The following is a 72089-nucleotide window of genomic DNA, read 5'->3' as shown; positions in this document are numbered from 1 at the left end:
CATCATGCTGTTGTGGACAAGTTGGGTGGACAGATGCACGGATGATCTTTTTTTTGGATCATTCCCTACATGGACAACCTTGTTTTCCACTTTATCAGAGGTCTGCTTTCACTTAGGCAAGCTGGTGGGCCAGGCAGGTTCAGAATAGAGTGGTGTGTGAGGACTCCCCTGCTTAAGAGAGAGGGCTCCACCTTAGGAAAGAGGTCCAGGCAGCCAAGAGGAAGTTGAACCCAAAGGCATGATTAGGGAAACAATGGGTTTTAATTCCAGTAAGATGGAGAGGGAAAATGATCTTTCCTGAATGAGCTAGGACATCTTCATGGTCAAGGCAACATAAAATTGGTTTTACAGTGGGAAAAAAATGAGGTTGAAGAGGTAATAATGGGATATGGAGCAAGCTCTCTGATGATGTAAATTGTGGGTGGGTATACAACAAAAACACGAAACTATTTCTCCCAAGGGTGAGACTGAGCTAACCTTAATAGTAGAGTCATTATGATTATGTAATTTATGGAAAAATGACACACCAAACCTGTAAAATGAAAGTGGAAAAAAAAAAGAAAGCAAGGAAAGAAAAAGTGTGACAGCAGAAGGAAAGAAAAATAGGATATGAAATCATTTCCTGGGCCAAGAGCAGCGTTTCCCCCATCTTCATGGTAGGTGAGAGATTTTTTAAACAATGTTTCAAATAGCTGTTGCATATAGTCTTAAAATTCTGCCTCAGGGGACCCCAAGGGAGGTGGAGCTGGGGTGGAGGATAAGAGAAATGAGTTTCCAGGTCCAAGGTTCCACTACCTCTCAAAAAACAGTTTTCCACTATAAATATAAACGGTTTCTGTAAAAGTAAGTGGCTTCTGAGGCATGAAATAGCTTGAAAACAACCTTCTAAATGGTCATGCATTATGGTGGTCTTTTAACCCTATTCTTGAGAAAATACCATGATGGGTCTTCCTTGGCATTCCTTCAAGTCAAGTGAAAAAAAATGAAAGTCTTAACTCACCAAACAATTTCTGTCTCATTCCTCTTAACATCCAGTTACAAGGGTATATTAACCCAGGTGGCCAACATGGTGTCAATCTCCTTGCCTCTCTTGGAGGGCCATAACTGTCAGTGGAAATTATTTTAGCTATTTTAGTAACTTTATAGGAAAAGGTATAAGAACCAATCAATCTAAACTCCTGGAGTTCTAACCTTGCCTCAGTCTTCAACTTGCTTTATTAAGAGATGGTCTAGGGATTGATTTTATACGTCTGGTTCCTAAAAGATCCCTGCCACCATCACCAAATTCCCATCTTTGCATTCTCTGTGGGAGCTGTGCCCAGTCCCATAAAGCAACAACTTGTCTAAATTCTAAATAAAAGGAAAACTAGTAGGCAGCTTTCTTTTGCACTTACATGGGAAATTTCAGACAATGTCACAAGGATTTAGTTATTAAACATGGTTTAAATGAAAACATTTTTCATTGTAACTCAGACATAAATTAGTGTGACTAAACACAGACAAATATATTAGTCAGAATTAATTCACACGGATGGGAGAGAAGTGTTCCAAATCTCCTCATTTCTTAAACTAAATCCTTTTCTAGTCCCTTGTAGAACATTCCTAACACAGCATGTTTTAAGTGTCATTGAGACATCTCAAAATCCTACCCATTCCGCCATTTCTAATTCTTAATAGATTTATAAGTTGTTTCTGCACTATAATTAGAGTATTACTATACTTCTAAATCAAAAACACTCTTCAATTTTATGTCTTTTTACCAGAATGTCTACTTATAATAGAATTGCTTAGAAACCCCTAGATCTTTGCTAATCACATTAGTAAATTCTTGCCTGGTACCCTATCTTACTATGGCAACAACATGTGCTTCAAATTTTGGCCACTCAAAAGTTGTTTCTTACAGAAGAAGGAGTGAATTACACATGGCTAAATGATGAGCACATGTTCCCACACAGACACACACATGAACAGGCTTTGAATCCAAGTCTATTCCTGGGACCATAACCCATCTGGCCAATGAAAGTTAAAGGTGTGCATTTGAAGGTTGCCTGTACTAATTCACATAATTAATAAAGCTCATTCAAAATGACAAGCTCGTATTGCTATATTTACTTATAGTATCTCTAGCTTAACTAATAGAGTCATGTGCTGCTCCTCAATTCAAGTTGTGGTTTTCTGTCCTTTGAAAGTTTTCAGTCTGAATCAATTTCAGTTTATGGTCACCATGCCCTTGTATTCTGTGGCTGTCATGTGCCCAGTTACAATCCTTCTTTGATGTATTGAAGACACCTAACCAGAAAATATTTACTTTCAAAGAAGTCTCATCGTTCCCCTGGACAAGTGCTAACGTGATCACCTATTGTACAAATGGTGAAATTTCAAGTATTTTCTGCTCCTAAAAAATAGGAAATGTAATAGAAGGAGTCTAATCAGCAGTGGGTATCATTCTTAGGTATACAATTTTGTCCTCTATATTCCCTTGTTCTATAATATTACAATGAAGAAGGACTATTTGTGTTTAACCTATGATGGCTTAACTGCTCAGTGAAGAATAGACTCGCACCACAGCTGCTCATCCTGGAACCCAAGGAAATCTGTTTCTTTGATGAAATTCACATTGGCAACATCACTTCTGATAACCAACAACCACCATGGTAACAAAGATCTCTTAGTAGAGAACAGTTCCCCGTGACTAAGTGCAGTGAATTGAACTGTGGCCTCTAACAGATATGTCCACGTCCTAATCACTGAAACCTACATGAAAGTCATCTTATTTGGAAAAATAAAAGATCTTTGTAAACCAAATTAAGGGCGTTGAGGTGAGTTCACCCTGGATTATCAGAGCATGTCCTAAATTCAATGACAAGTGTCCTTTTATGAGAAAGGCAAAGGGAAATTTTAGAACAGAAGACACAGAAGAGAAGGCTGTGTGAAGATGGGGCCAAAGATTGGAATTGCACCACAAACTAAGAAATGCCTGAAGTCACCAGAAGCTGCCAGAGATGAGATGCATTCTACTCTTGAGTCTTCAGAGGAGTTCAGCCTTGTTAACACCTTGATTTTGGACATCTGGCCTCCAGAACTGTGAAAAACTATGTTTCTCTTAAGCCACCAAGTTTGTGGTAAATTGCTCCAGCAACCTCGGAAACGAATGTACTGTGACTTGCTATCTCTCTGAAATAGCAGATAAAATATATGATCATTTAAGTGTCCATAAATGTTACTTTTCATTTTAGGAGGGAAAAAGCAAAGCCTGGGTATAAATATGAGGTTGGAAAGAGAAGACTTTTGTTGAATCATATAGAATTGATGGCATGATAGGCTGCCCCATTTCAAAATCAAAATGATTTATTCTCAGTTTATGTTATTAAGTAGAACGCTTAACTGTAGATCTTCAGCCTTCTTCAAAGCTACAGTCAATCCCCAAAATAATAAGTGGAGTCTTACATTACATTGCTTCCCCTGTGGCTCAGCTGATAAAGAATCCACCTCCAATGCAAGAGACCTGTGTTCAATCCTGGGGTTGGGAAGATCCCCTGGAGAAGGGAAATGCTACCTACTCCAGTATTCTGGCCTGGAGAATTCCATGGACTATAGAGTCCATTGTGTCACAGAGTCGGACATGACTGAGCGACCTTCATTTACATTACATTTGCCTGACAAATATAAAGTGTTGTTTACAAACTAAATAACCCAAAGGTAAACACAAATTTTCACCCATTGGAAGCAAGAACTTCTGGCTTGTTTTCTTTCCCATATCTTCAAAATTCTTGGGATCTAGAAGGCTAGGGTACCTTTTAGATAAATTGTCTTTATAAACTTCAGTGGATATTTAGGATCAGAAAATATTTTCCAGGAAGGCACCTTTTATTTTGATTTTAAGCTATCTCCATCTTGCTAAATTGTTGGCTATTCCTGATAGGATACACTTTTCCCCTCTAATAGAGCATGAAAAAATAACCATTGTAGTTCTCGTCACATTTGATTTCTTACCAGAAGGCCTCTTTAGTTCAGCTCCTTGGATTTCAGGTCAGACTTTCAATGCATCTGTTTTTCCAATTCTTGGGTTGTTTCTAGGATAGCCTAGCTGACATTACAGATCTCATTAATAAGATAATTTCAAAAAGAAAGCAAAAAGCTAATGAAGCCTTCTTTCCTAAAGCTTGTCACTGCTCTAGAAACCTCAAAAATATTAAAGACATTCTTATAAGAAATGGTCACAGCAAGTTCTTTACTTAGCTAAATGGCTTTTGCATTCATTGCCTGCTAGACTTACAGGTCTGCCTAGTTAAAAATCCTACTTCATAAGGAGGAAACCCATGCTTTCTAAGATTCCACTAAAATGAGATTTGGTATATTTTTTTCAGCCCAAGAGAGACATACTTAAGACAATATGTGAAAAGAAAGAAAATAAACAGGGTTTACTGAGTTTATTATGACTCCAATGGTGGGCTAGCAATTTTCAAATACTTTCATTTCATTTTCACAATATTCCTAGGAGGTAGTTATCACCTCCTCAACCTCATCACCATCTTTATATATTATAAAATTGAAGCACATGAGGTCAGTAGCTGGACAAAGGTCACAGAGTTGGGGAGTGACAAAGACAGGATCCAGAACCACATATAGTATGCTTCCACAGTCCCTTTTTTTCTTCCCCACTATGGCAGGGAACGTACAGTCCCAGTTATATAACTCTTTCCTGCTTTAATTTGTGCATTTTTAAGTTGGTAATGAGGCTTAAAGTATAGCAAGAAGGAGAATAGAAAAAACAGCTTTTAATCATATTCATACTTAACATCTACATTTTCAAGAGTTTTACGACGATCTGCTGTAGATGTGCAGAAGTGGTACCTAGTGAATTTCAGATGAGGGTCATAAAGGGTTCATGGGTGCCGCAGTCAAAGGTTTTTTCCCTAGGAATTTCTTAATTCCTCTTGTTCAATTGAAAAGGATTTTGCCAATAGAATTTGTGATTCTCTGGAACTTAACCACTATATACACAGTATAAGGAAGGTTCTTGACTTGGTTCTAAACAAAATATTAATAGCAGTATGGTTTAGAGCAACTCCTTCCTATATATGTGAAATTTTGCTTCAGTCACAGGAGAATGAGCTTAATACATTTACCTGGCCTCCCAGGCAGTTAACAGGATACAGTGAGATGGGAGATGAGAAAATGTTTTCAAAAATATGATAATGAATTTATTGAATGATATCATAGTAAAAATGATAGAACTCAAACAATCAGTGTTTTAAACTTATCCTCATGAATGGACTAGCTTGGTCAGCTGTTTTTCCTGCTGTTTCTATCTACAATAACAACAGTCATCATAATTAATTCTCACAAAACCAGGGAACCCAACATCACTCTCACTTCTAGGTGAGAGAACTAAAGGCCAGAAATCTCAAATAAATGGTTCAAGATTATCTAGGTGAGACTCAATATTGTATGGCCTAGCTCTAAACTGTATACTTGTTTTCCATACTGTAGTACTGAGATTATAGTGGTTTATCTCACACATCTATGCATAAAAATTCTCATTTAAGTGATAGGATTTAGGCAGTACCCCAGACTGGGATACTCTACCACAGCCATGCCTCATGGCTGGAGACCTCAAAGCTCCCGGAAAAAGAATCACTTTCATTTGGAAGAGACAGTGCATCATTAAACCTCTTAGCTACTTTAGCTATCCTTTAGCTGCTTGGTTTAATTGGTTTGTCTCATTAGCTGGTTGCTTCTTACTGCCTCAAAGGAAAGAAAATGAGACATTTAGTTTTTAATCAGCATGAAGTTCAGAAAGGCCAGAATTTGGAGTAAGCACTAAACCTCGGCCAAGCCTTTCTGTTAACACAAGAGCCTATGTTTGCTCCTGAAGCTTATTATTTCATGGCTGTGACAGATGAATTTAGGAAGATGGGTGAAGAAAAGACTCTACATTAGACACTTAGCTGGGAATCAGCACAGACTTTGAAGAAAATTTGGTTTGGATAAAATCAGCCTCAAGCACTTCTTTATTTTAACAAATGAATCTCACATGATTTGACAAGGCAAGAATGTGTAGAGTCATAATGGACATGATGAAGTGTGATAAGACAAAAGAAGAGATACTATGAATTGAGAGAAAATGTTTTTTGCCCATAAAAATATAGTAAAAACAAAGGGAAATGAATGAAAACCAGCGTGACCATTTGAAAATCTGGTTTTGCCTATAAGGCCTGTGTGCATAGATCAGTATTTTAAAATAAATCTGAACATTTACCCAAGACTAAATTTAGGTCCCCTGTTATTTGTACTGCCTGTCTTTATCATAATTCAAGGTTCATATTTCATTGTGTGGAAGAAGTATGTGGCAGGCTAATGGCCTAAATACCTAAGTCTCATTTTATAAATATTTATTGCCAACTGATGTGTTCCTATCTTTGAAGTCATATGCATGGTTCACTGTGAGCCTGTACTTCCCTCCTCTCCCTGTAGAGAATAACTACCCAGGACCCTTGTTTACATGAGGATCACCTCAACACGGAGTTAATTTTTTTTATCCACATCTTCTCACATCACTCATCTTTGCTTTGTTATGTTTTCTCCCCTTTCACCTCACATTTCATGCAGCAAAGGCCAGAAATACGATAATAAACCAAACAATGTGATCTGTGCTGCCGCTGAATTAAAGCAGTGGTACAGGCTGAGCTGATCATTCATAACCTGCCTGGGGTCGCCGCAGGGGATCTACCAGATCCAGGAGAGAGAAATAAACAAAACCCAGAGAAGAAACTCAGAATAAAAGAAGTGAGCATGGAGGAGCTTGAACATCAAACCAAAATCCCTGGACATGATTCTTCTGACAATAGAGAGATTTTGGAGGTCTGGAAGCAAGAGAACCAAGTTAAGAAACAGCTGAAAATTAACCAGGCATTGTACCTAAAGAATTGCCACAGGCTGGTGGGAAGCCCAATGAGGAGACAACTGTAATAATATGGATGAGATGAGATGAAAATCTGGACATAAACATAGTTTCACTAAAATTTAGGGATTGGATGATGACAGCAGAAATATATAGAAAGGTGCTGATGGGAGAGGTGTGTGCGTGCTAAGTCATGTCCAACTCTTTGCAAGCCTATGGACTGTAGCCCGCTATAGGTTCCTCTATCCATGATATTCTCCAGGCAAGAATATTAGAATGGGTTGCCATTTCCTTATCCAGGGCATCTTCCTGACCCAGGGATCAATTTCATGTCTCTTAAGTCTCCTGCACTGGCAAGCAGGTTCTTTACCACTATCCACCTGGTAGCACCACAGAATTGACAAAATTTGGAAATATTGGATACGGGGTAAACTTGAGTAGAAAATATGGTAAAAAAAAAAAAATTTAACTATAAGGAATAGGCAAGTGAGGGTGGCATTAACAAAAATTCAACAAGGAAGAGAAGAGAAGCATAATTAGAAGAGAAGATGATGTGAATTGTTCATTTTAGGACCTCATAAATTTTAAGTGTTACTGGAGCATGCATAATGAGCCATCCACAGAAGGAATAGGTGATAAAGGTTGGCATGAGTTAAATATTTGGATGACTAAGACATGGCAAGTGAGGGGAAAAAAGGTACAGAGGAATAGTTTCTGGTTGTTGATATACATGGCCATGTGGTAATAATAACCAGGGTAGAGTTATTAAGGAGAGAGGTTGAACAATGGGGGAGGGAACCCATATATTCATGTTGAATTTAAATTTCTTGTAGGATATCCAGGTGAAAACATTCAGAAAGGTGAACTCACCTGCTTGGAACTCAGTAGGTGAGCAATCTAGATTTGGGAGTAGCAACAAGAATTTAAAACACTGTTCCACAGAAGAGCAGATTCCACTTTGGGAAGATGAAGTAGACATACCTTTTATTATTGCTGCCACTAAACAGAGCTAAAAACCCTGTACCTTATTGATAAAACAAACCTAGGAAGATTCTTAGAGGTGGAAAGAAGAAGGCAGACCCATCAGGACCTTAGGATGAGTGGAGAAACATGGTGGGGAGTTTCCAGGATTATCTTTGTTCCTATGTGTCTCAACTTGGAGCTAAAGCAGTTGGCAGCCAGGAAACAACAATGACACAGACAACAAAGCCCAACAAACCCTGCTTTTTCTGATCAAAGAACCAGGAAAGGGGAAGCCTATCAGGTCAAAAACTTTCAGACAATGACTGGTCTACTCCATCTACACCACAGAAAAAAACTGCAGCCCCTCCCCAACCCATGCTAGCTAAAGCCAAGTGAGGAGCCTAGACTTTTACTTTGGGCATAATAAGATGCCTCAATACCTTTGACAGCGTGGGATCACAGAAGCCCAAGTAAGGAACTAGGACTTTCATCCACGTTCAACCAACAATTAGCTCTATCCATCTCTGTTTTATTGGTAGACACCATGTGGGGAGTCCTGGACATCTGACCCCACTGGGCAGTAATGAGGCATCCCACTCCCTCTCTGCTACAGGGTTATATCACAAGAAGCCTAGTGGAAAGTGAGGACTGTCACCATCACCCAGCAGTAACAAGGCCACTATGCAACTGAGTCTCAGTGAAGACTACATGCAGAGATGGAGCTGTGATCCTAAGTTGGAATAACAAGGAATTTCCACCCTGGGTGTTAGGCTGAGTCAAGAACCTGGACTTACACATCCACCTGGCAGTAACAAGATACCTTCCTTTCCTCTCCTTCAGAATGAGTGTCAGTAGAAGCCAGCAAAACCCAATGATTTAATGTCCAGAGTCTTATAAGACAATATAAAATCGTCCTCACTTCAAATGAAAAGTACTTAGGAAGCCAAGAGCCAGGAAAATTTCAAACTAAATGAAAAAAGACAATCAATAAATGCCAACATCAAGATGACAGAGACGTTAGAATTATCTGACAAAAATTTTAAAGAAGCTATGTCAGATAAGCATCTGGATAAAAACTCTCTGAATAAATAGGAATAGAGGGGAATGTCCTTAATTTAATGAAGCATATCTAAAAAACCCTATAGTTCAAATTATAATTTTAATGGTGAGTGAATACTTTCCCCTAAGATCAGTAACAAGACAAAAATATTTGCTTTTATTTGACTCAGTCAACATACAGCTGGAAGTTCTAGCCAGTGCAATAAGGCAAGAAAAGAAAATAAAGGTATACATATCATAAAGGAAGGAGGAAAAGCTGCTCCTATTTGCAGATTACTTGTCTGTGTATGTAGAAAATCCCAAGGAATCTACCAAAATATTTTTAGAACTAAAATGTATGCTTATCAAGATCACAGGGTACAAGATAAATATTCTAAAATCAATTGCATTTCTATGCAGTAGCAAAGAATACATGGACAATGAAATTAAAAATATAAAACCGTTTACAGTCAGTCAAAAAATAAAATACTTGGAAGAAATCTAAGAAAACCTGCAAAGGACTTGTATGCTGGAAGTAATCAAAGAAGATCTAAATAAATGGAGAGCCATATTGTGTTCATGGATCGGAAGACTCAACATAGTAAAGATGCCAATTGTCCACAAATTGATATACAAGCTTAATGCTATACTTAAAAAATCCAAGCAAGATTTTTTTTAGATATAAATAGGATTATTCTGAAACTTATCTGAGAAGCAAAGGAACTAGAATTGCTAAAACAGTTTTTAAAAAAAGAATGAAGTGGGAGGACTCAGTCAACTCAATTTTAAGACTTACTATATAGCTACAGTAAACAAGACTGAGAGGTATTTGGAAAAGGAAAGGCACATAGATCAATGGAACATTACAGAGATTCCAGAAATAGACCCACAGTTATATGCCCAACTGAGTTTTGAACAAGATGCAAAAGTAATTCAACAGAGGATGGATAGCCTTTTCAACAAATGGTGCTAGGATGCAAACATAGGCACTGCTCAATCTAAGTATCATGCCTTATACAACAATACATTCCAAATATCTGTAGACAGTAAACAAATGTATCATGTAAAATTAGAATTTTTTTAAATGTATAAAAAGTATGAGAAAATCTTCAAGAACTATGGACAAAGGATTATTTAGACTTGACACTAAAACCATGATCCATAAGAGGAAATTTTGGTATCTTGGGCTTTATCAAAATTAAAATCTTTGTTCTGTGAAAGACCTCACAAGAGGTCTGAGGTACTTTATCCTCTTAAGAGAATAAAAGGACAAGCTACAGAATGGGAGAAAATGTTTTCAAATAATGTATCTGGCAAAGGACTTTCAAAATTCAAAAATGAAAAAGCTAACAATGAAATTAGAACATGGGCAAAGACAAGAAGAGCTATTTCATCAAAGTAGGTATATATATGGCAAATAAGGATATTGAAAGATAGTAAACATCACTAGCCATCAAGAAAAACCAAATTAAAACTACAATGAAATACCACTGCAAATCTATCAGAATGGCAAAAAAAAAGAAAAAAATGTCAGCACCAAATGCTACCAGGGAGACAAGGAACCTAGATGACTCATATTTCTAGTAAAAATGTAAAATGGTACAGTTTGGTAGTTCCTTATAAAACTACACATGTAACTAACATATGACCCAGCAACTGCTTTCTTGGGTATTTACTTCAGGGAAATGGAAGATTCATTGTCCTACAAAATGAACATTAATTGCAACTTTATGCATAAAAGCCAAATTCTAGCAACAATTCAGATATGCTTCAGTGGGTGAATGTTTAAACTAATTGTGGTACATTCAGGGAATGAAACAGTCCTTAACAAAAAAAAAGAAAGATCTGAACTATTGATACAAAAAAAGCTTGAATGAAACTTCAGAGAATAATGCTGAGTGAAAAACATAAAAAAGTCAATCTCAAAAGGTTACATCCGGTATGATTCCATTCATATAGCATTCTTGAAATGACAAAACTACAGAAGTGGGAAACAAGCTAATGGTTGCCAGAGGTTAAGAAAAGGTAGAAATGCAAGCTAAGTGGGTGGCATATAAAAGAACAACAGGAAGTATCGTTTTGTGAGAGAATTGTTCTATCTTGACTGCTGCTGTGTTCATATCCTGATTTGTTTTTGCCCATAGCTGTCCATACCCTTGGCAGAATCTGGGTAAAGCGTACATGAGAATTCTATATGATTTTTTTTACAACAGCATGTGAATCTATAAATATCTCAAATTTAAAACTTTGATTTAAAAAATACTCTGCAGGTCAAGAAAAATCTTGTTTTACCCGGATATGATCTGCAGAGTGATGGGTTACAAGTCTCAGGTAAGGAGTGTGAAAGAGAAGGCAAACATGGCCAACTGAGAAGCATCAATATTCAAGGGGTTACTGGAAGTGGAGGATCATATGAAATAATATTGATAATTATCATAATAATGTCATGTATAATCAAACCCAAAGATGACTGACCAAGGACTTCTTATTAACGTGTAGAGCCAAAGAAAGAAAGAGAATCTTAGAAAGTAGGACTTAAGCTTAGGAACTTAGGCTTATTTGGGAAGTACAAAATGGGTAACAGTTTACATTCAGCAATACCCCTTAAATGCCAACATGTACAGATTTTAATGAACTTAAAGAAGGGCTAAGTTTCCAGTTTGGTGAATTCAGTGATAACTGAGGAAGCTAAGAAAGATATGAGGTCAGATTCAGAGGACATCATAAGAATATAAACAATCAATAATCTCCTCTCCCAACAGTAACCACGACAATCACTTGGGGATCGTCTTCAAGTCTATCTTGTTTTGATCTCAACGGTCAGGGAAGTCCAATTTGATATTTGGGTAAAAACTTCAACATGCTGAAATCTTTCATTTAAAAAACTCTCTCTCATTTTCTGCTCCTCTCTTAAGGCTGTCTGGTGGTTTTCCTACAGTTAAGCTCATTAAAACAATATTTTCACTGTAATCATCTCTTCATTTTCCATTGCTTTCTTAAAGCAGAATAATCTGATTTCTGCCTCCACTACTCTAACAAAATGACTCTCAAAAGTTACAGATGACCCCCTTCTTGCTAAATTCAAAAGATATTTTTTCAGTCAATATCTTCCTTAGTTTTCTTTTTTTTTTTTTTTTGAATCATTGGGAAATTTGCCCCTTTTGAGCACTCGTTTTTTCAGTATGTGGTTTCTTCACCATTCTTTTCTAGCACTCTTTCTGCTTCTGCATCCACACCCTTGGACCTTTCATGTCTTCTCCTTTTTTGGTCACTCCTTGAATTTTGATGCCCTTTAGGTTGCCGTCTCTCAGTCTGCCCCTGGAATTTTGTTTTAAAACTTTTAGTTACTCCCAAGTCTACACTGGGTCAAGATCTCTTTCTTTTGTAGTCAGACACGGATATAAGACACCCAACTCCATGTTGGACAGATTCATAAAGTGTGCTGATCATGTAAGTATTTATTGGGCTTTTTGTGTCCAACACTCCTCGACGTTAGAGCCAGGTGAACAGAGCTCCTGTTCTCAGAAAGTCACAGTGTGGAGTGAATGCAGCATTTATTGCATGTCATTTCTGCTCCTCATTTGGGTTTCTGAAAATCTTTCTTCTCCTTCTTCTTTGTCATCTCATCAAGGTGTCTCCCTATGACCTATCCTGCTAGGTCCTCCCAGAGAGTACCATCCCCAGCAGGTATAGCTATCCTCCACTGTGGGCTGTCAGCTTACTTGCAGGACACCGGAGTGGACAGTGGCTGATGACCAAGTACAGGGGAGGAAAAATGATCCTCTCCCAAATTCTGTACCACTGACATCAGATGCCTATACCCCAAGTCTTGAGGATATCTTACCCTATTCAGTTCATTTAATAGTTTTAAGTACACAGCTAATTTTTTAAACCATATTTGGGTATATGTTCCTTAAAGCCAAAAGAAAACAACCAATCTCCTGAGACTGATCACAAGACCAAATAAAATCATTCAGCAGATCCTCTTGGGCTCTTCATATCATCCCATCCCTCTGGTTCTTTCCATCTTTCCTCTGACCACTCTCTGATGGGAGCACTGCTCATTTTGCTCCACTCACCTCATTCCCACCTCCCAACTAAGATGAACTCTTCCAATTTCCCATCAGTTGGGCTCAATTTCAACAGTTTTCCTTGCCCTAACTCCCTCACTACAAACCTGGCCACTTCCCACACTCTGGGTTCAAATCCACAGAAAGTCCCCAATGATATACATCAAGATCTTGTCCATTAATAGAGGAATGAATAAAGAAGGTGTAGTACATATATACAATGGAATATCCTCAGTCTTCAAAAAGAATGAAATAATGCCATTTTCAGCAACATAGGTGGACCTGGAGATGATAATACGAGGTCAGTCAGGCAGAGAAAGACAAATATCATATGATATCACTCTTATGTGGAACCTAATTTTTAAAAATGATACAAATGAACTTATTTGCAAAGGAGAAACAGACTTACAGATATTGAGAACAAACTTGTGGTTGCCAAAGAGGAAATGTGGAGGGGGGAAGGATAAATCAGGAGCTTGGGGTTAACATACATACTGCTGTATATAAGATAGATAATCAACAAAGACCTGCAATGTAACACGAAAAAACTCTACTCAATATTCTGTGGTAAACTTTATGAGAAAAGAATCTGAAAAAGAATGAATATATGTATAACTGAATCACTTTGCTATATACCTGAAACTAACACAGCACTGTAAATCAACTATACTCCAATAAAATTTTTTTAAATGATCTTTATCCATATTGCTAATCAGAATCACTCCCCTAGGCAAGCACATCTGGCTTCTCTCTCTCCTTGCAACCATTCACCTACCCCAAATCATTCCACCCATCCCCTCTTTTCTTTATTCAAAAACTTTCTAGATGGCATTTCTTCCATTCCCTTCACTTTGAGTTAATATGTGCCGTATTTCTTTTCTCTCTCTCTTCCTATGAGTATGTAATTCTGTAGAGATTGCCCTGTTCTTTCATTTTCTGTCTCTGTGTTCCCATGCATCCCCTTGACCCAACAGGAGGTCCATTCTTTGCAGGTGTCACTGGAGGAGAATTACAGGGATAGCTGTAATCCATGCAAATGTATAACAAAGAAGAGAAAAATGTACCCAAATTTCATATGGGCATCAGTTGACACCAGTGCACAGCATACAGGCAATGGATTGATGGTGTAGATACACCTGTTCTGAAAATCTATTGCTGCCACATACAAGCTGAATTATTTTGGTAACTTTAATGACTATATCAATAATATTAATGATAAGGTGTGATTGAGGGTCTATTTCTTATTTTGAACTTTATACAAATATATATATATATATAAAAATATATAAACTCAAGGGGAAGGTATAATGATCTAAACTTATTAAAAAGGAATGAGACTTAAAGAGGTTAGCAGGAGGCTTTCACCGCGTGTGCCTCTCCGAAGGGCTTCTCCTAACATGGCAGCTGGCTTTCCCAAAGCGTGATCTTAGCAAGAAGGAAAGGAAGAGGGAGACAGAGATAGAGAGACAGAAGCTAAGGGCTCTTTTATAACTTATCTCCAAAGTTATATACCAGTACTTTTGCAGTATCCTACTGATCACACAGATCAACCCTGGTACAATGTGACACATGGGGGTGGGAGGGAATTTTACACAAGAGCACAAATACCAAGGAGCAAGGTTCACTGGGGGCCATGTTGGAAGTTGGCTGCCACATCAATAAAGACAGGACTGGTAGGTGTTGCTGGTTAATATTTTTATATTCATAAGAATAAACTTGCACACTATTAACAAATCAGAATAAGAGCATAATGCAAGCATCAGTTCTCCATAGGTAATCCCCTCTCCACCAACTATTACAGTCCTATTGTCCAGAGATAAATGTTTTTCAACATCGTTAGCTCTTTTTTTGTGTGGAATAGTTATTCTTTTTTTTTTCTTTTCTCAAATTTTTTCCCTCACTGTGCAACATGTGGGATCTTTGTTCTTCAACCAGGAAGTTAACCCACACCTTGCTTTGGAAGCACAGAGTCTTAACCACTGGACTGCCAAGGAAGTTCTTGAATAGTTTTTTTTAAGGTGATCAACAACATGCATTTGTATGATTTGTGATTAACTCTAGAAATGGCCTTGCTACTTTGCTACTTTAGTTGAGGACATAGCATTCTTATTCCTGTAACCAAGTGGTTGCCCCGTTCCTGCCCCTTACCATGAATATGCACATGCCTCCACAATTTCATCCCTTCAATAGACCATAAAGGCTTCCCTAGTGGCTCAGGCAGTAAAGAATCTGCCTGCAATGCAGGAGACCTAGGTTTGATCCCTGGGTCGGGAAGATCCTCTGGAGGAGGAAATGGCAACCCACTCCAGCATTCTTTCCTAGAGAATTCCAGGGACAGAGGAGCCCGGTGGGCTATAGTCCATGGGGTTGCAAAGAATCAGACACGACTGAGTGACAAATACAAAGACACACACACACACACACACACACACACACAAACACTAGACCATAAAGCCTTCTTGCCTGATGTGTAGTTGGTTGATTAACAGAAGAAGTTGGTTAAAGAGGGTAATTACACAGAAGAACATGTACTTTTAACATTTGGTTTTAACTTAAAGTATGTCATTGTACATTCATTCCCAAACTTTTGATACACAGCCAAGGCCTTTTCTTGGCGAGTGGATTTGCTGATTGGAGGTTGCCACCATTTTCTCATGTGAATTGTACTTAAAATGCATCTTCTACTATTTTCCAGTTGCAGAGTCTTTAAAGAACAAGAACTTAAAGGTCCCTGCACAAATTCATGACTATAGAATCTTTTCATGTTTTATCATTTTTCTTCACTCTTTTACGGCTGTCTCTCTCCTGGCTAATTTAGCCACAACATGTTTTTAGTAATTTTCCTTTAACTGTACAGAAACAATTAATTTGATTGTTAGCCCTCCTTTTTTGTTTGGTTGGTTGGTTTTCACTTTTCTCAGATTTCATGTTTTTATGTCATACAATCACAACTACAACTGGCATAAGCAGATTTGGGAACAAACACAGTTAAGCTTTCATAAGGAGAGAGCTCATAACCATATAACTTTGTAAGCATACACTGAGGGAAAAATTGCACAAGTAATGCAGAGTGGCCTACTGGCCACATATATTCAATATTCTGAGCGTATCAGACAATTTATTTCATATAGAACATCGAGGTCATTCATCAATCCCAGAGCCAGTTAAGTGAGATCCATTAAGAGATTTTTTGTGTTATTTCTTCTCATGGCAAAGTAAAGTTGGGGAAGGATGGATTTCTGCCATGAAAGCTTAAGTTGTTAGCATCACAGCAACTCAGGAAATGAAATATTCAGAAGAGCAGCCACAAAATTCAAAAAGAACCAGAAACTAGTTAGTTTAAGAGCAAATCAGCTCTACCCACCTAAACAGTAGTTGATAAGATTGCCACTGAATGATCATCTTTATATATTATCTTCCAAAAAAAGAAAAGGCAAAATTATGATCAGTGTTGTCTATTTTAGGATGTGGAAAGTAGGGACACACTATAAAGATTTCTGTCAAAAATATGGGAATAAAAGTTTGGTGCCTTTGCATTTTGAAACTTTACCACTCACCTTAACAACCCCACATACCCAGCAGCAATGCAATTTAGGGAACTGTCCATTCTCAGAAAGTTGGTTCTGATTTGTCTTAGTCAATCATAGTCTCCTGTCCTTGTGATTGGCCTGTGTCCATTTGGGCCAGAAAGTCACCAGGAAAGATTTACTCACTCAGTAACTTCTGTGAAATTTCTTCATTGTTTTTAAAATAAAGTCATGGGAAGCATTCTATGCTGAATGCAAATGAAAATGAATAGTGCCCAGGTTTTGCTAAAGGCTGTGTTGAGACCAAGAGCTGGACGAAAAACTCAAAATACTGATGTGGGAAGTGATTAGAGAATTATAAAGAAATGGAGCTGTGATCATACTATGCTGGAAAACTTGGTTCCAAGTTCCTTGAGCAACAAATGTCCTTATTATTTAAACCTGCTTATCAAAGGCTTACTTCTTATATCCAAACTTACATTGATTTCTTTTTCAGTATTTAAAAGATTATTCTTCAATTATGAAAAGAAAATCTCTATGGGGCACTTCAGTTTCTGTCAGTTCAAGGAAACTATGTATTACTTTAATTTGTACATTAAACTAATAGAATTTGTTACCTCAAAAAGTAGACTAAGCTGAAAATGTTAGCTCTAACAGGGTTATTAAAGAAAGCTCTTTGGGTTAAAAACAATAATAACCCTCTACAACTAGTGTCATAGCAAGCAACATCAACTCTCAAAATGTTCAGTGGGGCCACTGCCAGAACTCAAGTTCTAGAATGTATGGGCTAAGGGTCTGACTGAAAGAGGTGTTTCTGATCTCTCTTGGAGGATGCAGGCATAAAAATATTGTTAGATATTTTTAGCAGGGGTCCACATCAGACACTGAGCTCTATGATTTAGATGTCTTTCCACCTGAAAAATATCTACCTAATATGATATTTATCCTAAATGTAAAGAAGAGAAAGAAACATGGTTGGTGAATTTAAATAACTTGCCCCACTGTCATAGTGCCACTAAATAGCTGTGCTAAAATTTCTGTTATCTAAGATCACCAGCCCAGGCTGGATGCGTGAGACAAGTGCTCGGGCCTGGTGCACTGGGAAGCCCCAGAGGATTCAGGTGGAGAGGGAGGTGGGAGGGGGGATCCGGATGGGGAATACTTGTAAATCCATGGCTGATTTATGTCAATGTATGGCAAAAACCACTACAATATTGTAAAGTAATTAGCCTCCAACTAATAAAAATAAATGAAAAAAAAAGTTGCTGTTATCTAACACAAAAGTTATTCTGTTCACCACTATGTTATATGTTTAATTGAATTAAAAAAATTTCTTTAACTCACAGGCTAAAAAAAGAAGAAAAAAACAGCAATGAATCTTAGAAGCCAAGTATTACAGGGCATGCATAACTATAATGATTGGAAATATCTTCCAACACTTTTCTCTACTGACAGCTAACTCAGCTTCCTTTGTTCTAATAGCATGTACCCTCTCAATGGGCCTCTCTCTACTCTTTCAAATAGAATAGTTTTCTGTTGTGGGTATCTGGAACGTGGTACAATAAAGGCATCTCCATTAGTTATCTATTTTATGCATAACATTGATAGCATATATGTGTCTACCCCAATCTCCCAATCTCCCTCTTCCTCCTTGGTAACCATACATTTGTTCTCTACATCTATGTCTCTATTTCTGCTTCGTAAATAGGATCATCTGTGCCATTTTTCTAGAGTCTACACATATCCATTAATATACAATATCTGTTTTTCTCTTTCTGACTTACTTCACGCTGTATAACACTCTCTGGGTCCATCCATATCTCTACAAATGACCCAATTTCTTTCCTTTTTATGGCTGAAAAGTATTGGTTCCTTCTCATGGCCGAATAATGCAATAATAGTATTGTATATACACACCACATTTTTACCTGTTTCTCTGTCGCTGAACGTTTAGGTTGCTTCCTTGTTTGGGCTGTTGTAAATAGAGCCGCTGTGTCACAGGGGACTCTGGGCAATGCACTGTGGTGATCTGAACGGGGAGAAAGTGCAAAAGGAAGAGGATGTATGTGTATGTATGACTGGTTCATTTCCCTGTAGCTTAGGAACTAACACAACATTATAAACCAATTACACTCCAATAAAAATTAATTAAAAATAAAGCAAAATAAATGCATTTGCAGTGACTTTATCTTGGAGTGAGATGGTAAACGTACAGTGCTGTGTCACTCAGCTTAGTCACTCAGTCACGTCCAAACTCTTTGCGACTCCATGGACTGTTGCCCACCAGGCTCTTCTGGCCATGGAGATTCTCTAGTCAAGAATATTGGAGTAGGTTATCATGCCTTCCTCTAGGGGATCTTCCCAACCCAGGGATCAACCCAGGTCTCCCACACTGCAGGTGGATTCTTTACCAGCTTAGCTCCCAGGGAAGCCCAAATGCATAGTTCATCAATCCAAAGAGATTTTGAGATTGATTCTACTACTTTATGGAGGGATATTTTTTCAAGTTTATAAAATAAAGTGCTATTAAAAATCCAGCTTAATGAAACCTGGTCACAATCATTCTTTAAAAGCTATATTTAAACTGACTGGGAGCACCTTCTTAGCGCAGTGGGCAGCGCGTCAGTCTCATAAACTGACTGGGCTTTTTCATCCACTCATCTCACAGCAGGGTGCTGAGTGGTTTGCGTACAACATTAAATTATTGAATTAAATAATTTAATGTTGAATTATTGAATCTCCCAAGCCATTTGTTATAAACAAATGAATGGTTTGGGAGATTGTGTTTATTGATTAAAGAAAATGGAAAGAGAAGTCTCATCACTATTTTGATTCTTCCATCACTAAAACACTTTGATGCACCTCCTTCTCATAGCACCTCAGCAATGTGAGCAGAATAGGCATCACTGGCCCCACCATACAGAAGAATACATTTGGAATCAGAGCATCTAGTTCAAGGTCACATTACAAAGTAGAGGAAAAGTAGTGTGGACGGAATACATTTGGTGCTCCCTTCGTGATCCACTCATCTTCTTTTTTTGCATGCATAGTCAGTTTCCAGTAAGGTGAATGCAGTGTGAAACCAGGTTGAATTTATCATATATGAATGTATATGATTATTAAAATTACCTTCATATTAAATCTAAAGAGAAAACAAACAGCTAGGAATAGATAACTAAGCCCTATATATACAGCTTAAAGCCATATACATCTCTAATTAGATAACAGCTACTAATAATCTTTTGAAGAAAGTGCCTTCTTCTTCACCCTGGGCTCACCTTTCCTACCCACATTTCTGGCAAAGGTTATTAGAACAGAGAAAGAATCCAGACTGGGTAGGTATGATTTTTAGCCACTTTGTGCTAAGGCACCACCTACTTATTCTCAAAGATGAGTTCAGGGGCACCAATACAGTGTGGTAGGTTCCAGCGTTTCTAATTTGTATACCTCCGTTCACTTGGAAATAGCAACAGACTTTATTTTCTTGGGCTTCAAAATCACTGTAGATGGTGACTGCAGCCAGGAAATTAAAAGACACTTGCTCCTTGGAAGGAAACTTATGGCAAACCTAGACAATGAATTAAAAAGCAGAGACATTACTTTGCCTACAAATGTCCATATTTTACAAAATATGGATTCCTGGATCCTATTCCCCACCCATTGTCTCAAAAATATCAGTGAATGGTTCACAGAAATACATATTTTTAACAAGGTTTCCAGGTGATTGTGTACACTAAATTTGGAGAATTTCTGGCCTTGGGCATGAAGCCGCATTTGAAACTTTCTTTGCCTAAATGTTTTATTCTTAATGACCTTACCACTGACTTTCAGAAAAAGGCAGAAGAAATGAAGAATGATAGAAAATAAAAACACAAAAATACACACTCCTTATAGTGAAAAAAAGGTAGAAATCCAATGATGTGCAGAGTAAAATATAGTCCAGAAACATATAAGTGCATTAAAAAACAGTCAGATAGGCTAAAAAGGCTAAGTTGTACATGAGTATATCTGTCATGTAACCAAAACTCATCTCTTTGCTTTGACCTCTTCTTTCAGAGCAACATGAATAATTCTGAAGCAACGGCTAGCCAATTTGGTTGAGCGTTTTTGACAATTGTTTTTTCCACAAGAAGTAATTAAAACAAATGTTTTACTGTTGTTGCTGTTACAACAAAAGCAGTGAATGGGGCATCAAAAACAGAAGGACACTCATTTAAAAAATACGTCTTTTGATTAGCTACATCCTTAGGGTAATATCTATTACAGGTCCTTTGGCTAAAAGGGAGATGTAGGTCCTTTGGTCAAAAGATACATGTCTAACCCTGATCTGGGCAGTTTGAATGTCAGAATCTTGAGCGTGAGTTGCACTTGGGGAGATTCTAACTCTGTTCTTTTTATAGATATGGACAATGAAAGCCAAAGATGTAAATGGGACTGAACATGACAGAGTTACTTAGTGACAGAAGCAGGCTAAAGCTTGGATTTCCTGACTCATGCTCCAGCATGTTTTCCTCCTCACCAAAATGCCTCCACTCTGCAGGTTACCTTCTGGCTGAAGAAGTAGTTGGTGATAACAACTGTTAATACACAATTCACATGCAGAAGTAGAATAAGGCCCTTGTGTGGCATTGGCAGAATCGTGGGGTAAAAGCAGTTGTACTCTTGGTAGAGAAGCAATAAAGCATATGAGGCTGCAGTAAAGGGTTCAGAGCTTCCCTGGATGGAAACCCTATAGCTGTCACGTGCTAGGAGTGTCCCCTGAAACACGTAACGTAACTATTCTGTGCCACGGTATTCTCACCTGCAAAATGTGGCTATGGTCCATCTTTAAAAAGGAAGGCCTACCTCCTAGAGTTCTTATAAGGAGTAGCTTTTAAAGACTTTCATTAATGACAAATAATTTTTGTGATTTGTTTGAAATGGGGTTCAAAAATAGTTCTTCTGAGGATCGACCACACTTTTCTGTGTCATTATAAAACCAGCATAAACCCAGTCTTCTCCACCCTAACAGAGCTGTAAAAGCAGAGATGGTGGCACGAAATAAAATAGAGGTGGCATGAAATACAATAGAGATGGTGGCATTAAATAACTTCACATCCTTCTGTGCTATTTGTAATTTACATAAACAATATTGGAAGGACTGATGTTGAAGCTGAAACTCCAATACTTTGACCACCTGATGCGAAGAGCTGACTCATTGGAAAAGACCCTGATGCTGGGAAAGATTGAGGGCGGGAGGAGAAGGGGACAACAGAGGATGAGATGGTTGGATGGCATCACCGACTCGATGGACTTGGGTTTGGATGGACTCGGAGTTGGTAATGGACAGGGAGGCCTGGTGTGCTGTGGTTCATGGGGTCGCAAAGAGTCAGACACGACTGAGCAACTGAACTGAACTGAAACAAAAAATGTATTAATGAGGGTTTTAAAACTAAAAAACAGACTGAATTTAAAAAAAAAAAAAAAAGGAGCTCTTGCCTCATTTTCTCGAAGATGGAACTTAGTCAAGTCCATACTGTGCAGTGATCAGCTGTGTCCAACTCTTTGAGACCCTGTGGATTGTAGCCCGCCAGGCTCCTCTGTCCATGGGATTTTCCAGGAAAGAACAGTGGAATGGGTTGCCAATTCCTCCTGCAGGGAATCTTCCTGATCCAGGGATAGAGCCCACATCTCTTGTGTCCTCTGCATTGGCAGGCGGATTCTTTACCACTGTGCCACCTAACCCATCCCTAAATTTTGTCCACTTATGCCTGGGAAACCTCACTTGTTTCACATGTGCCATAAATTGCCCATTCAGCTTTACAAGGTGGCTCTTGGGTTCTTCCCCACCTCCAGTAGAATAATCCATCACAATGCCACTGCTCCCAGAGGCCACCTTGCCAAAGCCAAAATCTGATGGATGTACTATATCTCACAGCTCCCAAAGCCTTTGGACCATTTTCCATGCATTACCCATAGAGCTATTTTCAGTGCATAATTGGGGGAAATGGTCTCTTTTCCATATAGTATCACAATTCATTACTTGGGGACCAAAGGAATGGTCCCTTTACACTGAGTCATTGGTGTAAAGACTTATTCTTTTTCTGCCTGCAGCCTCTTCTCTCCAATGATCAAGACCCAAATCCTGGAAGTCTGACAGGGGGAGGTTGCATCTTTTCCCACTCTACCTTCCCCTGGGTACCTACTCTTCCTTCAAGAAAATGAGAAAAAGAAACCTCAAGCAATCTGATTTCTAGAGGCCAGCATGTGCACTGATCCAATCACTTCCAAGGTGAAGCTAAGTCACAACTGACCTCATTCTCAGCACCCCTGAGTTTCATCTTCCTCCGCCACATTTTTGATCATTTCAAAGGGTCTTTTTTTTTTTTTTTTTACAGTAATTTCCATAGAATTTACCTTCAGTGCTTTACCTATGTTCTCCCAATTCTGAACTGACTCCATGGAACATTAGGCTTCCGAATGATGGATGGATCAGACCAGAAGCACAATTGGGTAATTGTTTCATATTAAATGGGTTTAGATTACATTTCCTGTCTTGTGCAATGGTTAAAGCCCCCAGATAAAAGCTATTCACTTTCACCCTACAATATCTGGTTGTGAAGAGTGAGCTGGAGGGGCCCCAGGTACTGGGATGAGAACAAGCTCTCTTAGAAAGAGGAAGCCATGCTGATCCTGATTCTCCATACCCTGCTGACATCTGCCTTCTTGGGGCACTGACGGGGCCATGGAGCATTTGTTTTTGAGGAGTCACAGGGCCATCCTACCTCCTGGCCAATACTGAACTTGGAGAAAGCTCTTAACTCCTCTGCCCCAGACTGCTTTTGTATAGTGGCTGAATAAATGATGGTGCACATGCTAGGTTGCTTCAGTTGTGTCCGATTCTTTGCGACCTTATGGAGTGTAGCCTACCAGGCTTCTCTGTCCATGGGATTCTCTGGGCAAGAATACTGGAGTGGGTTGCATGCCCTCCTCCAGGAGATCTTCCCAACCCAGGGATCAAACCTGTGTCTCTTATATCTCCTGTATTGGGAGGCAAGTTCTTTACCGCTAGGGCCACCTGGCAAGCCAAAAAAAAAAAAATAAAAAATGATTAAATCAACCTAATTAGCTAGAGTCTTCAATGTAACTCATATCTTATTATCCCAAGTCCAAAAGGAAGAGGCTCTGTCTGCTCATTTCATTTTTTAAATCTGAGGCCATTGGTAGTAACTTCCTTGGCAACACGTACCAGCCTATGATATTATGGAGACTGGTGAAATGTCATCATTTTGAGAACATAAGGGTTAGTTGATTTCAGGATCCTGAACCCTTATAATAACTTGGCATAATAATAGGTACTGAATATTTTGTTGGATACCATTTCAAGCCATTTCTCTAGTTGGCAATTTGATCATGTTTGGGATATGATTACTCAGATGGAAAATTAGTTTTATCTTTTAAAATAGCCTATTTAATGACAATTCTACTAGGAGTCTTTGAAGGATTAAAAAAAAAAAGTGACCATGAAACACAAACATTTGTTGCTGAGATCAATGGTGAGAAACCTCCCTGGTTCCATTTAGAAGGGTTTGATGATTGTCTTCAAAGTGCTTGGCAGCTCTAGGACAATAAACACTTTGAAGCCCAATGCTTTGTCATCCCCCTGCCTCAGGCCTACCATTTCTGGCATAGATTAGCGGTGTTTGCTATTTCTTCCTTTCTTTCTCTGTTTCACAATGGAACAGTTTGCCCATAAAGATTGTCTTTCTCCCCTGTGAGTACCAAGCTTTTCAAACAGCTTAGGCTATGGCCCTGAACTGTGTGGACAACTTCATTAATGAAAGATGTACTCCATGGGACCTCTGTTGCCACATTATAGAGTTTGTCTTAGAACACTGTGTCCCCCACATGACAATGATGCAGACAACACCACCACCATGATAGAATCACAGCTGCAAATTAACCCTAGCCTTGGGTGGCTTTTTCGATGCTTTTTTTCTAATAGTGTTTAAACCTTCCCTCAACACTTCCTCTGACTGTTTCCCAAGCAGAAATCAGTTTTTTAAAAAAGAAGATCCTTCATCATTTTTATTCAATCAGTTGACCTAATATTTCCCAAAACGCTTTCGGATTTTATCTGCCAAGTCTCCTGCAGGAAAAGTACTTCTCTATTCCTCTAGTGAATTAAAGGCATGGTAGGACTCCTAGGATGACAGACTTTTCTCAAAAGTGGACATGGTCAAGTGCGGGAATTAATTTTCTATTTCTAAGAAGTCTTGAAACAGCACTGTGATGCTTTGCTTGTAGATAAACAATTTGTCTCTTTTTTTTTTTTTTAAACTGTAGGCACTTATGACAAGACAATTAAAGAAACCCTGAAAGGGTATAATGGTGAATTTCTATGGATCCTACCTTTTCATGGACCAAAGAAAGGAAAACATCAAAAATTATTTTAAGATAAATGCAAAAACAATACATTTTTTTTTTAAGGAAGCTGACACTGGCTTTGATACAGGAAGGAATTATTGAACTTCTCTCTTTCCTTCAGTTTGGACAACTTCTCAGACAACTGATTTCTGAGAAAGGATCAAACCTCTATGTGAAATGGATTTAGATGGTCCCTTTAAATAATGACATATTCTTTCTCTCTTTCTGCCCCAAATATATGTCTCTGTGTGTGTATTAGATATGTAATATATATATTACAAATACATATGTGTTTTTATACATACACATATATACAAAATTATATAATTTTCTATGACTGACTTTTGTTTTCTTTTAGTTTCTTTTTCTTACTTATGATAATGTTCATAATGTTTAAACTGTCTGTTATAAATTTCATAATAGTGCTACTCGTTTGTAGTTCAGTGGATTTTGCTCAGTTCCTAATATGCATTCATTATTAAATTTGGCGGGAAATGAAGGCTAATGCCTGTGCTCATGTGTGTACACACACACATCACTGGGCCCGTAACATAAAATACTTCTGACAAAAGGTTTCCTCCAGCAAAATATAAGCAGAAAAAAAAAGAGAGAGAGAGAAATTAATAAATGCAAAGCAAAACTATAGCAATTCTCACTTTCCAACTTTAAAAAATTGGAACTTTCCCAGATGGCACAGTGGTAAAGAATCTGCCTGCCAAGGCAGGAGACACAAGAGATGCAGGTTCCATACCTGGGTCCGAAAGATCCCTGGAGTGGGAAATCCCACTCCATTATTCTTGCCTGGAAAATTCCATGGACAGAGGAACCTGGGGTTCCTGTCCATGGGGTCACAAAGAGTCAGACACAACTGAGAGACTGAGCACTCACACACATGAATCTACATGAACTGGGCATTTCTCTGGAGATAAGTAAACTGTCTGGCAGCTGTAAAGTATTTGCATTTAAAAAAAAATTATAAGTGTGTTCAACACTCAACCTCCACCTCCTCCATCAGCTTTCTTTCCCTTGGAACATAAGGAAGTTAACCAAAAAAAAAAGAAAAAAAAAAAAAAACTACAAGTATAAAACAGCAAGAAAAGATTAACCTGAGACTTGAATAGAGATCTGGCTTGGAATCCTAGTTCGAATTAATGTTATTTAACCATGTCTCAGATTCATCTTTAAAAGCAGGGTCATCAATGTCTAGTGTTCTGTTTGGTTGAAATAATGAGGTGGGAACTGCAAGTAAGATGAAGCATAAAGTCATGCTTACTTGTATTGGCATTCACAGAAGTTAGTTTCTCCATATAATCTCTAAGATGGGTGAAGAAAAAGGATCAATTCATTCGGGACTGTACTTGTGTGACTCTGAATGGGTCTTGTTGGTACCAGTCTGTTTCTTTCCTGTATATGTAGCTCTTGAGACCTGGTAGTTCCACGCAATTCCAGATTTTCATCCAGAAAGGAAAGGAGGAAGAAAAAAGAGAAGAAGAAGAAGGAGGGATGGAGGGAAGAAGGAAAGTTGGAGGGAGAGAAAGAAGAAATGTCTATCTCATGTTACTTACTACTACAAGAATTTTGCCATTGAGAAATGGGAAATTAACAAAATGTATCTAATTTAAATATTGCTGGTCCAAGTACCTGCCTTGGTGGCTCAGATGGTAAAGAATCCACCTGCAATGTGGGAGACCTGGGTTCAATCCCTGGGTTGGGAAGATCCCTTGGAGAAGGGAATGGCTACCCACTTCACTATTCTGGCCTGGAAAATTCCACGGACAGAGGAGCCTGGCAGGCTGCAGTCCAAGGGGTCACAAAGAGTCAGATATGACTGACCAACTTTCACTTTCACTTCACAAGTACCTGCAATCCATTACAAACCTCTGCCTGCCACAGCAATATATATTCTTTTTCTATTTGAGCTCTCTTAGTTCAGTTTTTATTCTCTCTCTCCCATGTGATCTATTTTTCTCATATTCTTCCAGATAATTACGGTAGAAACAAAATTATCACCCAGCAAAAGACATGGCAATATGTGTGCAAGGTTGATCTTGGGAAATCAATAAGACAAAAAAATAAAAATAAAAATAATAAATCCCAAACAGGTCTTTTTATTTAACATAAGGCCAAAGAAGCTATCAGGCGTTGCTGAATACTGTCCACTAACTGTACAAAATATTGACTGCATGCCTCGCAAACACCAAAATATCCGCTGGAATGCCATAGAAATAAATAACTTCTGCTATAAACACATGAAAACATATCAAACTGTTATCTCTTTAAACATATCGTAAATAAAAAAATTACCAGTACTTCTACACAATAAATATTAAGAAATCATTGACATAGTTGAAATGCACTCATATAAATTAACAACTTTAATTACATTAGCCAAACAGACATTGGTTAAAGAACTGCATGTAATATGCCAAAAAAAAAAAGAATCAAAATAAAACAAACAAACAAACAAACAACACCAACCACAGAACATAAAAGGTTTTAAAACAAAACAGGCTTCAGATTATCTTGGCTTTCATAATTATATTTTTCTTTTAAAGAAAAATATCAACCCATTGTCAATGCACTGTTTCTCAAAGCATTTAAATAGAGGGTAAAGCCCATTGGAAATTAATACAGAAGAAATGATTCACTTTATGCATAAAAAATAAATAATAATATAGCTGAGACATGTGGTTTGCTTCTGCTCTTGAAGATGTGAACAGCTTCTAAGCATTCATTTTCTCTGACCCATACAACAGCTTCTCAGTGATAAAGGGTTTAATTTAAACATACACAGTGTCCACCCCCAAGACTTCTGCCCACATCTACAAGTTCCATTTATTGTGTAGGTTTTCAGGGTGACTAAGTTTTTCTCTATATTGAAAACAGAAGTTTCCAAAAGGCCCACAGGAAATCATTTTTTCAAGTGAACATGATAATTTGAGTCTAAGCTTAATAGCACTAAGGCATTTGCCTTTTCTGATTTTAGAGTCACCTTGACGTTCAATCTCTTGAGGGTGACAAAAAAATTCACTTGGAGAAGGCAGGTACTCTCCTTAAAATCAGAGTATGGAATCAATCTTAAATAAGTATGAAATTGATTGATCTTCAGAGACAAGAAAATCCCAACTCAGTGTTCTGGAATTCACCTTACTTTTTTGGGAAAAAAAAAAAAAGAAAAAGAAAAAGTCAATCAAATCTACAACATATTTAGGATTCTTAAAAATTATTTGGGAACACATGCTTTTCAGATCTTTGAAGATTGGATGTGGGTAGACTTTTAAGAGCCTAGAAATGAGCCCTACAGAAAGAGCACAGATCAGATGAAGCTAAACTTACTTTAGGAAAACAGATAGGGAAGACCCAGTCTGGTGGAATTTAAAAGCTTTTTCTTCTGACTTCACGCTGCTCCATGAACAGCATGGCTGTTTACAAAGTTGCATAACTTCCAAGATTATCAAAGATAGTTTTAATTTATCATTCTATTTCAAGGCCATATACATTTAATAAAATATTTTAATTAAAGTTTGGAGATGTGTAATTTATTAAATGAAGTCTTCCCATTAAAATATTGTCATATGTAATTTCATTTAGCTCTGCTACTAATTACTGTGGTCACTCAGCAAACCCCATTGTACCCTCAACATATCCAAGATTTAAAGGCTTCAGTAGATGGCATACATATTTGAGATGAATGGGAGCCACAGACAGAGATCAGCTATTTTTTTCAACCTCTTTTCGCTTTGCCTATTGCCTGGGCCATCTCTGCCATTACACAGTGAACTAGGACTTGATTTCCCATGCTATTTTCATAGGTTCCTCTATTAGTTCCAATGCCAAATAAGAAGCAGTTCAAAAGGCCCTCAAAGTTTTTCATGAAAATTTCATGACACTCAGCTGCCAATTTCCTAGCCCATGGTTAAGGGTGAGGAAGTATCAATGTTGCATGCACTCCATCTCATACTTAATTAGAATCTATTCTTATGCACTCGTGCGGGGGTTCCTGCACAACAAAGGATGAACCTCCAGACTGTAGTATGTACAGCTAGGTAACAACATTAAATCTGCCTACATACAGCCTAGTAGATAGCAGGTTGATTTGGTCTATTTCTCAAGAAGAGCTAAATCACCTTGGGAATGATTTCTCACTGATACTTTATTTTCCTACTATTAATGTTTTTAAAAAATCTACAAATTGGCATAGGGCTGAAAGCTTCAATATTTTACAGAATTCTAACAAACATAATTTCCCCCATGGGACCTTTTTTCCCCCCAACTTTCACAAATTTCAACAAATCAGTATAAGTAAGGCTCTGTATTTTAAAAAGCACATAAATGAATAAGTATGACCTAGGCAAGCTAAATATCATAAAATAAATCAGTAACAATTTAGCTTTAAGCATGTACTTTGATATTTATAAAACAAAGTATGTTTTTTTTTTTTTTTCCTTTTCACATCTGAATCAATGCATACCAATTTATACATCAAGAATCTGGGCTGTAAATTAAAATATCAGGGATTTTTACTACTGCCCTCATTCCTGTCTCCCATTCTTTTTCTTACTCCCATGCTCTTAAACACCTTCCCCCAAATTATTTATCGTTTAACTAGTGACAGCAACGTTATTGAGTCCAGCTGCGCAGGTAATATTTCTCACAACCTGACCTTAATCATAAAAGAGCAAATTAAAAAATGCACCCACCTCTTTTATCCTGGCTTACAGGTTAATTTTTTTTCCTGAAAAAGCTTCTGATTTAAGATTGATTCCAACAGATAATACATATGTTATCCAAATAATCAGCCTAGATTGAACACGAGTTTCCTGTTTTGTTTTCCCTGCAGGGAGTAAGTAACTTGTAGGATGGGGTTGGAGGACAAGAAAGAGGAGGGAACTGGATCCCTGTACATTAAAAGAGGGTCTTGCTGAATATTCACTGGAATTCCCAGGCTTTTCCCATCCAAATTTTTGAAATGTGCCCACCTAGTTCAGAGTAAAAGCAAAAACGATAGCCTATCCTTCTTAAAAATACTGTGTTTTGCACACAAACATTCATTGCCTTAAGAACATTAAAAAATGACAGCCTGAAGTGCTTAAAATGTGTATGGACACGATGCGCCACATGTATACATACACACAGACATGCATGTGCCCGAGCACTGTATATATACACATACGAGCATGGAGCGTTCCATGAATCTGATTGAACTTGATATCCAACAGTGTACAACTACTGTACATCCAGTATGAAATGTCCTGTTTCATGGATGTAAAAGGAGTCAAAAAAAAAAAAAAAACCAAACTTTTCAGGTCATTCAAGCCTGAACACAATCCACCTTACTCAACCTTGAATCCCAACCCCTGACTCATTGATGGTGAATGATACCAACCACAGACAGACTGTTTAAAGGCTCACACAAATGTCTTTGGTGTATGTGTCTATTTTTTAAGGTACAAAATAATAATAATAATTATAATTATAATAATAAAAATAGCTATTTTGTGTGCTGTAGCAGTTCTTTTATAGCTCACATTAAGTGCAGCTCTGAACCCCACCCCACCCCCACCCAAAGAAAATACTTGTTAAATAAGGATTAGACAGGTCGAACACCATTGTAGTGCAAATAGTAAACGATAAAAAAAAAACAACATTTACAAAATATAGAAATGTTTGGATCCAACAGATGGACAAACATATTCCTTTCAAGTATCTCTCCTTGAAGAAAATAAAAATTAATCAGGTTACTTCCAATACAAAAAAGTCTCTCTTTTTGTTCTCTCTCAGGTAAACAGTTTCAAACCTATTAGGTTGCATAGTTCTAAGATCATAAGCACCTTAACGAAATGTAACTTGGTATTCTTTTCTCCTTGATCTTTCATGCTTCCCATTCTTGTTCTCAATTTTTTTTTTCATGTTGGTTATTGTTTTGTTGCGGAAGTGGTGCAGAAAAAGAAGGTGTGACCACCTGCACACTAGTGTTCTTTTACCAGAATATGTGTGTGTGTGTGTGTGTGTGTGTGTGTGTGGTGTGGAAATGCCTTTGTGTGTGTTCGATGTGTGCCTCTGTGTGTACGAGGTCTGGTGTGTGTTCGTGTGTACACGGTGGGGTGTGTGGTCTGTATGTGTGCATCTGTGTGTAGTGGGGTGTGTGTGTGTGTGGTGGGTATGTGTGTGTGTCTGCGAGGGGGGGTGTGTGTCTTTGTGTGTGTGCATGGGCTGATATACACAGAGAGAGGGTCACACAGACATACCTTACGACCTGGGTTACCGGGTGGGAAAGTGCCTATAAATGGCCCTTTCAAACACATGGCTTTCTAGATGCTATTTGGGTTGTGTCCGCCCACATTACTGCAGACCAGACAAGCTGACTTCGAGGCTCATACGGAAAGGGAACTGAAAAGGAGAGGATGATATTCCCATTTGAGCAACTGCTGTCACCCCTCGGATGCTGGAGGAAGAAGTGAAGGGCACCCCACTCTCCCTCTCCCCCGCAATTCCCATCTCCTTCACTGTTTCATCTCTGAGCCCTGGCTAAGGAGTTTCTCCACGTCTTCCTTCATCTGCTTCAGGTTTTGCTTTTAGTTTTTTGTTTTTTTTTTTTTTAATTTCTTTTTTTTTTTTCTGGTTGTTTCAGTCAGAAACCTTCAACATGTCTTCATGTCACCGCTGTCTTCTCTGGACCATCTCGCTCCCATCCCCCCTGGGCCGGGCGCTCTATGAGCAACCACACTCCTCCACGATCATGTTCTGGATGTCCTTCTTGATGATGTTCTGCCCATCATCATAGTACAACATGGACATGGGTCTCAGCTTGGTGGGCACACAGCACGACTTGAGGTTGGCGAAGGGGCTGTGACCCCGCATGCGGTAGTGGTTGATGACCGTCGAGTGAAAGGACAGGGATGAGCCCGACGTGCCTGCTATGTGGCTGGGGCACTCACCCTCACAGTAGTTGGCGTGGTAGCCCGAGGGAGCGATGATCCAGTCGTTCCAGCCAATGTCCTTAAAACTAACAAAGAACTGTTTCTTACAGCAGATGTTGACCTTGCCGTCACACTCCAAGCCCCGCCGCCGGCGCCGGTGAGGGTGGTCTTCAGACTGGCGGGCCTGCAGCATGAGGAAAGGTCTGTGCGACTGCTCCTTCTCCTCGTCCCCTCCCGCCCCTCCTTCTCCATCCCTCTTCTTCCCTTCCCCCTCCTCTTCTTTCTTCTTCTTCTTGCCCAGGAGCACCAGGCTTGCGCCGGTCTCCTGACACTGCTCACAGGCAATCCGTATGTCCAGGGAGCTCTTGCCCTGGTCCAGCAAGCGCTGGATGCAGCTGGAGACGGGGAAGATGTGCCAGGTGCTCTTCCGAGCATCCACCACCTTCTCCGATATCAACATTTCACTCTTCTCCCCCTTCAAGCCCACTTCCTCAGCCTCCTCCCCTGCATCCAAGCTGCCCTGCAGGTGCTTCTGCTGTTGAAAGAGACGGATGGTGACTTTGCTCCGGGTCCTGTTGGCCTTAGGAACCTTCAGGAAGAGCCAGATTTCTGCGCGCTCCACCACGGACAGGTCACTGCCTTCTTTGGAAATCTCAAAGTGCAGCGTCTTCCTGGCTGTGCCTAAAGATGAAACACAGAAAAGAGAGCAGGGATACGTTAGTATCAGGTTCAAGGCCACCTCCTAATTTCTGGCAAGCATGGCAGCCTCTGTTACAAATCATCTCTAACCAGGCTCTGCGAATGAAGGCCTATGTATCTTAAGGGTGGTTTGGACATCGTTATATGGCTGAAGAAAAATAGGATGCTGTGACATGTGAAAATTATATGAAATTTAAATTGCAGTGCCCATGAATTTTTACTGGATCCCAGCTAGGCTCATTTCTTTACAGGTTGTCTGTGGCTGCTTTGCACTAGATTTTGGATTTGAATAGTCGCGACAGAGTCCATTTGGCCCACAAAGCTTAAGAGACCTACTCTCTGGCCCTTTTCAGAGAAACTTCATCAACTCATGCTCTAGAAAGAAGAGAAACTGGATCTGAGTGTGTCTGGGGTCTGCTGACTAACTGCTTAACCTGAGTCTTACCTTTTATAAAATGGGAATAATATAGTGACATCTGGCCCATTATCTCATAGGTTTGGAAGGACCCAACAGGATAAGATAGATGAAGATATAGTATAAGCTCTAGCACGCTTATACTATTACACTATTATCCCTGAAACAAATATGCAAACACCCTGCTATGTAAGACTGCCTGTAGTGTCTGGTGGCTCAGATGGTGAAAGAATCCACCTACAATGCAGGGGACCTGGATTCGATCCCTGGGTTGGGAAGATCCCCTGGAGGAGGGCTTGGCAACCCACTCCAGTATTCTTGCTTGGAGAATCCCCATGGACAGAGAAGCCTGGTGGGCTACAGTCCACGGGGTCTCAAATAGTCGGACACGACTGACCAACTGAGCACACACAGCACTTCCTGGCGTGTCCCCACGGGGCTCACCTCCTCCTCCACAGCTACAACCTGCTTCACACCCCACCATTCCTTTCCTGGGTCACTGCAACAGCCATTTCTCTTAGGCGCAAGCTGTCAGGCCAGCATGGAGTTAGGCCCCTCTCCCATCATTTCTCCAATAAGCAGGTAAAGGGATCTTTCCCAGAGGTGGACTCATCCCCATCACTTGTTCCGTCCAGTCCTGCACTGAGCTCCTGCTGTCCGCAGTATAAGACAGAAACTGCAGGGAACTCTGGGCTCTACCTGAGCTTCTCCCACCTTCCGGCTCAGTTCTCTCCCAGCACCCCATCTCTATGGTCCAGCCTCACAGCATGAACATCTCACACAACCTCTCATCTCCAGGCACTGACAGCTGCTGTTCTTTCTACCTAGAAGACCCTTGCTCCCCAAACACCATCCACAGTGACTGCCCTTAATAAAGCTTTGACTTTTAGATGGGATGACCCCTCTTCCCCTAGAAGTGATGCCTCTTCCCTACCTCCACCCCCACTCTCCTGCCAGTCCAACTTAGGACATCCCAGGTCTGAGGTCTTATCTATCTTGTTTACTGTCATAGCCCAGGATTTAGCAGGAAGTAGTCAATTACTTGCTTCTTTATTAACAAATGGAGGCACCCTTAGCACCGAACTAGAAGAGATCCACCTCCTACCCTTGTATCCCTCAGTTTTGCCTTCTTTCCTTTAGCAGTTTGGAGGTTTAGTCACTAAGTTGTGTTCGACTCTCGTGATCCCATGGACTATAGCCCACCAGGTTCCTCTGTCCATGAAATTTGCCAGGCAAGAATACTGGAGTGGATTGCCATTTCCTTCTCCAGGGCATCTTCCCAACCCAGGGATCAAACCTACATCTCCTGCATTGCAGGCAGATTCTTGACTGCTGAGCCACCAAGGAAGCCCTTGAATGCTGCTTAGAGAGTCCAAATGTAGCAACAGCTGTTAATAAGAGAGGAGACCCCTACATTGGCAGAGTGGTTGAATGCAGGAACCACTCAGTTCTTGCCTAATTCTAAAATGAGAAAAAGTCATTCATTTCCTTCTTTTACTACAAGCCCCTATATTCCTGCAACAACATTTACTGTAAGAAGCGGGTGTCCAGACTAGAATTCTTTGATCAAAGTGAGGTCCCCTCACTTCCCCTGCTACCACCTGGTGGTATCTGAAACAAGTTCTCTTTTCTCAACTGCCGCCTGTGTGTACCTGGCTCCAACTGCTCAAGTACATGCATCCGGAGGAGCACAAATCTGAGAACCATCTGAAAGTTCCTCTTAGAACTCGCAACTCCCTAGGGGGTCTCCCTGCCTGGATTTCTATAGCTAACGGAAATCCAGCCATACTTATCACTCTCAGCCCTGAGATGTTTACGGTACTATAAATTTTAGGCACGGTTTCAAGTTCTCTGCAGCAGAAAGGCTATTCCGTGCAGGGAGAGCTGTGGATTCTGTTCTTAATTTAACAGTGTGATACTGCTAGTGGTAAATTCACTGAGGCCGGGGCCCCAGCAGGCCTGCATGTGTATAGGAAGGGTTCTCTGGTTTCCCTGCACACACTTGAAAGGACATTGGCTCTGATGGTGCTGGTGCTGGTGGTGGTGAGCAGCATTCCTTTGCCTCCGACCTCGCATCTCTGGCAGGAGTTGAAATGAATCATGAAGTTAGGTTTATGATTAGATCACCAGAGTGGGGAGCAGTTAGAGGAGTAAACTGTCATTTTTAAGAAAGCGAGAGAATTTTTTTTTTTTTTCAAAACAGGAATCCAGTACTCTCCTTTGCTAAAAATTGGTGGGGCTTGGAGGGGGGTGGTGGTTGTTACTGTTTATCTTTTAAGAAAGCAAAAGAGAGGAGACCACAAAGCAGAGCTTCATCACTTAACTCTAAAAAGATCATCAGCTGTAGATTCTGAGTTGTAGAGTCCTCCAGAGACGAGAGGAAAAGGCAGCTGGAAGCTGCCCTGGGCTCCGTGAAAAGGCGTGGAGGAGCCTGTGGCCTGCCCCAGTGTGTGCACAGCCGCCCTGCCCCACAGAGAATGCTAACAAGCTCCCTGCTGGTCTCCCTTCTGCCTCCACACAGGCCAACTTCTGAAACCTTCAACCGCACAGGGTGCCACTCCAAAGACAGAGATCTAGTAGCTGCTAAGTTAGAGGAGCCAGCGGGCACAAGGTTCTGACTTGCTTTTCTAGGAAAGAGTGTGAAACGGGAGAGTCTGCCTGTCCCCAGGCTGGGAGGGCTCTCTGGGTTTCAGGTAACTCATTTCCACAGGCTCAATCCACAGGCTCAATTTCCACAGGCTCAATCATTTCTCAACCAGCAGGGGAGAAGGGGCTGAGGGTGAAGGTAGATGGTCCCCGGTAAAGAGAGGGTCCAGGTGGCAGTGCGGACCCACCCACATTGGACTTTCCTTGAATAAAACCCAGAGAAGTCTACAGATGCTGGGAAGAGGTGGTGAGATGCCCACTGGCTGACTTGTACCAGTGGCAGCACATGTAAATTGCCTCCAGAGGGTCAGCGAGCCGAGGCCCCTTGCTTCCAGGAACAGCCTACAGGGCAGCCCCTCATTTCTCAAGAGTTGGTTTCTGATGCACAATATAGCCCCACCCCTTCTCCACAGGCAGCTGTACTTGGAAGCAAATGATTTAGTGTTCCTGAGAGAGGATTGTACAAAGAGAATACTCATTAGAGGGGACTCAATCTGTCAGGTGCTGTTATATTAGGATCAGAGAGTCATCATAAAATGACTTTCATCCTGGTCCTGGCTGATAATTAACTGCATGGCATTGCCTGCGTACTGGGAAGAGGCGCAGTGCTGAAATATGCATCGGTTTAATGATGTGAGCAGAAAGACTCGGTTCCCTGTATTTGCCTCCATTGCCTGCGTGCTGGATCTCTCCCCCAGATTTCTGACATTTGGATTTTCCCCTACTAATTGACATGCCTGTCGCCTCCTTCTCCTGGTGTCCATTTCTGGAACTGCTATTTGTATATTGCATGATATTTTATCAGAGAAAAAAAATAAAACTGAGATCCAATTTCACGAAAATGCCGTTGCCATAATGCTCAGGAGAACAGGGGGAAGAGAGAGATTCAAGGCTTCCTAATGTCTACCTTATATGCAGGTACATTTTCAAAGTTCTATTATATTCTGACTTATTAAGCAGTGCATTTACTTTTTCTTTTACATCTAGCTTTCATTGCAGAAGTGGAGGGGGCACAGAATGAGAGAGCTAGGCGCTGGATGGAATTCATATTTACCAGGGCTGTAGGTTTCAAAAAGATATTACAACCCTCAAATTTCTTAGGCATGAAAAATATAAGTAGTCACTTGATTACATTTGCTTTATCTGTGTTTTATCGGAGACAGATGGCTATACTGCAATGATGCTTTCAGGATGCTCCAATCCTCAAATCGCCATGCACAGCAATTCGAAAAATGGAAGGAGTTTGCCTAAGGCTGCGGTGTTTAGGATCAATTACTAGTCAGTTTCAGGCTTGACTTAAATATCTCCTGCTATAAAATCTTGGAATGGAAATCTTCCCATGGTGCTTTGTGGTACAGCATTCGTTTATACAGGTGTGCACCGGGTTCCTACACTGTTACCTACCTAACTAGATATAGCTGCTGGCTTTGCTAACCTTTCATTACCTACTCTATGATAATATTCTTTTCATCCTCTGTGCTATTTTTTCCCTCCCGAGGCTTGTGAGCAATGCTTGTATCACAGCCTGCTCTGCCTGAGTAATTCACTAAGAAGTCCCACGCAAACCCATGTGGGTGATAATATTTCATCACTTAAACCTCTCTTGAGTTTGGTGGACACATACCAAAGGGAGAAAAAAAAAAGTGTCTAAAAATGGGTAGGAGAGATGATTACTGCACCTTGTAGGGAACACCTCAGAAATGTTTCCGAGTGGGAGGCATTGAATGGAGGAATGAGTTTGGAAACCTGCAAGTGAAAATACCTGAAAGCACATTTTCCTTTGCTTTGATGCTTTCAGAATTTTTCAAATGTTTTCATAACTCACTCACAGATATAGGCAGGCATGCCAAGGGTTAAGCAGCCAAGTTCCTGGTTCTTCCCCCTCCCCAACACTAGGATTCAAAATGCTGCTCATACCCCACCCAACCCCACCAGCATCCCAGGTTCATGGATCCACGAGCAACTCCGATGAAATAAACGATACTAACATGCAGTGTTTCATTTTTGATATGTTTTGTTCTCCTCACCAGGGTCCTACTTAAAGTATGCTGCCCTTCTCCATGTGGGTAATAATTAAGTCTCTAATGTTAATGTAAAGAGCCTGTTTATGGAGGAGTTAAACTCACCACGTCGGGGTGGGGGCGCTCGCTGTAAAATACAGCTGTTACTTTCATTTTCCATTCTTCACCAACGTTTCCCTGTGCCTAGACATGGTACAGTCACTGATGGGAGACTATAGCATGTGTGCTCCCTGAAGCACTAATTTTGCATCTGGACTGTTTCCAGGGATTTCTGCTAAAAGCAGCAAGTGAGGCCTTGAAGGTTATGCCTCCTTTAACCTGCAGGAGAGGGTCTTGCCAAAGCAGAACTTTAGTTATAAATTATCTTGATTTTTTTTTTTTTAAGACTTACTATCTTTGCTTAGGATCTGCTATTGAATTGTAAATGCTCGGCCACATTCCTGCATCTTTCATTTAAATAGCAATTAAAAAAAGGTTAAATATTTAGAGAGGAAGGGATTTTAGATGCCTAAAAGGGGAAAAAAATTCTGAAGATTCAACCCTCGAACTTTCAGAGCCTTCTTCCAAAGTTCCTGAGAACTTTTACACTTTGGGTTTTGGAGCTAGGAACCAGTAGGGTATAAAGCATTCTGAACTACAAGAGATTGTGCCTGAGTACACTTTAGCAGAAGAGGGGCCAAGAGAAACACGTATTTTTACGCAAAGTGCCTGGGAAGGTATGATTCTGGGTTTTCCAAATATGAAAACTGAATTTCTACCCTGATCCTCCCCTATGCCCACTCCAATACACCTCCTCCTCTGGATCAAACCACTAATCCATCTCTTTTCACATCTTTTCTCCACCATTTCTCTCTACATTCTCAGTGCAGAAACAAACGCATCCTCCAAAGCCTTACGTGCTGTTCCCACAAGGCATAAATAAATAGACTTTCTCCTCCCTGTCTGAAGTCACTTGTCCTTTGTCGCTGGTGAAAACTGCTGATAAAACAGGCCCACTAGGCAACCACATCAGGGGAGACGGAGACGGAAGAAGTTTTTGTCAAAGCCCAGGCAGCCGTATTAGGGAGAGACGTGTGAGCAAATCAGGATTGCTGATGATTCACGGTCACATTTCTCCCCGCTCCGCTTTGTTTGCTTCTGAAATTTATCATTCCTCTGTCTTCCATAGAGCTGTGGAATGTCCATACGTATCACTACAATTCCTATTTCCTTACCTTCTGTCTCATGTAATATGTTACAGGTAGTCATGTTCCTCTCAACCCATAAAATCCTAACTTATCCTGCAGGATGAAAGGAAGGAGGGCGGGGCGGGGAGGGCGGATGGTTAATCAGCAAGATTAGGGCGATGCAGGCTGGGGCTTCCAGTAGGTGAAACTGTTTCCCTGGAAGACTAACTGGTAAGGAGCAAAAGTCTTTGGAATGCGCCCTCTTGTGGCCGATTATTTCCATTATTCAGAGAAGAGAGTGTATAACCCCTGTGAGGGTGAATTCCCAGCAAGTTCAGAAGATGGGCATGGGGTAGTGGGAGTCATGTCCACCTTGAGATGGCTTTCCTGGGGTGGAGGAAAACAGTCATCCTAGCAAGCCACCCTTAGACCTCTGTCTGGGAACCTTTGTGTATGTACATTTTAACTCAAATCTTCTGTTAGCTAGAATGTTCCAAGGAAGGAAATGTATGTGTTGCATTCAACAACACCTGGACTGTGTGCGTACTTTCTATTTCTTGGTGCTTGATTTGTCTTTCTTCCCCTATACTTTCTTCAGTAAGTGCTATCAATTGCTAACCTCATTACCAGAATCGGCATGAGACTCAAGGATATACCATTATCCTCCTTTGACTGACTAGCTTTTGTCACAAATCATAAAAAGAGAAAATAGAGAAGTCAAGAAGACCACTAATTTGGCTTCAATGATAATTATGGTGATAGTTGGCTTGACTCTACCCCTCTCTTCCTCCTGTTCCTTAAGGTGTTAAACAACAGAGGATTCTGTTGCCAGCCTTGCAAAAAATGCAGTCACCTTGGTAAGCAATCTGGGGTTACAGATATAAAAAGAAAATCATTGTTGTTTGTGAGAATACATTTCAGAGAAGCTGAGGGCAATGCTTTAGCGCTTAGTCAACAGCAACTCATATCAGCTTTACCAAGGTGGGGTGCTTTCCACCTGAACACAAGGGATAGACTCAGTTCAAAAAGTTCCTGGCACCTGAGTGTGAGTCCTTCAACTGTGGTGGCCATGTCTTGGCCTTCTTCAACCGTCATAATGAGTAAAGGTAACAATAAACATGATTCCTCACCTGAGGAATCATGAGGCTGAAGAATGCATGTGTGGTGAGCATTTGTGAAATGCATGCAGGTGACACTGAATTCTATGCTGTACAGAATGATATCTAAAGAAAAAAAACTGAATGCCCTTTGCAATTCTTAAAAATCTTGATGTTTGACATCATTTGAGAATTACTAAGGTTGAATTATTCCAAAAGCAACAAGACATTTTCATATATTCACAACAATTGTTCTGATGATAAATCTCTCTTCTGGGTTAGCAAAGGAGCAGCGAAATACTCACATAGTACTTACTCTACTCGGAGAGTAGATTGTCCATAGAGCAATCATTTTTGTGAAATCATACTAAATCAACTTAAAGTTGATGCATGAGACTTCTCAAATGAGAAAAATGAGCAAGTGTCAAAAACCTTTTCTAAGAAGCCAGCAACTTGCCCAAAGTCAAGCTGTAAACTCAACCCGGAGGAGTTTTCCATCATAGACCTTAAACTGTAGTCAACACGTGAGTTAAATGAATCCACCTTTTCAAAAAGTAGCTCAATTTCTTTCAAACCAAATAGGGACCAGAAAAGGTTTTTTGAAAAATGACGAGATTTCATATAATTGACAAAAAGATTGGCACTGAGATGAAGGCCATAAGTAAGAAAGAAGGCAAAAATTCAAATTCTTTTCCCTGCAAAATCTCTCAATGCCAAAGGAGTGATTTTTTTTACAAGTTGGAGAAGTCAGGAAGCGGGTGCAATGCTCACATCAGGTGTAGAGTTAAAAGTGGCCAAAGGCATATGTCTGCTTAGTCATATGATGTGGGTAAAGCCAATTGAGGAAGAGCTGCAATTAAGGCCATTCTGTGTGGCAATTAGTATATAAAAACATATACAGGGTCCCTATTGTGGCAGAAGAAGGAGCAGCGCCTAGACCACTGGAATCCATTTCCCCGCTCAGGACCTCAGAAAATGTTAAGAAAAATTGGGGTGGCAGCTCAAAAAGACTCCAACCTGCCTCTTTCCCTCAGTAAGCTTCACAAGATAAAGTCAAAAGTCCTTTGGGACTGCATCGAAAAAGACCTTTAAGGGAAGAAAGTCAGACCTTCTTGAAAAGAAAGAAGCTTCTGGTGAGAGAGCTAAACTGCCCGCGGGACACCAGAGCTTTTCCTAGGAGGGGGAACCAGCAAGTCAGCAGGCTATCTGCTCCACCCCCACCCACCCCCCACCCCCAGAAGGATGCCCTGGTCTCACATGGTTTTCTTGAAAATATACCATCTGAGTCAACAGGTTTTCAGGATTGGAAATTCTGAGTGTTGCCTTAATTGTTTATACTGCTGCGGCAAACTTTTAAACAGCAATGCTGGGAGTCCCGGCACATACTTTACTGGCCATATGCTCTACCAAACAAAACAATGGCATTCCTTTCAAATGGATTTGGCAAGGGATGCAATTCTTTAGCCTGGCATTACCATGAAAGTAACATGAAATTAACACATCTGTGTGTGCCCAGGCGCAGTACGGCATGGGCTTGTAGACAGGCAAAAGGATCTGGGTCACATAACTGTAAAAATAACCTGACCCCGGGTCTCCAGCAGGCCCTTTTGACAGGTATTGTTTTCTTCAGCAACAGGTTAGCATGGTCCTGAGCCAACGATTAGAATCTATTTATTAAAGTTCTTCCTCTTAAGGATTGAGTGGGAGTTCAGTGTAGTATCTGAGAGCACTTTGTCAAGGTTGCATTCCTTGGCAGAGAGCTCTTAGTAACTTTACAGAGAACAAAACTCTTTTTTTTTTAGTTCAGAGAGCAAAAGTCAGTGTTCCAAAAGTGACTGATGGTTCAATGTCATCTGTTCCCTAGCCCACCCCACCCCCCAAAGTCGTTCTTCACTGCCTAGAATGTGATGCTTGTGTCTTTAGAGGCAGAGTTTCTAAAGGTAAAAATGACTGTCACTAATATGCCCTGCTTCTCGATGTGGCCCCTGATTGGACTTTTAAAGAAAAAGGGATGTTTTTAAGACAATGACTTCATCTGGGCCATGCCATCCCGATCCTGCGCTTGCCGCCATCCCCCCACCCACCCCACCCACCGCCAGTAAAAACTTTAGATGGGGTCCGGAAGCCTCCGGGCTTCCCCCCAGCACCAGAAAATGCCCCGACTCTCCTCCGGCTCCTCTGATCTAGTTCCCCGGGCAGGCAGGGCGAGGGATCCTCTCTCAGACTACCTTCCTGCTCCACATTGGGCCGAGGGCTTCCTCCGGGACGACCGACTGAGTTGAGCAAGTGTAAGCTAGCCATCTCCTGCCAGGGCTCTGCCCAGGACCCCAGCACCCCAGTCTGGGAGGTCCTCTCCCCCCCTCCCTAACCCCCTACCCCCGCCGCGGTCCACCGGCTACCGTCCCTTAATAACTCATGACCTTCCCAGGCAGGGTGCAGTTGGAGGGCAAGAAGTTCCGCCGCCGAGGACTGTCAGAGCAGTGTGCCCCCCCCCACCCCCACCCCCGGGGCAGGCACCCACCTGATTCCGCGAACGTGATGATCTCCGAGGTCTGCTCCATAAGTTCATTCATTTCTGCCCTCCGTCCGATGTCGTCCTCTATCTCCACGTACCCGTTCTCCCCCACTTTTCCCACATGAAGCTTTCTGATCGCGTTCAGAAGCGCCGCCTTGGGTACCGGCTGGGTGACATCGGGTCTCTTCTTCAAGTGCAGCATGTTTAAAATGTGCTTCTTGACGGCCTCCACCATCTCCGGCTGAGAGTTGGGTACATCCTTTGGGAGGCTGGCCAGCGCGCAGGACGGACAGTCTGGGGCCGCGCTGTGCCCCTCGGATCCCGGGGTGGGGGAACTCCTCACTATAATCCAGCAACTCGCCAACAAAAATCCTCTCAGCCAGAGCAAGGGCATCCTGGCAGCAAAAGTTGTTGTGTTGCCCTTTTAAAAGGCTCTGCTTTTCCACCCCCCTCACGCACAGGGTTCCTTTTTTTTTTTCTTTTTGGTTTTTTTTTTTTTCTTTCTTTCTTTTTTTTTTTTTTTTTTTCCTTTCTCCTCTTCAGTCAATTCTCTGGAACAAGAACAAAAAGTTTTCTGTGAAGTTTTGTTTGCAGGTTCCCTCTCTGAATGCAGTCAGTGCTGTAGGTTTGTGGCTGTCAGGGAGGAGAGTTCTGACTGTCTCCGAGTAAGAGAGAGGGAGGGAGGGAGGGAAGGAGGGAGGGAGGGAAGGAGGGAGGAAGGGAGAGACAGGGTGGGGGGGGGAGAGAGAGACAGAGAGAGGACGGGAGGGAAAGAGAGACAGGGAGACAGAAGAGAGAGGGAGAGAAGGGGGAGAGGGAGGGAGGGAGAGAGGGAGAGGGAGAGAGAAAGAGAGAGAGAGAGAGGGGGAGAGAGAGAGACAGAGAGACAGAGCGATTGGCCCTAAGTGAGTGAGTGAATGGGAGAGGGAGGGAGTTTGTCTGTGAGTAAAGGCTGTGATTAGGAAGGGGAGGGACAGCTCTTTCTGACAGGCTGCCTGCCTTCTGCTCCCTTACACACACACCTCTCTTCAAATATCACCATTCTCTGGAGTTCTACTTTCCCTTCTGAAGGAAATTCTCCTGATTCGGTTCTACTACTTCTTCATTTCTCCCCCCACCCTGTTTCTTTCTCTGCCCAGTCCCCTTGCTTCACCTTCTTCCTCTTTTGGAGGGACAAGCAAAGCCTGTCTCCATCAACAGGGAGGACCAGACTGAAACAGCCTCCCCCAGCACCCCTCTACCCTGCCTGGCCACTGCCTGGAAGGTGGGGCTCAGGGTGCCCAGAGGTGGGCAGGCAGGTGGTGAAGGTCAAGAAGAGGGGCCACTGTGTCACTTCCGGCGGAGGTAATCCTGCAGACCGTCCTTTCCCCCATTCATTCATATTTCAATGTTCAGGGCCAGTCAACACTGGCAGGCGATCAGAGGGGAGTGCAAATAGAACTTTTGTTTGGGGTCATATAATACACTCTACTTTTTCCAACTGCAAAAGGCAGCAGGTCCAGAGGCAGGCAGCGGGTTACACGCTTGTGTCATATGAAGTGAAGCTCTGGCCCCTGTCTTTTGCGGCCACCCCTCCTGCCCGGCACACACACTCACAGATGACAGCTCACCACCACTGGCTCTGACTTCACAGGTAAAATGCAGAATTCCGTTGGCCTTTCCCACATTAATTTATACAAATAGTGAGCTCCTATGACTTGAATAACTGGTCCTAGCAGGGGAAGAATCTCTAAAATATACTGGTAAATAATTTTCTCTGTCATGGGGTAGTTTGTTCAGCCTGCTCCCTATCCGCATCCCGGACCAGTCAACAGACTTGCTTCTTTTTCTCTCAAAGGAACAGCACAGATGAAATCATCATGGATTTCAGTGTTCACAGAAAAAGAAAAATGTGAATTTTTAAACAATGCCTCTCTGAGTTTTTTTTTATTCTCCTCCCCCCGCCCCCCTCCTTTTTTTCATTTTTCTGTCTTATTGCTTTTATCTTGCAGAAGTATCTTTAAGAGGTCCATCTGTTAAAGCTTTCCTTCCCTCTCAGTTGCTTTCCCACACATAAGCAAGCCCTCTCAGTTTCTGTAGATACAGTCAGCTTATATCTGACACCTAGTGTGTTCAGAGCATTATAGTCAAGCAATGCACTTTGGTTGGGAAAAGTTAATAAATAACATTACTAGAAGCATAAGAACTGAGGGTGAGGGGAGGAGGGTGAGACCAGTGTGATACTAAGTTAAAATTACAGTTTGCACAGGTAACAAAGCTTTTCTGAATTGGATACCCCGTCCCCCTTTTCTAAGGCATCTGCCTGTGAGACTTTCTCTGTGACCAGCCACCTTTAGGATTTTTACTTCCAGGAACATCAGTTACCCTGCTATTACTGTTCATATTTTGTCAACATTCCTTGAAGAGTCTAATTTTTTTCTAGTGGGGGATGGTGAAAGAGAATGGGGAAAGGGTGGCATTTGTGTTAATAATTGCTTAATAAAATATCTTTGAAACTGAAGATTTATAACATAATCTACCTATTTGGCGTCCCGTATGCAGTACCCAAAGCATTTTGCAGTCCAATTAAGTTTTACAAGAGAGGTTGAAATAGAACTCAAAGTTTAATGACTCCAAACAACTTGAGAGTCCCAATACCTGCATTTAGATAAATGTAACTCATCATCAGGACCCTCTCTGTATATGAGTTTGTGTGTATTCCCTGAATTTACTATTTGTGAATGTAACTTAAAAATTAGCTTTCTCTTTGACACAAGTCCTTGCCTAGAGATGCTGAATTGGGTTGTAGAAACACATAATCTATCTGCATGCTCTACTGCTAAAAACACTATTCACTTGCTTGAACACATAAAAAGGTACAGATCACAATCTGCATGGAAGTGCCAAGAAGTTGTAAAAGTCCTGCTCACCATCCTGCCTAGGAATGTGGAAAGAGCTCAGAAGTAAGTTAAAAAGCATTACCTTTCCGGTCCTCTCTTTCACCAGCAGACTCTTGTCTCGTGTGGTAAGAGCTGTCCGGGTTCCTCTTCATGGTATTGGCACTGAGGAGTTTTATACTGTACTACTTATTTGTACAGTCACACATTGGTACCAGTCAAGCAGAGGAGGGCTGGGGTTTGTTTGGGATTGGTTAGAATCAGCATGACATCAGCAGATGACTGGTTTTTCCAGTGTGAGACATATTTCATAACTCATTATCTAATGGAAAGCCTTTCTTGGCTTCAGTAACACTACTGGGTGATCAGTGAGCCAGTGAAATGTCTGACTGACTGGACTCCTCTTTAGAACAATCCTGGAATCCAACAACTCTGTCTCACTGAGGGTCCAACTTTCAACTTTTCTTTGACCAATTGAGCACACACTTCTTCTTATATTCAGGCTCAGTTTTATATCTTCACATAAAGCATCTGTTACTTCATGAAGTTGCCTCTATTTGCAAAGTATTTTATTGTTTCTTACAGGGAAGAAAGTTCACAGTGCTTTTCCTAGAGATTCTGATTTTACTTTCTTAAATAAGATATTCCAGGGAGAAAAAAAATAAGAAAATATGTATACCTATATGGGATGATCGCCTCTCCCCTGATTTACAGCATTATTTAACATCTTGAAAAACTTAATTTTTAAAAATAAGATGTTTTATTGAGAAAAAGCCAAGGGAAATATGTATCCCTATGGGATGATGTTCTTCCCTCTTCTGACTTACACTATTATTTTACATCTTGAAATTGAATACCTGCTTTATAAATCATTTATCACCAAGAACTTTGGAAATAGTCACTCTCTGCTAGTGAAATTTATAAGTATGCTTCCCAAGCCTTTAGAATCCCAATCTAACTAGAAGAAAAAGAAAAGAAAAAGAATCTCCTACGTGATTCTTCTTTATCAGAACTTCAAGTCCTATGATTTCTAAATTGTTACAAATATAACATGAGATTAATGAAAAAAAGTGAACATTTCTTGAAACTGGAATTAAGTTGGTCAGGGTATTTTGGGGGAGGGAAAAGGCAGTGTTAGCTAGTCAGGGATAACACAGGAGGAAGGAATTCTCAGACAAGAATGCTGGGGAAGGGTTGTTAGAAGAAGCATAGCTGAAGCCTAAGTCGGGTATTCATGACAAGTTGAATAAAATGTGCAAAATTGGGAGCTAATGAAAGCCATATGACCAGATATGTTGTTTTGTATGCAGGATTTAACATGCATAAAATAAACTTTTCACTGTGCCCACAAGCAAAATATAGAGACTCTGGTCTCCTGATGTGCAGTTTAAGCAGGTTCCTTTAGGACACCAGAAGTTTGTCTCAAGGGGTCTGTCTTGGCTAAACAGAGCACACGTAGGTGCTGAACTGTATACTGGGGTGGGGCAGAGTAGTCTGAGAATTGCATATTCAGAAATGAAGTAGGAAATAAAATGTTAGGTTGTAGAGAAACAGAAGGAATCTGAGAAGCAAAGATAGAAACAGGATCAGTGTTGGTTAAGGCCAAAGCTGCCCATCAGGTTTGAACTGGATGGATCCAACCTCTCTATAAGAAAGGAACTTCCCCATCCTTTTTGGATGAGCCCTGGGGGGTGGGAGGGGGCATCTAAATTCACCCCTCCTCCCCACATGAACCCTGGTGTCCTGGAAATAGCACCAGGTTTATGAATTTCGGGGCACAAATCAACCTGGATGAGACCCCAGTTCCACTGCTTACTAACCAGATAACCTCAGGCCTCAGTGTGCACATCTGTAAAGTGGGATCCACCTACTCCACTGCAGGATCAAGCACGTGCTCAGAAAATACTGGGTGATAAAGATTTCCTGGTGCCTCTCTCTGAACATATGTGTCACAGGAATATGCAGCACCCCGACCAGAGAAGCCACCCTCTCTCGCGGGTGACTCAGATCGCGTTGGCCACGAATGCCACCAAAGTGCCCACCTGCCTAGGTCAGCCCACCAGCTGTGATGTCATTCTCCACCTGAATCCCCAACCTCAGAGCTGAGCCACGCGGGAAATGCCTCCTCACTCAGTGGAAATGAGGTGGAGGTGGTAGAGGAAGCAGGCAGGTTAAAATAACTTCTGTCGACTCTTGTGGATGGGGGAATGATCTTTTCCCTGCCGGACTCCAGGGCTCCGGGGAGTGGAGGAGCTGGTCCGCCCAGCTCCTGATCAGCATCTCCTGTTCCTTCCTCGACTTGGTTTCTCTTTCACTTCCTGCCCCCTCCCCCCGCGCCCCGGTTCCCCCACCCCGGCCCTGCGGGCCCGCTGCTCGGCCTGCTACTGTACCTTGAGCAACACCTGCTGGCGGCTCCCGGGGATCACGCCGGATCGCGGCCGCTGCTCGAGCTCGGCTCGCGGGGCTGGAGTCTGGGCCAAGCCTTGCGCAGCGGCCGCCTCTATTTTTACCCGGAGCACCAGCAAGGGCAACTTCTTTTAAGAGCAGCTCTTGATTTTTCCCCCCTTTTGGCAGCTAGAGAATTCAGAGAGGGAGGGGGGAGGGAAATCACTGATCAGTAAGTGCAGCTGGGAATCTCTGAACCCAGTTATCAGTGCCAAGACTGAAAGCCACGGCCAATGTCAGGGACCAGGAAGGGGACTTGCGGGCTGCCTCCCAGGCGGACAGAGGCGCGCGGGGAGCGCTCCCGCCCCGCCAGCTCTGTTCCCTTTCGGATCGCGGAGCCCGGTCCTCCCCGCCACTGCGCTAGCACGGTGGCCGGCTGCCACCGCGCTTTTCACCTAGTGCAGGAGGCCTGATTTACTGACTCCTTCACAAAGCTCCTCGACTCTTCGCTGGAGCCTTTTGCAGGGCTCTGTTCTCGCCTGGAGAAGCGGCCCCTGGAGAACCCGGTGGAGCAGCTTGCTTCGAGGAGCCGGGAGGGAAACTGTGGTACCTTATTTTACTGTAATTGCAAAAGGCGCGATGTGCCAGAGATCTATATTTAGAAGTTGTATGTTTCTACTTTTATGTAAATGGAGCAATTAGGGCCTGTCTTGCTGCTGCTAAACTCCAGGGCTTGTGCCTTGCTGGGAAAGCTGGTGTTTTCAATCACAATTAGTGAGCTGGTCAAAAAACCAAGTTCGTTTAAGGATAAGAGCTCAACAGTGCGAGCGAGGGAGAGACCAGAGTCCCTGCGCCATCCTGGGACCGCCGTGACACACACCTTGGGGCACTGCTAACCTATAGTGGAGTTTACCCGTGGCAGCAGCTGGCCCCGTGCAAAGTTGGCATAGATCAAGGAGCGAGAATGTTCATTTTCCTTCTCAAGCAAACCGTCTGTCCTTCGGCTTCCATCCATGCTATTAATTGGTCTCTTTGCTCACTACTCCTGGAACAAGGAGACAGGCCTAGAAAAGGGGACTGTTTTGTTCATGGCTCTGTTGTTTTAGCTGCTGCTCACGCTTTGGCTCTGCTGTTATTCTGTTAAAAAAAAAAAAAAAAAAATACCCACTAGGAGGCGTGAACGCCCCAAGCAGGTGACTGGGACCTTGTCATCGGATTCAGTCGAAATGGCACGAGGCTGGGGGGTTCACAGCACTGACTAGGCTGCTGACGACTCTGGGTGTTTTAGTTCCTCCCTATGAAAAATCTGTTCCCCCAAAAGCATGATTTCTGGTTCATCCCCCCGTCTGGGAAACCGAACAGAAAACGTGACTAGAGGGAGAAATCAATAAGATTCGAGGTGTTCTCAGCAGCTGACGTGTTATTCTGGGCTCCAGGCAGGAAAACCTTGCCTCCGTGGGGAGTGGTGACTCCCTCGAGAGGCAGCGCCTCTCCGGATCCAGAAAACGTGGGCGGGATCCAGAGTGGTATTTGCTGCTGGGAGATTTCCGGAGTCTCATCGAATGGTTTGGGTTGAATAGGGAACTGGCAATCCCTGCCTGTTTCCTGGACAGCCAGAGTTTGCCCATCTCCTGGGCGCTGGGTTAGGAAGAGAGATTTGGGACAAGGAAGAATGAGCATTTCACATTCTGAACTGAACTAGGAAGCTGTTTGCTTGTCAAATCAATGAACAAACACAACTCAATAGAGAGGAAGAGGGAAACATGAAAATTCCTCCAAGAGATGGATTAGGAGTTTGGGATAAATAGATGCAAACTCTTGTTCTATAGAACGAATAAACAAGAAGTTCCTACTGTATAGTATAGGGAACTATATTCAATATCCTGTGATAAACCATAATGGAAAAGAATATGAAAAACAATGCATATATATGTATAAATGATTCACTGTGCTGTACAGTAGAAATTAACACATTGTCCATTAACTATACTTCAATAAAATAAATTTTTAATAAAAAGTCCTCCAAAATTCACTAGAACACAACAGGATCAGAAATAGTTAATCTAAAATTCTTATTCCTAAGCATCCTGTTTGTTTTGAGCCACCAGAATATCCCACAAGGCCTTGTGCTATGTGCAACTACTCTGTTTTAAGAGTAGTTGGAAGTGCCTTACCTGAACCAAGGAAACCTAGATGCTAGAATTAAAATGATTAAGGGAAAAAAAGAAAGAAAAACCTCAGTAGATAAACTCTTATCATCCCATCTACAGCAGTGGGTCTCAACTGTGATGATTTTGCTCCCCAGGAGACATATTGCCATGGCTGAGGACATTTTTGCTTGGTGTAACTGGGAAGGAAGGCCTCTAGTGGGTAGAAGCCAGTGATGCCACTAAACAGTCTGATGATGCATCTGACAGCCGTCTCTGCAGACAAATCATCCGACCCCAAATGCTAACTCCTCTGCAGTGGCGAAACCCTGACTTTGAGTTATCATTCCAAAGTTTCACCTAATTTCCTTCCCATCCATGCTCTAAGGGGGCTCGGCATCTATGCAAGAGAGGAATCATTCAAGTGATTCTGCCTCCTTGTATGTCTTGGGCTTCCTGATTCCCGGAAGCCTGCACCGTACAGCGGATATTGACACAGCAAGGGTACTTCTCCAGCATCCCCACCAACTTTCCAGGGAGGCCTCCAAGTATTTGCTTCTGGCTTTATGTTCGAACCAAAAGCAGAAACTTGGTGATCGGCAGCAAAGTGGGATGAATTGGCCCCCACCCAAGCAGTTAGGAGGCAACAGATAATGGAAGACAAAAAGTGAATGAGGAATGAGTTATTCATTTGAGCAAGTCAGTATCTGAGAAATCCACTCACTAGCAAATTCCCTGAAGTGAAATTCGCAAAAGCGAGATTACCATGCCTTGCTCCCAGTGCAAGCAAATATGATGTGGCTGATTTTATTTGTTTAATACCTTGGGGGAATGACACCCAATCAATATCCACAGAGAGAAAACAGTGCTTTGCTAAATCCTAATGCATGTTCCAAGCAACTTTATATTCTCCAAACTTCCTTTGTAAAGGAAGTGGTATGACTGTTCAAGGAAGGCCATGCCCCTTCAGGGGCTGCTCCCCTGTGAGGACTGGGGGAAATATTGTATAGGAGCCCGTATCACAGAAAATAATCCGCATCATCAACAAATGCTGGCGAAACCCACAAAAGGGAATTTGGCTGGATCCATCTAGCTTAGATGTGAAATGTTGATCTCCGCGCAATAAGGCCAGCTCTCCAGGCTTATCACTTAGTTCCTAAGTGACCTGGGTTATCCAGAGAGGAGAGGGTCAGTCAAAGAAAGTTCTGAGATGAACAAAGCAAGAGGGGAACATCTTAGACACTCAGACGCCATCTCATCAACGCCAACACCTGAATCTAGTCTCTGCAATAGATGGTTATTTTAGAACCAAAGACTTCCATCCACTTCCAAATGATTCAGAAAAGCCTGGATTTCTTCCCAAGAAGCAATTATTTAGTCCTGGTGAAAAACTCAATCTAGAGAGAGAAATACACAGTTATAGCCTCTAGAGAAAAATAGATATTGAAAAAGAAATAAAAGCAACACTAACACTAATGCACATGGAATAAATATGCCCTCAAAGGCCTTACTAACCAATATATATTTCGAAAATGTTTATCAAAAGTCAGTTCTAATCCAATCAGGGAACATCTGGTTGCTCTTCCTATTGCCCCAGAAGATGATGAACAATGCTTGCAAAGGAACGAATAACAAATCGCCGTAATTATGGTTCTCACCTGGATCCCCTTGGGTTGAAAGTCCCATGTTGCTGCCTGGAGGACGCAGAGGCTTAGCCTACAGACGCCATTAGACTCATAAAAGAAGGAATCTTGATCCTAATCCAGTGTTGCCCATCCACAAAGATACCCCCACGACCTGCTCCCAAGTTGTCGCTTTGGAGGGAAGACACAGAAAAGAATGGGGAAGTCCTGTGTATATTTTTTTTTTTAAATCAATGAATCGCTGCCTCCCTCCTGTGCTGATAGAGAGTCCAAAGGTTCTACCCTTCTATTGGAGCACCCCCAAGGCCCATCCGGGCCTGCATGACACGAGTGCCCTCGCTCTGGGCACGATGTACTTTCACAGACACTGACACCGTGGCTTGGTTAGTAAATATTTACAGGTGCCCCACTCTAATTTTAGGAAGGTCAAGTTTGCAAAGGTGCCTTGGCAGGCAGGACTTCTGTTAGTCTTTATCAACTTGGGAAAGCACACTATAATTAAGCACAGTATTTGGAGAGTTTCACTGAAATCCCTGGAGTCTACACTAGCCTTAGACTTTCAAAAATTAACTTACAGCCCCTGTCCCCCTTTTCTTGATACTCACCAAGTTCCTCTTTAAAGATGGGATGGGATGATAGAGGAAGGAAGAGACAATGTATCAGAAGGAAAAAAAGCTTCAGAACACCTCTTTTCCAACAAGCCAGGGGTGAATTTGTGATCACTTAAGAAATGGGGACGTGAAGCCAATCCTGCTTTTGCCTCAGTAAAGTATGAAATGAGAGTAATTAAAACTGTGATCCCTGGAGTAAAAAGTTCACCCAATAAGTTCCCCAAATTTCAAGGAGCTTTTGTTTTACTAGATGCTGTTAGTTTCATGTTAGTCACAGGGAAAAAAAAATGCCCACATGCACACGCACGACTAAATGTAGTCAGTTTGCTCAGCTGGTGCTGAAGTCACTACTGCCCACTAGGAGTGAGTTACTGTAATAATCCCCTTTTATTAATCATAGGCTGGAGGAAGCAGAAAGTGGGTGACATCATTAGGCAAAGGGCCGGCTAACTCATGCTCCAATTTACTCAGCTTTATTATAACATCTCTCAAGTGTCATATGAAAGCGATTACCAATTCACACTTTCCCCCTCTGAGCCATCATCCCTAACCTTAAAATTCAAACTCCCAGAGAAAAGCTTAGCTCTCAGGTAGAGGTATATAGAGGCCAAACCTCACCAAATTTCCTTGTCCCAAGGAGGATGGTCCTGCTCAAAACAGCTTTTCCTGGTCTTAAGATGAAGATGGAGTTGATCTCTAGAACCATCACATCCCAATTAACTCTTGGTTTACTCTAGACTCTGACTGGAGAGGACAGCTCATCCTGAGGAGGACCAGAAGGACGTGGGTAGATGCAGCTCCCCAGGATCTCATGATCACCAAGGACACAATCTCTGCACCCTAGGGATCTGAATTGTGAAAAGCACCATTGGATGATGCGCTTAAAGGTGGTAGTTAAGTTGTGGGCCCTGCAGCTAGACAGACTGGGTTGCCTTCAAGCTGCGGGATGCTGGGCAGATTCCGTATTGGTAACTTAGCTCTCATTGAGTGCTAATAATACTAGCCTCTCCTTCATAGGATCGTTGTGAGGAATCAATGAGTTAATACCTGCAAGGCATAAAGAAAAATGCCTGGCACAGAGTTAACGTTACTCACTAGTATTACTTCTTTCTCTAAAAGGCTTTGCTGACTGAACTGACCTCTCTGGAAACTGCTGTGTAGGGCCCTGGCAAGATGAGAAAATGTGCTATGAAAAGGCATTAAGGCAAACTGGTCCGGCCAGCCCTGACTGCACGTTTTGACCCCGTTACTGGCTTGACCATTACTAGTCAGTCTGCCTCTCTGTGGCCCAGTTTCCCTATCTCCTATTTATCAGATGAGGGAGCTCTGACAACTAAAAAATAACATATGACTTAAGTCAAAAAGAAACTGGTTTAAAGATGCTCAAGAGTTCAGACTTGAGACACTGTTGTTTCTTTAAAACATTTTGAACAAATTGTGGGTGCCCCCTACCTCTACATATTTGAAAAAGGAGCATGTCTGTAATATGCATACATCAGAAAAAAAAGTTTTTATCAAGGCCAAGTTATACTTCATCCTCTTAGACTTGGGCCCTTGCAGAAGCAACTTTATAGGTATTTCCACTCCTGTCTTTACTTGAAGTCCCATCCTGATAGTGTTTTAAGGAGTCAAAATAAAGTTTACTTAGGCATGTGTGAGAGACAGAATGATAGACCAAAAGAAAAGTCTGCGGCTCTGTAATATTTAGATAGTGATGAAACTGACTCGGTGAGGCAGAGTGCAGTAATTACACAGGACAGTTTATTACTTGGGTTCACCTTTGCTCAGCTTTAAATTACAAGCACTCTACTTGGTGAGAAGTTTGGCTCCCCAAAATTATCAGCTGATGCAGGAAAGAGCTGCCAGACCATACTCCTTATGTAAAATAGTCATCCAATACGTAGCAACTTCAGGATCTTCAAACTGGAATTCTCCCTTGGACTGCAAAGCATGCCAGGATATCTGCTGCCCCCTAACTGATACCATGAATAATAGCAGGTACTTTTTAAGAAGCAAAGGAAGGTTCAGGTACTGCAGTTATATTGTAGGTGTGAATCTGGTCATGTCCACAAATCTGCTTGTGGTTTGGAAGGCAAAGCCATGGCCGAGAGTCATGCTTTTCCCTAATCTTCTCTTACTGAGGAAAGACTCCTGATTTCTAGCAGCTGCCAAGGTGGAACCAGAGCAAAAGGATGACAAGCACAAGTCAAAAACATTGGATTCTATTTGAAACAAATCAAAAGAAACTTTCATGGGGGCATTCAAATAAACCTCTTCTATACAAATTTCTAGGAGACCCAGAAAAGGAATGTGGCCACCAAGGAAAGGGAGACACCTCAAGTTGGAATCCTTACTGACCTGGGCAGCATCCCTGACCTACCTGGTAATCCAGCTTTATGTGAGTGGGAAGAGGCGGAGGCGCCCTCTTCTGGTGCATCAGGACAGAAAGGAAGCTTATGAAGGTAGCAGAAGAGGAGACCAATACCAAAATTGGTGCTTTGAAAATAGCATCGGTCCTGGTTCTGAAAGTAACAGAGATTCTTTGTATAATATGTGGAAAAAATAGATGAATATAAAAGATGTAAATCATGGATAATCATCCCTCCCAGTAATAATCATTAAAATGCTGCTATATTACACATATATCTATATATTATACCTATATAATATATGTACATATATACAAAAGAATATATACAAAAGTGATAAAGAATCTGCCTGCCAATGCAGGAGATGCAGGAGACTTGGGTTCTATCCCTGGATTGGGAAAGTTCCCTGGAAAAGGGAATGGCAACCCACTCCAGTATTCTTGCCTGGAAAATCCATGGACAGAGGAGCCTGGAGGGTTACAGTCCAGGGGTTCACAAACAATCAGACACGACTGAGCAACTGAGCACGCATGCATTCATATGAGTATGTGTAAAATAAAATTTCAAACATATATTGTAAGTATGATTTTGTATGATGATCCTTTCCATTTACTATTTTCATTGGTTCAATTAGTTCTTGAAAAATGTTAATGCCTGAGAAGTAATCTAGCATAGAAATGTGCCTTTATTTTTAAACCAGTCTACTAGTATTGTACATTGAAGTTGTTCACAGAATTTTGCAATTACTGTTACAGATATCTTTACATTTTTGAATGCATCTCTGATTATTTCCTTCAGATAAATTCCTAGAAGTTGAGTTATTGCATCTAAAAGTATTGAAGTGAGTTTGCAGCCTGGAATGATAAGTGGGAGTCCCTAAAACTGCTATTTGAAGTCTCACCCGTGGAATGGACACACTGCCCGGGACTCTTTCCCAACTGGGACTCCAGATTGCTGTTACTTGGGACTTGCCAGTGCAGTTTTTAGTCTGGGTGTTGGTCGGCCCAATTTGGTGATATGAACAAATCTGAATCCAAGCAGTAAAAGTTGATCCAGACTCCAGTGACTTAAAAGGTTTGACTTAGTGGGCACACCCAAAATGTGGCCATCTGGGAGAAAAAGCAGCATACAAGGGGCTCAGGATCGAAATTATTCTTGGAAGCCTGAACGTAATGTGGATTGTCATTCATGCCTCAATACTCAAGAATATGCTACAATTAAAATAAAAATATGAAGAAAGTTATTAGGGAATTTTCAGCTTGTGAAACATGAGCCAGACCCAAACTCAGGTTAACTTCACCTGCCCAGCAAATAAGGCCTGTTTTCTGAACTTTGCCTTTCTGTGGACAAACTTTATCTGTCTGATAGATTACACAGCACTGGTTAAAATTATAGCTCAAGCCTTGAACACTAGTATTATGTGCCAATTTCATGTGTTACTTTAATAATTGTACTGACTTACTGATAGACTATGGCAAAGCTATAGGGGGACTGCTATCTGGACCAACTTCTTGCATTTGGGAACCTTACTTATTAGAGAACTCCACCAACTATTGTGAATGGACTATCTTCCCTAAATACTATAGTATTTTTTAAAATAGCTCCTCAGTTTGTATGTATTTTAACCAATGATTTAGAAACTATCTCCACCTATCAGTTAGGAACCCCCTTTTCCAGATGCCTAACATGTGTTTGGGCTTCCCAGGTGGTGCTAGCGATAAAGCCTGCCTGCTCAATCCCTGGGTCAGGAAGATCCCCTAGGAAAATGAAATGACAACCCACTCTAGTATTCTTGCCTGGAGAATTCCACGGACAGAGGAGCCTGGTGGACTATCATCCATGGGGTTGCAAAGGGTCAGACACTACTGAATCGACTTAGCACACACTCACAACACATTTGATCATTTATATTGGAAGGAAAACTCAGGAAAATACCAGGAAAACTCAGGTATTGTGGACTCAAATGTTGTTTCCCAACTCTTTCTATTCCCAATATTAGCTTCCCTTTAGAATGCTTATGTAAGACTTTGCAAGAAGCCAAAGAGTTACCAAATTTCATAGACAAGCCTAACTATACCTTGATAGAATATTCTGTTGTTACTACTGTTGCTGCAAATAAGTTAATAGATGTAAGAGTTGATGTACAAAAACATACTTCTCTTTCATGGTGAGACTGTTTCTTTACTAAATCCCTTATTCAAAAATTGTTTTCTGCATTGTTTAACCCATTACTTGTTTCTTGGATCACTTTATTTCTATTGACTATCTGGAATTGTCATTCAACATAGATTTAAAAAGACTGCTTTTGTTATTTTGCCTCATTCCTATGCTCTTCAACCTAAACATTCCTGAGGGCAACTGTTAGGGAAATTAAAATGGAGGATTGTTCAAGCTTCAGAAGTTGGAGAGCAGGCCTCTGATCTTGCTTCTAAGTTGCCTGGACACTACTTGATTCTGTGCAAAAAATGTTAAAATAAAACTAGAGCTGCATTTTTGTGTGCAAACTGATGATAATATCTGTTTGCAGTCTGGAATTATAAGTGGGAGCCCCTGAAACTACAATTTGAAGTCTCACCCATGGAGTGGATACACTGCCCAGAAATCTCCCAACTGGGACTCCAGATTGCTGTTACTCAGGACTTCTCAGGCTATTTTGAAGTCTGGAGATCTGTCAGCCCAATTTGAAGATGTATGTGCCTTTACTTTTCTCTATGGTTTCCATTTCTCTCTTCTTTTAGTGATTATATATTGAAATTAAGTCAGTTAATCCTCTATTAAATATTGAAGTTTTAAAAATGAATAAATAAAAGTATGGAAGTATTTCAGATCTTCATATATATTGCCAAATTTCTCCCCTGAAGGGCCTTACCCATTTACAACCAATAGTGTAAGGGCATGACTCTCAGCTCATGATTTAGCCTGGAGGTTATCATAGTATTTCCCCCAGCTCAGATATGGTATATGGCTTGTTTTAATCTGAATTTAATTAATAAATTATTAATTAAAATGAAACATTTTATTTTCCACAAATTTTCTTTTGAGTAGCTCTTCATGTCCTTTGCCCATTGTTTATACTTTTTATTTGTAAGAATTCATATAGTTTTATATTTTAAATACAAATTAATTGCATTAAATTTATATACACAATTTTAAATATATTTTATTATTGAGAATTCTTATTTTTTTAATATAAATTTATTTATTTTAATTGGAGGCTAATTACCTTACAGTACTGTATTGGTTTTGCCATCAATTCAGTTCAGTCGTGTCCAACTCTTTGCGACCCCATGAATCGCAGCACGCCAGGCCTCCCTGTCTGTCACCAACTGCCGGAGTTTACTCAGACTCATGTCCATTGAGTCGGTGATGCCATCCAGCCATCTCATCCTCTGTCGTCCCCTTCTCCTCCTGCTCACTTCATGGGAAATAGATGGGGAAACAGTGGAAACAGGGTCAGACTTTATTTTTTGGGGCTCCAAAATCACTGCAGATAGTGATTGCAGCTATGAAATCAAAAGACGCTTACTCCTTAGAAGGAAAGTTAAAACCAACCTAGATAGCATATTAAAAAGTAGAGAATTTACTTTGCCAACAAAGGTCTGTCTAGTCAAGGCTATGGTTTTTCCAGTGGTCATATATGGGTGTGAGAGTTGGACGGTGAAGAAAGTTGAGCGTGAAGAATTGATGCTTTTGAACTGTGGTGTTAGTTTTGCCATGTATTGACATGAATCCGCCACGGGAGAATTCTTAATATTAAGAATCCTAACCTGTTGTCTGCTATAGTTTATTTTAGTTTTTATGTTTGTTCTTTACTGTTTGATTTTTTTATAGTGTTTTGGACCAAATAAGAATTTGCATTTTAACATAGACTAATCTAGGAATCTTTTACTTTATGGTAAACCTTCTTCTCCATCAGGAAATCAAATAGATATTTATTTATATTTTTCTCTAAACTATTTTTGCATTTTATTCTTTAATCCAGAATATTTGGAATATATTTTGGCATACAAATGAAAAAAGAGCTGTAAGAGAAAACTCTTGAGAGTCCTGTGAACAAATCTGGCTTCTATAACTAAAACAAGCCACATCTGAGCACCGGAGAATTCACGCTTTCGAACTTTGGTGCTAGAGAAGATTCTAGAGAGTTTCTTGGACAGCTACGAGATCGAGCCAGTCAATCCTAAGGAAATCAATCCTGAATATTCTTTGGAAGGATTGATGCTGAAGCTGAAGCTCCAATACTCTGGCCACCTGACACGAAGAGCCTATTCATTGGAAAAGACCCCACTCATTGGAAAAGACCCCGACCCTGAGAAAGATTGAGGACAGGAGAAGAAGGGGGCAAAAGAGGATGAGATGATTGGATGGCATCACTGACTTAGTGGACATGAGTTTGAGCAAACTCTGGGAGATAGTAAAGGACAGGGAAGCCTGGAGTGCTGCAGTCCCTGTGGTTACAAATAGATGGACATGACTTAGTGACTGAATACCAAATTTTCTTTTAAGTCTTTAGGTTAAACTTCTAAAATAGTCCTAAAGATAGTTTTTAAAGTGCCCGTAGAAAGGACACTTTCTGTTCTGTGCCCTCAATAATTTGTTTTCTCCATCAGCAATTTTTTCTATTTGCTCACCTTTCATACCTTTGGTTTTCCTCATGCTATAACAGTTGTACCCTCACACTCAAGATGAACTTTGTTAATTACCATAGCTGGCATGTTAATTATTGTGATTTTTTGATTATCATGATTTTGATTATTTTTTTTAATTATCATGATTTATCATAATTATAGCCAAGGAATGATTTCCTTGGCTATAGTCTAGATAGGTCTGTTTCTCTAAAAACCCTCTCTTGCAATTCTTTTTTTCTTTTCTTTTTTTTTTTTTTAGAGATTTGATCCTGCTTTCTTGATGCTTGCATTTTATTTATTTGCCATGCTCCACAACGTGTGGGATCTTAGTTTCCTGACCAGGGAAGCACAGTGTCCTAACCACTAGACCACAAAGGAAATCCTCCTCCCCCTGACTCTTGATGGTTAGAGACACACACACATGGATTTTTTTTACTTTAGTTCTGTTTCTTAAGCCCTAGTGCCTAGAACAGTGCCTGGCATATACTTAGGACCTAAAAAAAACTAAGAAACCATCATTGTTGAAGGAATTTCTCTGTTGTAGTTGACAAGATTGTTAATGGAATCTGAAGAAAGCTTCTAATGAAACATAGGCACTAACCTAACCTTTCAAGATGATTTGTTTTTTTGCTTGTTTTTATTATAGCAACTTCTGAAAATTAAATAAAAAATAGAAAGAATAATCTGATAATTAGTGCACTCTGCATCAATAATCAGAAAATAAGAATCCTGACTCTGTTTGTATTAGTGAGATTCTGATTGTTATGACAATCAAACTAAATCTTAGTTTCTCTAAATAGAGAGGCCATAAATCTTACCAAATGCTTGTTTCCCAAGGCTTTTGGGGAATTTAAGTAAATATTTTAAGAGCTATTTTAATCACTTTAGAAACAGTATGTTTTACAAATACTCATCACCAGCCTTTATTCATAATTTCACCATAATTGTACCTCCTGATGATAACATAGCACACATCAGAGAATGACTTTCTGGATTGTCATGTGTGGATAAAAACTTGATTGAATCAAATTCTCTGGCATTCATTTCTTAATATTAACACTTGATTGATGTTCTTTCTCCTAGCAAATAGCCTTCTATTTGCTACTAGAGAGATTTGATACTTGCTTGATTTTTTTTTGTTGCTCTCAAACTTAGCTTGTTCCTATATTTTTATTATTATGAATGCTCACTAACTTTGTTTCATTTTGTTTTTATTTATCTTCATAATTCAAAACCTCCTTATAATGATATGACAGATGTTTTTTTTAATTAACATTTCCTGAAGTCTGTTTGGTGCTTTTCACCCTACACACTGATATTTCTTTTAGCTCTAGAAAGTTTTCTTATAATTAATCTGGTTTCCTCTCTAGGGACGACTTTAATTCTTAGCTAGGATTTTTATTTTATGAACCACATATCTTTCTTCTCCCAGTGTTCATATCATGGTTTTTTCTTCTTTTTTTTCTTTCTGGAAGAGATACTGCAGAGTATCACACTCATCAGTGTTAAAGTTTATTCACTATTAATCTTATTTTTTATAGTCTCTAGCACATATTTTAATTCTGTTATTGCAATTTTCATTTCTTTACAAGTCTTTTTTATCTCTCTTAGTTATTTTTTCATCCTTTCTTTCTAAGTTATTCTATTGCCTTTTATCACATAGCACTCTCTTTTCAGGCTACTTTTTCTTAGGCTGCTTTATAATGCCAGATTTCTAATATGTTCTCCAATTAGTAAATAGTTTTAGGAAGAATACTTTTCCCTTGAATGTTATTCATGGGCACTTTTCTTTTTTCAATTGTATAGTTCTTACATTGGTGTTTTCTTTTTTCCTTTTCCTCTTGCATTGCGAAGAAAGCTATCACATTTGATGTTTGCAATTAGACAGGGTATGTGAATTCCTCAGCTCTGTTCTCTGACTTCTGTGATGTGGTTAGGTACCTTGGAAGGAAAGTTAATAGTGATTCCTAGAATCTGGCATTCATTCTTCTTCTTTAAAATAATTTATTTTGTATTGGGATATAAACAATTACCAATGCTATGATAGTTTCAGGTGAATAGCAGAGGGACTCAGCCATACATATGCATGTATCCATTCTCCCCAAAATTCCCCTCCCATCCAGGCTACCACATAACACTCAGCGGAGTTCCATGTGCTTTAAAGTAGGTCCTTGTTGGTTATCCATTTTAAATATAGCAGTGTGTACATGTCCATCCCAAACTCCCTAACCATCCCTTTCCCCTATCCTTCCCCCCCGGCCATCATAAGTTTGTTCTCTAAGTCTGTGAGTCCCTTTCAGTTTTATAAGTTCATTTGTGTCATTTATTTTTAGATTCCACATATAGGGTATATATGATATTTCTCCTTCTCTGACTGACTTCACTCAGTATGACTCTTCTTAGAACTGATTCTATGATATTCTGTACCAATAGGATATAGAAAAACCCACAATTCCCAAGATGCCTTTATAGAGGTACTTCCACTTCTAACCAGGAGAGCTTTACCAGTTCAGTTCAGTCATTCAGTCATGTCTGACTCTTTGCAACCCCATGGACTGCAGCACTCCAGGCTTCCTTGTCCTTCACGATCTCCCAGAGTTTGCTCAAACTCATGTCCATTGAGTCAGTGATGTCATCCAACCATCTCATCCTCTGTCATCCCCTTCTCCTCCCACCTTCAATCTTTCCCAGCATCAGGGTCTTTTCTAATGACTCAGTTCTTTGCATCAGGTGGCCAAAATATTGGACCTTCACCACCATTCCTTCCAATGAATATTCAGGACTGATTTCCTTTAGGGATTCCTTTAGGATACACTTGAAAGAATAATGCCACTCCTCCTCCCACAGTGTAGAGTCTTCAGGTATGATGACACAGATCAGTAATCTAATCAACGGATTTTTTAAATGTGACCTCCTGAGCTTTGCTCTTCAATATCATGAAGTAGAAGAATGTGTGCTCATCTTCTGCTGAGAGAACTCCAAAATTGCAACTGACCATTGAACAACCATTGACAGGAGAAGGTTGGTTCCCACCCATAAAAAGTACCCTATGTCAAAGGGAAAGAAGAAGCCCCAGTAAGACTGGCAGGAGAGGTGAAATCACATTTAAAATCAAACCCCAGAGATGCTAGGATAGCTCAAACAAAACCTTGTGTGCACCAGGACCCAGGTACCCCATTAGAGACTGATCCAGATCTGCCTTTGAGTGTGTGAGTGTCTCCTGCAGAGGCACCAATCAGCAGTGGCTTGCCAGTTGGCATAGTCCATTAGCCTCCTCTTTGGAGGAGGTCGCCGTTAGCCCCAGCATAGAGCCACCAAGCAGATGACCCACAAACTAGAGAACAATTAAACCAAAGAATTTCTTTCACTGTTACAAAAGTTCTAGGACCCACATCAGATTTGCCAACCTGGGAATCCAGCAAAGGAACTGAGAACTCCCAGGGAGTTTGACTTTGAAGACCAATGGGATTTGGTTATAGAACTTCCACAGACTGGGGAAAAAGACTCTTGGAGGGCACAAATAAAACCTTGTGAGCACCAGGACCCAGGAGAAAAGAACAATGACTCCATATGAGACTGAGCCAGACTTGCTTGTGAGTGTCCTGGAGTCTCTGGTGGAGGTGTGGGTTGACAGTAGCCTTCTGTGGGGTCAGGGGCATTGAATAAAATGGTCCTGGGAGTTGCCAGGTTAAAGTCCTTTTGAAGGAGGTTACTGCCTTTGGGGCAGTTGGCCTCGGGGCAAACTACAGGGAGGGAACACAGCTCCACCCATCAACAGAAAATTGGATTAAAGACTTAGTGAGCTTGGCCCTGCCCATCAGAACAAGACACAGCCAGTCCTTCCCATCAGGAAGCTTCCGAAAGCTTCTTATCCTTATCCATCAGAGGGCAGACAGAATGAAAACCACAATTACAGGAAACTAACCAAACTGATCACATGGATCACACAGCCTTGTCTAACTCAATGAAACTATGAGCCATGCCATGTAGGGCCATCCAAGATGGATGGGTCATGGTGGAGAGTTCTGACAAAACATGGTCCACTGGAGAAGGGAATGGAAAACCACTTCAGTATTTGTGCCTTGAGAACCCCATGATCAGTAAGAAAAGGCAAAAAGATATGACACTGAAAGATGAACTCCCCAGGTCAGTAGGTGCCCAATATGCTACTGGAGAAGAGTGGAGGAAAAACTCCAGAAAAAATGAAGAGGAGAGGCTGAGCTTTATACCAAGGGAGTCAATGTTTCCAGGATTCACTGTGTCAATATCCGTCCCCTTGTTTTCTAGAAGTGACAGTCCCAAGATTAATGCAGACAGGTGAAAGGGACACAAAAGGAGAGGAACGAAGGGAAGAGAGCAATGTTCTAGCCCCACTGGAAAATGAAAATGAGGGTGCTCAGTTGACTAGCCAGGAGCCATTGGAGAGGAATATTGGAGAGGAATAAATGTTTTCCTTTTTTCTGTATATTGCTTTATTTCATGGGTCAGTGCACAGGTTGACCAATCAAGCCTCAGCGAAATCAGAGTTAATGAAGCTCTCCCCCAAATTCTTGGTTTGGTTGTCTTTCACTATCGAAGGTAACCAAAAAGTGAATCGGGAGCATGTTTTTTTCCTGTGAAACAATGAATCAATTCAACTGTGTTTTTATTTTCCATCCGTGAAGAGGTTCTAAAGTAAAGTGGATTCCCTGTATTCATGCCATTTTCTGTTAACTGGCTATTTCTGTTCAAAATGACTTGTAGATTGTCACAACTTGGTGGCTGGTCCCAATCACAATTTTCTCTATCAGATACCTGAGAGGAAAGATTTGCTGGATTAGTAATGTTTTAAAACATGGCAACAAGTTAAATGACATGTACAGTTCTAAGTATCCTAATTATTAGAGTTACCATTAGTGATCACAATAGTAATTGATGTTTCTGTGTTCGTAGCCAGCCTGAGACATGGTTTTCTGAGCAGGAGACATCTCAGAGTTTGTCAGCTTGCCATGGAGCCTCAGATTCGGCCAGCAGGGTCTTCATGAGTCATGAGTTCCACTGCAGCCAAGGCTGCCCAAAATGCAACTCTTCTCCAGACATTTTCACAGGAACTGGGGGTGCCTCGGCATTTGGAAAGCTACCGTGTACCCTGTCCACACTCAATAAATGCTCGTTAATAACGACAATGGGGGTGTGTGTTCCATCTCCCTTTTCTCCTGAACGCCTCTATTTAGGAAGCCACAGATGTTTCCCCAAGTAATTTATTCCATGGCTTGACTGGCTGCACAGTCAAAGGAAATTTTTCCAAACATCTCCCTTGAATGTTTCCATTTTCTTTTTGAGTCTCTTGTCTTGTACATGTACCCACACCGTGTTGGTGGTTAAGCAGTCATGCTGGGAGGACCCTGCTTCAGATGACTTGTTTCCAGGTAACCAAGTCCAAGAACATATTCCTGGATCCTAGGTATAAGTTGAGTTTGGTTTGCATCCATTCATTATGAAAAAAAAAAAAAATTTTGTTTTCCACTTACTATTTTTTTCCCTAAATTTTGGGGATTATGCTAAGATGTAAGACTGGGAATCCAGAGGGTTGGATCCAGAGACTTTCCGACTCTGTGGTTGCACAGTGGCTGAGTTCACTGCTAGTAACAACAAAGTCCACAAGAGAATGAGCTGGCTTTCCAAAGTCACCCTTCTGCTGAGAGAAGGCTCTTCAGAGATGCCTGGTACAGTGGCACATGTCCATGCACATGAGCCCATGGAGAGGGGTTTGAGTGTGTGTGCACTTGGCTGTGAGTAAATGCAACATATAAGCAAAGCATGTTTTAGGTGGACATTAAAGTCAATCAATTAGGATCTATTATCCAGCAGTTTCTGTGCTTACTTTGCCAGCATGAGTTCCTCCCTTTACAGCATAATAGGATCAGCCTTGTGCGATGTCTGAATTCCAAAATGATTTACCTTGGACATGACCTGAAAAGCCTTCCCTTTCCAAGGTAACTCTCCTAGTGGCAGGTAATACAGGCTAAGAGAAATTCACTATTTTACATTTTAGGAATTTTTAAAGTAACTCCTCAATGGAAAAACATCCTTGATATTAAGATTAATTAAATTCCTACTGATATCCATTAATACTGGGCTTCCCATCTGGCTCAGTGGTAAAGGGCCCACCTGCCAATGCAGTAGATGTAACAGACTCCAGTTCAATCCCTGGGTTGGGAAGATCCCATGGAGGAGGGCACAGTAATCCACTCCAGTTTTCTTGCTTGGAGAATCCCATAGACAGAGGAGCCTGGTGGGCTACAGTCCATAGGGTTGCAAAGAGTGAAGTGACTGAAGTGACTTAGCATGCGCGCACATCCATTAACTAGTGAGGTGGGTGTGGGAACAGAGATTCAAATAAAGCAGGTAAGCTCCTCTGCTTATGGTTGAGATGAGTGCCCTGAACAGTTTACTGTGTGTTCACAGAAGCAGTGCTTTTCTAGACAGAGAGACCAGAACTTTCTTTAAAAAGTTAGCTGAAGCCTGAAAACTGAAGGACAAGTAAAATCTTCCCTGTAATAAAATCTTTTTGTTTTCACTTATGAAAGACTATTTAATCCAACTCATAATCAAAGAAAGACAGGGAGGTGGGAGGGGGGATTGGGATGGGGAATACATGTAAATCCATGGCTGATTCATGTCAATGTATGACAAAAACCACTACAATATTGTAAAGTAATTAGCCTCCAACTAATAAAAATAAATGAAAAAAAAAAAAAACAAAGAAAGACAAAATTCAGTAAAATGAGAAATTTATCTAATAAAATTTGTTAATTTTTATTTTATTTTTTATTGAAATATAGTCTATCTACAGTAATATGATATAAATCATAGGTTACAATCTAGTAATTCATGATTTTAAAGGTTATGGTCCATTTACAGTTATTCTAAAATACTGGCTATGTTCCTTGTGCTGTATGATATATCCTTGAAAATCTTGATAATATAGTAATAAATAAAAAATAGTGCATTGAATGTGGTTAAAGCTTAGAATTTTTCCAAAGCATGGGAAACATGGAGGCTCTAGTGTGAGTTTTACACCAATCCGTCCCCTATCACCACCACTCTCAGGAAGTGAGTGGGTCCTAGTGTTGTCCTCATTTCATGAATGAGTAAACTAGGCTTTGGGAGGCTGCAATGAATTACTTCTGGTAATACAGCTCTTAAGTAAAATATCAAGAAGTAGCAATCAAGCAACCTAAATGCCCACTGACAGTTATTGTTGTTCAGTTACTCAGTCATGTCCAACTCTTTGTGACTACATGGATGCAGCACCCAAGGCTGCCCTGTCCTTCCCTGTTTCCCAGAGTTTGTTGAAACTGATGTCCATTGAGTCGATGATAGCATCTAACCATCTCATCCTCTGTTGCCCCTTTCTCCTCATGCCCTCAATCTTTCCCAGCATCAAGGTCTTTTCCAGTGAGTTGGATCTTTGCCCCAGGTGGCCAAAGGATTGGAGCTTCAGCTTCAGCATTGGTCATTCCAAAGAATATTCAGGGTTGATTTCCTTTAGGATTGACTGGCTTGATTTCCTTGCAGTCAAAGTGAACCTCAAGAGTCCTCTCCAGCACCACAGTTCGAAAGTATTAATTTTTCGGCACTCAGCCTTCCTTATGGTACAACTCTCACATCCGTACATCACTACTGGAAAAATCATAACTTTGACTATAGGGACCTTTGTCACCAAAGAGATGTCTCTGCTTTTTAATCCACCATCTAGATTTCTCATAGCTTTTCTTCCAAGGAGAAAGTGTTTGTTAATTTCATGGCTGCAGTCATCATCTGCAGTGATTTTGGAGCCCAAGAAAATAAAATCTGTCATTGTTTCCATTTTTCCCCATCTATTTGCCATGAAGTGATGGAACTGGATGCCATGGTCTTAGTTGTTTTTTGTTTTGTTTTTTTTTTTTTATGTTAAATTTTAAGCCAGCTTCTTCACTCTCCTATTTCACATTCATCAAGACTCTTTAGTTCCTCTTCACTTTCTGCCATTAGTGTGGTATCATCTGCATATCTGAGGTTATTGATATTTCTCCCAGCAATCTTGATTCCAGCTGTGATTCATCCAGCCCAGCATTTCCCATGATGTACTCTGTACATAAGTTAAATAAACAGGGTGACAATATATAGCTTTGATGTACTCCTTTGAAATGGATAAAGATGATGTGGTACATATATATGATGGAATATTACTCAGCCATTAAAAAGAATGAAATAAAGTCATTTGCAGCAATCTGGCTGGATCTAGAGATTGTCACACTGAGTGAAATAAGTCAGATAGAGATATCACTTATATGTGGAATCTAAATAAATGATACAAATGAGACAGTCACTCTAAATTTTTAAAAAATTGAAATGTATTCTTATTTTCATCACTGCCATTCTTAAAACCCCAATCAATTGATGTTATGAATGATCTGGAAGACTGAATCTAAAATGTTCCTGGTGAAATCAGGCTGAAGGACCTGATGAGCAACGGTTGCTGGGTCCTCTTCTCTCTACCTGTGCCCTTGATCCTAATGGGCTTTCTCTTGCTCACACTATCTTGGCTATGAATTTTTGGATCCATTCAAAACAGGCAGCCACCTCTGCCCTACTCCTCTGAATGTTGAGAACAACCTGATTCTCCTTCTGGTATTTCAGACATCCATTCTGATCATTTATGAGCATAGTTGCTCTTGTAGAATGGCCATTTGCTAGAACATCACATTGCAGTTCCATCTCAGTTGGACTTGGTTGAGAAGGAACTCCAGCCTCATGCCAGCAGAAAAGCCTCATTTTTGCTTCATGCCCAGGAACAGAAATATTTCAGACAATATAGTAAAGCCAGAGGTAAAAATGGTCTTCCAAGTAATTTACTCCATCAATTTATTGGGATTTGGAGAATGGTAGTGATGAAAATAAAGGGTGGCAGTCCCCTGACATTTATGCTACTCAGAAATGATCCCTGGCTTCATTGGTGCTACTATTTTGCCAAAAGTTTTACTTTTGGGTCAAAGGATTCATTAAAAAAAAAAAAAAGAAAAAGAAACCACTCATTATACACAATAAACAATTTCAATACTTAATAGAGGATTGGTGGTGGTGCTAGTTGTTCAGTCATGTCCGACTCTTTGCGACCCTACCAGGCTCCCCTGTCGGTGGGATTTTCCAGGCAAGAATACTGGGGTGGGCTGCCATTCCCTTCTCCAGAGGATCTTCCTGACCCAGGGATCGAACCTGGGTCTCCTGCATTGGCATTGTAGGCAGATTCCTTACCATATGAGCTACAGGAAGGCCCTTAATAGAGAATTAATTGACTTAATTTCAATATACAGTCATTAAAAAAAGAGAGAAATAGAAACAACAGAAATAAGTAACCGCATATACATCACTAAATTGGGCCAACCAACATCCACACTTAAAAACAGTGCTGGGAAGTCCTGAATAACAGCAATCTGGAGCTCCAATTGGGAAAGACTCCCATGCAGTGTATCTATTCCATGGGTGAGTTTGCAAATTGTAATTTTGGGGGCTCCCTGTTATAATTCCAGGCTATAAACTGTATCATCATCAGTTTGCACACAAAAGTGCAGGTCTGGTTTTACTTTAACATTTTTACAACGCTGTTTGTTTTCCTTTGTGAGTCATAGGATTTCATTCAACTCCCAGGCATGGTTGACCAGACCTCCAGGGGCTCAAGAATTCCAGGGCCCACTACCTTTCTTATTTAAAGTTCTACCTGACTAGCTGTGCTTGCAGTCAGGCATTGAATCTGGGCAGTGTCCAGGCAGGCCAGAAGAAAGGTCAGAGGCCTGATCTCCTGCTCCTGAAGCCTGAACAAGACTTCCTCCATTTTAATTTCCCTAACCGTTACCATCCACATGAAGAGATGGGAAGACAGACCATCATGTTAGTCATGGACAAAACCATCTTGAACTAAGAAGCTCCCTGAAACAGAAAGGACAGAAAATACCTCATAAAGGGTATCTTCTAAATCTTCCTGGAAGGAAATTATCCAGTGCTAAGGGCAACAATAGCCAGGACATGAAAGCAACTTAAATCTCCATCAACAGAGAAATGTATAAAGATGTGGCACATATAGACAATGGAATATTACTCAGCAATTAAAAGGAACAAAACTGTGCCATTTGTAAAGACATAGAGTTAAAGATGGAGAAGGAAATGGCAACCCACTCCAGTATTCTTTCCTGGAGACCCCAGGGACAGCAGAGCCTGATGGGCTGCTATCTATGGGGTCTCACAGAGTCGGACACGACTGAAGCGACTTAGCAGCAGCAGCAGAGTTAAAGACTGTCATACAAAGTGAAGTAAGTCAGAAAGAGAAAAACAAATATCGTACATGTATTAACGCATATACGTAGAATTATAAAAATGGCACAGATGAACCTGTTTGTGAAGCAGAAAGAGATATAGACATAGAGAACAAACAAATGAACGCCAAGGAGGGAAGGGGAAATGGGACAAATTGAGAGATTGGGATTGAAACATACACACTACTATGTATAAAATAGACAACAAATGAGAGCCTGCTTGATAGCACACTGAACTCTACTCAATGCTCTGTGGTGACCTAAATGGGAAGGAAATCCAGAAAAGAGGGGATGTGTGTCTATGTATGGCTGATTCACTTCTGTTGTATTGCAGAAAATGACACAACATTGGAAAACAGCTACACTCCAGTAATTTTTTTTAATGTAATTGTGTGAACTTTACAATTTGACCATGATGAGTTCTAGGAGCAACACTGCACTTTTCTTCCCTCCCTCACCATCACCACTTAGTAAGGTTAGAGCAATAGTAAGGGAGCAGTTTTCCCCATAATCTATATTAGGGAGTGCCATGCATTTTCAGTCGCTAGTTACAAGGGTTCAATTAAATTCCATAGGTGTAGGAGATCCTGCTTGAGAAATGTAATATGTGCTCCTAAGTGCTTTGAACAAACTGCAAGTGTGTTCAAAGAGGAGGGTTTTCAAACTGTGTAGTAGCTAGTGGAGGTGTGTTTAATTGGAGAGAAAAATCTGTTGTTTGAAGTTTTACTGTGCTTTCAAGTTACTCTGAAACCTACAAGCTAGTGAGTCTGTGTACACAGTTACATGCAAACAGAGCTTGAGAAGAATCCACAGACACTGCCCAGCACCTACCTAAGACGTGCTGCTATCACCTCAGTGGGATACTGAACCTTGAACTCTGATTTTTCTTCATGTTCACCTTATATTCCAGGGCAGGCTGAGATTTCCTCCTGCTGCAGGGGTCAGTGGTGATTGATCCAGCCAAACAAGGTCATTCTTTCCTGGACTGCTGATTTGTCAAAAAGATGGACCCAATGCACAATTCTGGCCAGGAAATAAGGTCTGGAACTTCTGGAAAAGTTTTCTTTTCCCTTAAGAAAATGAAAATATCAAAAATACCTATTTTCTTGTCTTTAAATGTCACTCAGATGTGATACTGGGTACAGTCACTTTGTGACCTTGAGGAAGAAAAAGACAAGACTGTTGCCGGACAGCTGACATCATTGATCTACTGAATCAACTTCCCTGGGATTAGCCAGTACCCAGACATCCTGTGAAATAAGATCATACACATCTTTAAGTCACTCTCAGTTCCGTCTTTTGTTATTTGCAGCTGAATGTGTCCTAAGTGACACAAAAATCATTCCCAGAGGCACAGAATCTTGATATTATTTGTTTAGGTTGGAGAAAGAGTAACTCAGACTCTCAGAGAAGATGTGGCTTGCTGTTGTTGTTCAGTTGCTAAGTTGTGTCTGACTCTCTGCAATCCCATGGACTGAAGCATGTCAGGCTTCCCTGTCCTTCACTATCTCCCAGAGTTTTCTCAAACTCATGGCCATCGAGTTGTGATGCCATCCAACCATCTCATCCTCTTTCGTCCCCTTCTTCTCCTGCCTTCAATCTTACCCAGCATCAGGGTCTTTTTCCAGTGAGTCAGCTCTTCACAGCCAGTAGGCAAAGTATTGGAGCTTCAGCTTCAGTATCAGTCCTTCCAGTGAATATTCAGGGTTGATTTGCTTTAGGACTGACTGGTTTGTTTTCCTTGCTGTCCAAAGGACTCTGGAGAGTCTCCAACACCATAGTTTGAAAGCCTCAATTCTTCAGCACTCAGATGAGGCTTGCCTTTGTTATAGAAACAGAATTTGCTCCCAGGACTATGTGTTTTCCACTCTACCATGCTGTCATATAGGGAATTGCATGCTTATTTAAATCCACTGGAATTTAATTTCATTTGAATGATTTTCTTATTATGATTTTGATGTTATTTTAAATAAAATATTTAGCTTGCCTAACCAGGGCATGGGAAATCTTTAGCCAGAGGGTTAGAAACTAGATTCAAACTAGTATAATTTATTGCCTACCACTATAAATCAAGCCAATGTCAGAAAACTGAGAAAAAAGAATAAAAAATGAGACAGCTGCCTCCTGACCTGTTAGCAATATATGGCAAGGCTAGACATGCCCAACAGTTAGAACCAAGCCATAAAAACACATTCTATATTTAACCCCATGGTCTTAAAGTTGTTTGATTTTCATTATTGAGGAGTACACACTCTCCAGGTCTTAAATTCTAAATCCGTTATCTTGTACCGCCACTGTATTAGCAGAAAGGGAAAGTACTTTTTAAAATATCTCCATTTTGCATAGCTTCATGAGACCTTTGCCACACTGACATTTGCATCCCAAGCATAAGGGAATCAACACGTTAAAGGCACAACTGAAGAGCCCCGGAGTGAAGGTACTCCAGAGGAGACAGGACTGAGTTTATGAGTGCTGCAAGGGCTGTGTGCCTGGTGAGGGTGGGGGCAGATAAAGGGGAGTTGTTTAAACAGTGAAGCTGCAGAGTCTAGCAACAAGTGCTTTACAAAATCTGTTATAAATAAGTCATAAACTCGTAACATATTCTTCATAATGCCAGATCCACCGTCTCTGCCAAAAAGACTTTTTTGCAGTGAGTTCTCACTTCCCTTTAGCAGCCTGAACTCTACCTAAGAAGCTAATTTGTATTGA

General features: G+C 40.9%; 1 protein-coding gene across 3 annotated transcripts; it reads right to left on the bottom strand.

Moving 5' to 3' along the window:
- Positions 1 to 26996: 26996 nt before the first annotated feature.
- INHBA (inhibin subunit beta A) lies at positions 26997 to 47786 on the bottom strand. Of its 3 annotated transcripts, none has more exons than XM_043872450.1 (3): positions 47654 to 47786; positions 42394 to 42938; positions 26997 to 32509 (listed from the first exon to the last, which is right to left on the bottom strand). In XM_043872450.1, exons 2-3 carry the CDS (start codon positions 42779 to 42781, stop codon positions 31620 to 31622), a joined length of 1278 nt encoding a protein of 425 aa, XP_043728385.1. In that variant the 5' UTR covers positions 42782 to 42938; positions 47654 to 47786; the 3' UTR covers positions 26997 to 31619. The 3 variants fall into 3 exon arrangements, with proteins under 3 accessions (XP_043728385.1, XP_043728384.1, XP_043728383.1); XM_043872449.1 differs by lacking the exon at positions 47654 to 47786 and adding an exon at positions 45349 to 45414; XM_043872448.1 differs by lacking the exon at positions 47654 to 47786 and having other exon boundaries at positions 42394 to 43152.
- Positions 47787 to 72089: the final 24303 nt, after the last annotated feature.

This window comes from Cervus elaphus, chromosome 18, assembly GCF_910594005.1.
Source record: "Cervus elaphus chromosome 18, mCerEla1.1, whole genome shotgun sequence".
Lineage (NCBI taxonomy): Eukaryota > Metazoa > Chordata > Mammalia > Artiodactyla > Cervidae > Cervus > Cervus elaphus.
This window is presented reverse-complemented; position numbering and strand designations above follow the sequence as displayed.

What these genes read in the sequence shown, in the direction of transcription:
- INHBA (XM_043872450.1), bottom strand. Translation starts at nt 42,781, where the DNA reads ATGCCCTTGCTCTGGCTGAGAGGATTTTTGTTGGCGAGTTGCTGGATT. An exon ending in CATCACGTTCGCGGAATCAG is followed by an intron (nt 32,510 to 42,393) that starts GTGGGTGCCTGC and finishes TTTCATCTTTAG; the next exon opens with GCACAGCCAGGAAGACGCTG.